At 42.2% G+C, this 72,089-nt stretch overlaps 2 protein-coding genes and 1 non-coding gene across 3 annotated transcripts; 2 read left to right on the forward strand and 1 right to left on the reverse strand.

Moving 5' to 3' along the window:
* The first annotated feature begins 6,047 nt into the window (after positions 1-6,047).
* On the forward strand, positions 6,048-11,332 carry galr2b (galanin receptor 2b). The gene is made up of 2 exons (XM_070848510.1): positions 6,048-6,421; positions 10,570-11,332. The coding sequence occupies exons 1-2, from the start codon at positions 6,048-6,050 to the stop codon at positions 11,330-11,332; spliced, it is 1,137 nt and encodes a 378-aa protein (XP_070704611.1).
* Positions 11,333-22,201: 10,869 nt separating this feature from the next.
* Positions 22,202-43,112, reverse strand: axin1 (axin 1). Its single transcript, XM_070848210.1, has 11 exons — positions 42,982-43,112; positions 39,853-40,824; positions 34,307-34,447; positions 33,143-33,239; positions 31,389-31,526; positions 27,582-28,123; positions 27,325-27,489; positions 26,544-26,792; positions 26,244-26,351; positions 22,975-23,124; positions 22,202-22,394 (listed from the first exon to the last, which is right to left on the reverse strand). Exons 2-11 carry the CDS (start codon positions 40,746-40,748, stop codon positions 22,268-22,270), a joined length of 2,613 nt encoding a protein of 870 aa, XP_070704311.1. The 5' UTR covers positions 40,749-40,824; positions 42,982-43,112; the 3' UTR covers positions 22,202-22,267.
* A 12,321-nt stretch (positions 43,113-55,433) lies between these two features.
* Positions 55,434-55,505, forward strand: trnat-cgu (transfer RNA threonine (anticodon CGU)). The gene has a single exon. It is a non-coding gene; the product is annotated as a tRNA-Thr (tRNA).
* The last annotated feature ends 16,584 nt before the right edge of the window (positions 55,506-72,089 follow it).

The following is a 72,089-nucleotide window of genomic DNA, read 5'->3' on the forward strand; positions in this document are numbered from 1 at the left end:
GGTTGCATCTGAACGTTACTTGATTCAGGATCCCGAGCCAGCTCAGCCCACGCCGCACCCTGTTAATCTGGCAAAGTATCATGGACTCACTCTGGAGCGTGCAGGGGATGGCAATGATGCTCAGGAGCTTCAGTGACTCAGCTGAGTTTATGACTGAAGCGGTGAGTAAATAAATGAGGTGAAAGTCAGTGTTTCATTCAACAACTGGTGCTCGGCGTCTCAGCGTGACTGGAGCCGGGCCTCTTCTCTGCTGCACACGCTTTATTAGAGGGGGCAGGAACCACCGGGACACGTTGTGCGCACTCTGGGTGGTTTGATGGGTGGGTGACTGGCTGGAGATACAATGACTGGGACTAAAAGAGGAAGCATGAAGAGCACGTGTCGGCATTAGATTCTCGATACAGTCATAACGGAGGGTCTGAAAGACTAAAACTACAAATGTAGACAGTAACGTTTGTCATGGTGGTGGGGGTGGTGGTGGTTATTCAGCAGATGGTGCTGGTCATAACAGGAGGAATCATGGCACTGGTCTTGGCTGCCTTTTCTTTGTTGCATGACTCATTGTTATCCCCCATTCACTCTTGAATTACCAAAAAGTCAGCTTGACCCTTGATTGATCGTAGTGACCTTTTCATTTACTGCTGGCATGCTGTAATTTAGATACTGTGTTTTTTTTTTTTGCCATTTGTTAGCTGGTGTTCTTCCTGGGGTCCATATAAAAATACACACAGTGACAGAAAAAACATAAATACTATCAATCAAAACACCACAAGGCAAAAAACTCTTGAACTTTATCTGAAATTCATAGCTTTTATTTTTCAATAATAGCTTAAAACTAATAAAATGTTCTTGAGTCCGTTATTCAATATGAGACTGTTGATGGATTAAATGTGTTCGATAAACGATAAAGGTTAACACTGGTAAACTTGGGGATTTTTATATATCTTGGGTTTGAAATGCTGGGATGGATAGAGATATCACCAGCTCTCCAGGCTCCATTGACAAAAACAGTAAAAGAGTTGATGGTTTACTGCTGTCTCGATCAGTGAGTTTGTTTGTATTATTGTGTGACTTTGGTTTTTTAAATGGTTAGTTCGGATGCAACATGATATTTGTATAACTCGCAATAACACAAATAATGTAACCGATCGAGGCAGCAGCAGACCAGCCACTCCCATGTTCTACGAGGCAAAATTACTGTTTTCGTCAATGCAGTCTGGTGAGTGTCAATAGCGCGATTGAACAGCTTGTTTTGTGGTTTAACGAAAAGGATCCTACAGGTCTATTTCTGTAGGGATCATTTCTATAAGGTTTACAATAACAATCTGAGTCTATCATCGGCAAACATAGTCAGAGTCATGCATGTTTAGCCTTAAGATGTGTAATTGGCAGTATGCTCATAAATAAAGATGGAGCTTTAACATAGCCTAAAGCACAGTCAGAGTGTACTGTTGGATTCTGGCAGGTAAATATGGATAAGATCTAATGCATATATCAAAGTCCTAAAGTGATTGATCTGATCCTGATCTGATGAAAAGTGACTTCCGGTTGCTGAGTATTTTCACTTTGGGGACACAGATGCTTGTACAGAGACAAACATTGGATGTCCCAGGCACCCATAGTGACGTCACCCCTCTGCTTTAATTTTCAACAGCTGATCCTGAACTAACATCACCCACAAAGCTCAAACAATATCTACTCAGACAATATCATGTTCCTGGCGTCCCTCCTGAATTGATTGGCTAAATTGAATCGTGCCCCATATCAGCACGCAATAGTATCACTCACTACATAAAAATCCATGTTAAAGATTAATGCAAATACAAAAGCCACTGCCTCATTTGAAGACAGGCTGATCTGGGTGCATGTGCAGACTCTTCAGAGGGGCGATCAATGTTGCTTAAAGGTTATTTGTCAGGGAACCTCCTCATTATGCTCTGATTGTGAATAGATTGCCCGGCGCCGCAGCCTCCTTCCATACCTTCGCTCTGCAATCCTATTCTGCAGTGAAGTGTGAACATTAAAGTGAATGTGGAGGAGGAGTCCTCGCTAAGGGGAGAGCGGTGGGGGTGAGAGGAGGGAGCCGGTGGGGAGGAGGATGAGGGAAGACAGGGGTGGGTGGGTGGCCGGGGGGGGGGGGGGGGGGGGCAGAGAAAGAGTAAGATACCAGCAACACAGGCAGATAGCGATGAACGGTGGGAGAACAGAGGCTTCAGTGAAAAGAGTATGAGCATCTTAACAGAGCAGGTCTGCTGGGAGTATTGTTTTTAATCTGAGCGGAGCGCTGAAGCTGTGGATGCTGTCCACCCATCACCAGCCTGGTAGGTTGATCTCACAGCATCTGCATGCTGATTCTGCTGCTTGTATGGAATAGAAATGCTGGAAATGGAACATTTGCAATTCAGATTATTTTGACACAGAATGGGCATTTTCTTTTTAATCATGTGAATAGAAGATGCAGACATGTTAAAGCTGCTCGGCTAAGTTTGGTTGTGAATCTTAGCCCAACACCTGCAGACAGAGGAAGATTTGATATGATGCATTTCATTCTAGCTCTGTTGCCTATTGATAATCTATTGTCTCATCTGTGCCTGCTCATCATTATTTATGGCTGAGGACTCTCCGCTCTAAATGAAGATGTTTTCCCACAGAGTCTGGTTCAGGCTGTGCTACATCCTCCTCCTCTTCCTCCTCCTCCTCCTCCTCCTCCTCCTCTCTGGCTCTGCTGTTTTCATCACTCATTGTTTCAATTCTAATTAATGCCATCACATCCATCATGCTGAGCTGAGCCAAAGTCTGCAAATTCCACAACCTGTCAGGTCTGGCGTGCTGTACAAGCAGCTCAAAAAGCTCCTGTGTGTCTGTCCCCGGTGGCTGGGAGCCTTAGCCCTGATATCCCACTGCAGTCAGAAATGTAATATCAGCGGGAAGAAAAAGGGAACCAGCCACATCATGAAAGAGTCGGCCAAAGTCCGGCATGAACACAGAGCTGTGAGGACGATCCCTCTGCAGCATCAACCAGCCGATACTACGTCCCTGCCTCTTTGTAAGGTTCATAAGAACACATTCCTTCTGTCTCCACTTCTTAAGTGTCATTCATTTGCCATTGAGTGTGATCAGTATGTCTCAGTCACGATTCTCATTACGCAGATAGATGGAGTTCACGCTCAAGGGACGTTGAAAGTTTAATAATGTTTAATAATTCATTTTGAGTTATTGCTGAGATTTGAGGACTTGTGGCAAAAAAGCCTGATGACTTTTTTAAGGGGCTGCATTGATGGAATTTGAATTTTATTTAGAACTTGAGAAGGTAACACTTCTCTGCTTGATTTCGTCATAATTGCTGACTGGAAAATTAAATGAAATCTGTCCATCTACAAGTGGCTTTGTTGCAGTGTGAGTGCTGCTTCATCATCTCAGCTCCATTCATTTTATACATGATCACATGCACTGCCACTGATAGCATTATGGGGCATTAATCAATCAAGTAGCGTGTCTTTCATGTAAAATGCTGGTCTGTTAATTTAGGCAGGATAATTAGCAGCCGTCATTCATGCTTTTTCACATCAATTCAGTTCAAGCTACTTTCTTGCTTTAGGGTGATTCCATGAAGAATCATTTTTCTTGTTACGTTTGGTCTAAATGGTTGTAGCCTGAGGTTGACATAGCATGACTTAATCAATTATGTGGGTCGCTTTCTTCTTCTCAGTCTCCTCAGCGATTGGAAATTTCAAGCACGACATGAATTCTGATGGTGACAACAGAACTGGATAAAACAAAATGTTTATTTGGGTCATTTTGTTTTCTCTGCTGCCTCTCGATTTTGGTTTTGTTGCTCCAAAAAAAGGCGGCTACTCGACTGTTTGGAGGTGAGAACGATATAAAAGATACGATACTGATCTCTTTCGATCGGAGGTTGTCCATTTAGGACAAGTATTTCTTCTTTTTTCTTCAGAAATAAGAAGATCTGGTTAAAGTACACTTGAAGCTGATATACTGCATTTGCTTCCAGCTGGCTGTCGTTACCTTTGGTACTCCAAAGCTCCTGGATGGCAGCGTGGTAATTTCAGCTGAGCATTAGCCTGCTCTTGACAACCTCGAGAAATTACTAGCTCAAGTCCTAAAGAATCAGGATTCTGAAAGGCGGGCAAATGCATTACTGATATGAGATGTGGATGTCTTTTATTTTATCAATATTAACAAATGATCAACCCTTTCTCCGGGAAATAACATTTTCTAAATGGTTTTGTCATGTAATGTCCCAATTCAGATATGGTTAAATTCAATGGAAAAACAACAACACAGCAGCTGCTCATTAAATGTAGCTCAACCCTGAAATGAGCTCGGATGGATCCATGGGATGAAACTGAATGTTTGGAAGCATTACGCCGCCTCTTGTGAGTCTCTCTCTCTCTCTCTCTCTCCACCGTGAATCATCAACTCCACCATAATGAGCACCTCTCTACTTTCAAGCCCCAATTTTTGCAACCCTCACCCTTCAGCAATACGAAAGATGTGACCACAGAGCAGCCCGAGAGCACGCGCTGACGTCAGTGCAAATGTCACTTTGGAGAACGGCGAGACGTCACAGGACGCTGTTGCAGGTCAGAGAAGGACCAGAATAAACAGCTCACCGTGAACAGATGACGTGCTCTTGACTTCCGGCTGAAATTGACTTCTGTTCTTCTTCTTAAAACTCAATTCCAGGGATTAAAGAGGAGTGAGGATGAATCTCCACGTTAACTGGCTCTGTCCACTGAAAACCATCTAGTTCAGGGGTCACCAACCTTTTTGAAACTGAGAGCTGCTTCATGGTACTGAGTCATACGAAGGGCTACCAGTTTGTCACGCTCCTCTGAAATAACAAGTTTGCTCAGTTTGCCTTTAGTTATATATTATTATTAATGATTAATGATACTCATCGATGTGAAGACAAAGATCACGGTAGCGATTTCTCACAATAATTATCAACAATGACTTAACAAGGTGGGAAACAGATAAAATCAATATTACACATTTAATTTCTATTAATCTCAGCAACTGTTTACATTTTCAGATGATCACTTCTACAACATGTCATAGAACAAATGTCCCATTTTCACTGCCCACTGACAAAGAGCCTTTAAACACATCATCAGCTATGTTGCACCATGATAACTTCTCCGTCTGAAAATGCCTCCTTCTTCTTCTTTATCAGTAAATGTGTAGCTCTAAACGAGGCTTCCGGCCTCCTGAGAACAGACTGCTGCTTCCCCAAAGCTGCCTTCAGCTCACGGGATGTTTCTGCCCGTCGCGCGCTTCCCGGTGGGCAGTTAGCATGGCAGTTAGCATGGCAGTTAGTGTGCTAGCTCTGTGACCCGTAGTGAAGCGTCTCTCCACATTGTGCCGCTTTGTCGTCACCCCGCAAATGAGACACACGCAGTTTTCTTTCACAGTAGTAAAAAAGAACTCTTCCTCTCATTCACTGTGAAAATGATCTAGTTCATATCTAAAGCCAAGAAACCTGCAGCGTGTTACATGACTAAATACCAGCAAAACATTAAACTATCAGTATGAAGGGGACCCACTGTGAAATCAATGGTGTAATATAAAGTATAGATTTGGCTTCTCCATCCCATTCAGCTCAGTAATACTTTAAATCTGCGGTGAACAGACTGAACAGAGAAACTAGTACCTGGACACATCTGACAAACCATCACCAGCCAATTAAAAACAGCCCCTTGTTCTTGTCTTATTAGTATGTGTGACATGACTTGACTGGCGATTAATTGGATAAAGAAATCTTCCGATGCATGCAGGCTTGTCAACTTTTTAAATATGTAATTCTAGGAGTTACTGGCTCCTTTGTCATCATGTCAACACTGACCACCAGTGCATGAGCCCTGTGAAGAATACTGCCTTTGGAGATGTAATTGCAAAACAGTAGATGTGATTTGAGATTTCCACCCAGGAGACGAGGACGCCTCCAAAGCTTGAGGATAATGGTTATAACTTGCTTGCTTGAATTTGCTTGTTTTCTCTGGTTTTTTTTATTTCAGACTTGCAAAATGTCTGACTTTGAGGATTTCAGTAAGCCGGGAGGGCCGGCGAACGTGTCTGAGAGCTACCAGCTGAACCCCACCAGCGTGATCGTGTCCGTGGTCTTCTCCCTCATCTTCCTGCTGGGCACCATCGGCAACAGCCTGGTGCTCGCCGTGCTTCTGCGGAGCGGCCAGGTCGGATACAACACGACCAACCTGTTCATACTCAACCTGAGCGTGGCCGACTTCTTCTTCATCATCTTCTGCGTTCCCTTCCAAGCCACCATCTACTCCCTGGAGGGCTGGGTGTTCGGCTCCTTCATGTGCAAAGTGGTCCACTTCTTCATCAACCTCACCATGTACGCCAGCAGCTTCACGCTCGCCGCCGTCTCCGTTGACAGGTGTGTTCGTCATCATCTGTCCACCGTGGGAGAGAAAATATTTGAGAGAAAACTGTGCACATAATCACTCAACAGCACATTACACAACACAGCAATTATGTTTTTAAAAAATACAATTTCCACCTACCTCTCAGGCCCTTATTTGACATTTGAAACACCTATATTCAGATTTCAAATGACCTCGAAACAATTATTGTAAATGAGAGAAAAGGGAGGATGATTATTAACTAAATTAAGGCCACATTTCCAATAAAAGCTCTTTGCTTCCTGTTGAAAAAGCTTCTTGCTTTCACGGCTGCAGCTGCAACAAAGCATGTTTCCACTGTAATTCAATCTGTCAGTTATTTAACCAATCAATCAATCTTTATTTATAGAGCGCCAATTCACAACAGCATTATCTCAAGACGCTTTACATAAAGAGCAGGTCTAGACCAAACTCTTTAATTAGAGAGAGACCAACGATTCAGGAATTCAAAATTAAGGATTCAAGAATTCCCACATGAGCAGCATCAGATATTATATTATATTGATCAACAGTGGAGGAAGAACTCCCCTTTAACGGGAAGAAACCTCGAACAGACCCAGGATCAACGTGGGCGGCTTCTGTAGGGGTCCGCGTTGGGTGGAGGTTGGACAGAGAGAGAGAGAGACAACACAAACAGCAACCAACGTACTAGCAGTGACTATAGTACTAACAATAGGAATGTGACTAAAAGATTAGCAGTATGATATTATTGAAAAACATAACCAACTAATTGTTTAGTCTATTAAAATGTCACAAAAGTTCTCAAAGTCAAAAATGACATCTTCAGGTTGCTTGTTTTGTTTTGCCCAACAGCCCAAAACCCAAAGAAAACAAAATATTCACATTTGAGAGGCTGGACCCACTGAAGTTTTTGACTTTTTCACTTGATAAATGGCACAAAATATTAAATGATTATCAAAATAGTTGATGATTAACATTCGGTGGCTCAGTCAGTTCATACTCCCCTTGTCTTTTGTTTTACTCCACATGGTGTGGTCAAGCTTAAACCTTTACAGAAGTCATTAAAGGTCTCAAATTACAAATCCTTTAATCAGTAATTCATGCTTTGTTGAATCTATTATGCAATACCCACAAATTAAATTACTTTTTCCTAATTAATGTAATCCCTGTCAAAGCTTCAGATTAATAACTGCAGTTAGTCACCTTTATTTCATTTATCTTTGTCTTATTGACACCCAAACATTTGCATTTTTCATTTAAGACTCCATTTTAAGGATTAGGCTTTGGCTGCTGAACACAATATTGTATTATTATCTGAAATCCAAACATGAGTTTCATCATTAAGACTGTGATGTAGTTCATTAAAAAAAAAAAAGGAGGCCAGAAAGAACAGTCATGAAAGATGTATCAATTGAAGGGCTCACAGTATTAATTCAAAGGAATTGATTATGACTTTCAGGGGTGTGAATCAGTAAATGGAGGGCCATAAAGGAATCCAGCAGATCTTCTAGCTGAGACACAATGTTACATGCACACCAGCTCTAATCTGCTGCTGCGATGTGTTATTCTGTTGTTTTAAATGGTTGGCTTGTATCTAACACTAGATTTGTGTATGTCTAGTGGGTCTGAGAGGTACAATACGCCTGCTGTTTCTGGTCAAACCAAAAGGATCTTCCAGGTCTCTCTCTGTAGGGATCCTTTCCATAATGCTGTCACACACTTAGAATAACACTCTGAGCCTGTCAGTGGATCAAACAAGCTCTCAAAGTGGACTTACTCTGACGCACTTCAGCGCAATTGCCCCTCAGGATTACACTGCAGCTACTGAAGCCAGTTTCCAATCCCATAATAAGTAAAAAAAACAACCCTGGTTTAAGAGCCTTGAAAGGGAGGTTGTAAGGAAGCTTTTATTCAAGCCTATACTTCCTTAGATCTGTTCATGCAATTAATGTTTTATTGATTACTTCACCACATAGTTTCACAGTACATTGCATAAATTTTATCACAAATAATTTTTTTCTCGTTTGAAGATAAAACAACAAGAACAGCAAGACCCCAGAGGTTCACATTAATAGAATTAATCAAACATCCATAAGACCTTCCAGAGACGCTGAGCCTGTAGTCTGAATATCTTATGAGGAAATCGTGCATTATCCCCGACTTCAAATTATATCCCACCCTAAGCCATAGTTTGGGCAACAGTCGGTCAATATGGACAGAGTCAGCGTGCAGCTGCCCTCTGCAGCCGACACCCTCTGCTCACATCGGCTGTGTTTACACTTTAGAGGATTCAATAGATTTTCCAACCTGCCAGACAGACGTTTCCTCCTCAGTGTGGAAAAAAGAGCAGGAGCATCTGACTTGGGAGGTTAATGAATTTCTGATGTTTTCCTCCTCAGTTCCTGAGTGACTGAGTCAAAAAAAAAACAAACAGCAATAGCAGCTGCCAGTTACACTTTAGACCAGGAAGCCCCACCAGGAATTAAACCACAGTTCAGCCTGAGTGAGCAGCAGCACTCACACAACACTCTGTGCTTTCTGCTGCTGTGTGCTAAACACAGACGGATCATATGTTTACTGTGATTTCATGCCAGAGAACTACCTGAAATTATTCAATCAGTCTGGCATGATTGCTTCCAATCAGGGAGTAGATTTGCACTTGCAGATTGTAGTTGCAATAACTGAGGTTAACAGTAGTCTCCAACACTTCAAATATACATTAAGAAAATCTATATGGAGATGTTTTTAACCACTGTGTTTAAATGCATCTGTTGGGGCTGCAGTTATACGTCGTGTATGAAGCAGTTCATGTATATATTTGGGCAGAAATTCAATTTGATGCAGTGCAGAGATTTGGGAGGAAAATACAGAAGCAATACTGAAGCAGCATCTGCTTTGAGCCAGGACGCTGTGATGTGTGGGATCATTTTCTCAAGCCTAAAATTTGATTTTAAATATGCCGATTCTGTATTTTACTCAACAAATGTTTCCAAGCACGTTTTTCTACATTTGGAATCCTGTCAAAAACACATAAAGCAAAGTTTCTTGTCAGACATTAACAGATCGTAGCTCATGCTATTCATAGATCTGCCAATTACAAAGTAATGTCTGTGGACTCGCTCTACCTCGGAGCCTCAGTGTGTGAAAAGTAGGTTCAAAGTATCCTCTCCTTTCATGTTGACCACTTCAGTGAGGTTTCAAAGACCAGAGAGGCAGTTTCCTCTGATTCTGGAGAGCTAGCTGAAGTGTCCTCTAAATGCGGCTGGGGTGGACATGCATTAGGAGCGTTACCCAGAATCCCTGCCTTGGGCAAAAGATGCTGCAATATTTCAAGTACACCCAATCCCTCACAGAAGACTGGCTCATAAAACAGCATGTTGAAGGTGGTGGGCACAGTTCTGTGTGCTCAAAAATGAGGAAAAACCAGGTGATGAAGAGGTAATAACTTCAGCAGTAATAAGCGAAAAGCAGTGTGGTGTCGTACTATTGAAAGAGGCTGGTGTCATGCAAACACCAGGCTCTTTGTTTAACCATAGCACCTGAAGCGTGGTTGGATTTACACCTTCGTCGCCTACCTGCTGCCACGGCAGCATCAAAAGCACAGCACAAGGCACTGTCATGTTCTGTATACTATGGTTTTACTAAGAGACGCACAAAAGACATCAGATCCTGTTGAAAAGCTGCACAACCTCTCCATGGATGCTACAGCCGGTTTGGCACATTTCAGCACGTAGTTCTTTATTCAATAAAACCCCCAGATGGCTGAGGTATGCCATCCAACACAGACCCCTCAGTGTGAGCCTCGACTTCTCTAACAGGGAGCGTGGAGGATTTTCCCTTCACATGATTAAACGTCTAACATCTCGAAAAATCTGTCAGACGTGACAATTTCCAGACGGGCTGTTAGCATGTAACGAGGACATTTTATTGGGTTGAGAAATGTATTTTGAGTTTTAAAGTGGCGCAAATAATGTATGGGAAGATGAATTAATAAACTGCAAAGAATTTTTTTCCTGGAATAATTTCATACTTTCTATACATTTTCATAACCTAATGACATTTCTTGATTCTATCATCTAATGTATAATTTTTATAGAATTATTTCGGTACTTCGGTACGTCGTTTGGGTGGCATGCTGATGTATTTTCTGTTCTCTACGTAGGTATCTGGCCATTCGTTACCCACTGCGCTCCAGAGAGCTACGAACTCCGTGCAACGCGGTGGTTGCCATGGTGATCATCTGGGGCCTCTCCTTGGTCTTTGCGGGCCCTTACCTCAGCTACTACGACCTGATCGATTATGCCAACAGCACTGTGTGCATCCCCGGCTGGGAGGAGCAGAACCGCAAGGTGCTGGACACGTGCACCTTCCTGTTCGGCTACGTCATCCCCGTGCTGATTGTGAGTCTCTCGTACACTCGAACCATCAAGTACCTGTGGACGGCCGTCGACCCTCTGGACGGCATGTCGGAATCCAAGAGGGCCAAACGCAAGGTCACCAAAATGATCATCATCGTCACAGTGCTTTTCTGCATATGCTGGCTGCCGTACCATGTGGTGATCTTGTGCTACTTGTATGGCGACTTCCCTTTCAATCAGACTACGTACGCCTTCAGGCTTCTCTCTCACTGCATGGCCTACGCCAACTCCTGTGTCAACCCCATCGTCTACGCTCTGGTGTCCAAGCACTTTCGCAAAGGCTTCAAGAAAGTGTTCAGCTGCATCCTCAGTAAAAAGAGGAGAAATAAGGTCCACGTGGTTCACGTAGCCAACACTGTGCCTGGCTTTGAAGCGGGCTCCACAGAGGTGTCGCAGATGAATGAAGAGAACCTGCGGCAGAATGAATGTGAAATGATTAACAGGCCGATCGCTGAGCCAAGAGAAGCCACAGTAACTCTGAATTTGCCCTTTCAGCGGCAGACTTGATAAATGATTCAGCTTTGTTCAATACAGATTGCCTTATGTGAAAGACATTGGAGCTAATATTCTAAGCTCCTCATCATGATGTTCACATTCGTGGTGGCAAACAGGAGGTAAATGCATAAATATATTATATATATAGGTGTACACAGTGAGTCCACAACCCAAAAAATGTTTGTTTCATCATTTGTGAAAATAATTGTTTTGGCACATAATGTTTTCCATGATGTCCCACTGACACTCAGTCATAAAGCTTTGTTTGCATTCACCAAAAAAAGTCCTGTTTCCACCATTTGCCTTAACAATGGCTTGCACTTTTGTATTTGTTTACTATTTTTCAGTATTTGAGAATCTACATTATTTCAGCACTTTTTACGAGCAGCACAGAATGTGTCTCATACTTCACCTTCTGGTTTTTCAAACAGTCCCAAAGACGTTCAAAGGTTGGCGACCATGGTAATTTCAGCACCGTTTCCCAGGTTTAAGGTTCATTGCTCACAAAGTCTGAAGGATTTTCATTCCTTCTTGCACAGTGGTGCTTCTCCTCCTCTGATGTGAAGTCTGTACGAACCAGTCAACACAAAACCAACATCACGTTTGACTATAGGTTTTACGTTCTGCTGCGTAACCTCGTATGTGGTCTGGTCATCACATCAGCTCAGCTGCAACTGTAATCTTCAAAGTCTGATTGAAAGAACTAGTCTGTTATTAAAGTTGTAGTTTTGCTGACTGGTAGCGGGACATTATATGGTTCGTTTCTAATGTATCTTGCATGCAGATGCTGTTCTGGCTTGTCAAGATATTACCGGTATTACTGGATTATATATGTTATAACACAATAAACGTTCAGAGAATTGTGTGCAATTTGCTTCATACCAGCATTAAAAACCTCATAAGTTGCATTAGAGGGTTGAGAAGTTTAAGAATCAGGTGTCAAATGTTATAAATTTAGTAAAAAGAAAGGTTTATTAGTGTTTGATAAATATTAAAAACAAACTGTACTTGGCAGACTGAGGTCTTTTTGGACTTTGAACAGAAAACTGAACACATTTTCTTGCTTTACTTGTATTTTGCAATGATTGTATTCATAGCATGTTTCTCTTTGGTGTAAAATAGTATATATTTAAGTGAATATGTTTATCAATGAGTGCTCTTAAGTATTCAAGGGTTGTGTATTTTAAAAAAGTGTGTATTTTGTGTATTTGAAACACTAAAAGCTGTGAAATGACTTTTACAACCATTTACCATGGTTTTGTTAAATTTCTCTCTCCAAATGAAAGCAGATCCTCGGTATCTCTCTCTCTCTCTGTTTCACTGTAAGCTTGTGTCCTACCTCAGAGTTGTAAAAAAGAAAAATATTCTTAGCTATGTTCTGTTCAGATTGTGTAAAATGGAATTTTCCTCTTGAGAGACTGATTTTGAAACAGAACGTTCTCCTTTGCACTGACCAATTTTTTTGTCCAGTGTGTCTATTGTGATTTTGCCCTTTGCATCTGCGGTATATACTGAAGTGTTTCATCATGTAGAGTTTAACAGCCTGTAGATTTTAGGAATACATATATTTAAACAGATATTTATCAAAAATGTTTTAGTATACAATGTAACACACACTAAAATGACCAAATAAAATATTTTCTGCTGTGAGAGTTCAGTGGAGGTTTTATTCAACTCAAAATGTACATAAATGTGAACTGAGTGAATAGAAACAAAATGAATTTAATAGTATTCATATATAGTAGTATAATAGTATAATACAACTTGGATATGACAGCAAAAGATCTAGCAGTGGGTGAGCCCCCACTTACCATGACGTGAAACTGTCACATTACCCTTTTCCCACCAAACTGTTTACGTCCAGCTTCCAGGATGTCATGAAACAACAAGAGGCTTGATCTGGACAGAAGTGACCTTGCTAATTCCTGGCTCATGTGAATACTGATAATATATTAGATTCCAGTCCGGCTATAAAACTAAACCTGCCTTATTAAAGGTTGTAAGTGACCTGAAGATTAAACAGCGATGGTTTCTTATTTTGTCAGATTTGAACGCTGCATTTGATATCATTGATCATCTTGTCAGACTTGTCAGAAAATCTTTTGTTAGTTTAGACATTTGACACTGAATATGGTGTTGCTCAAGGGAGCATTCTGGGTCCTATTCTTTTTTCCTTAATACATGCTCCCTCTGGGCAGCATCATCAGTCAACATAATCTAAAAATCACTGTTATGCTGATGATACACAACTATATATATTATCATGTTATTATTATTATTAGCACAAAGGCTGCAGAGAATAAGGTTTATCACATGTTTCACCACAAATAGGATTTCATTCACCTCCTGAGGTCAAGAAGTTACCCCAAATCTGGAAAAATAAAAATAAAACTATCCCCATGGCCAGATAAGAAGTAATAAGAAGTAAGACAGCCGATTTGTTTTGTGATTTAAGTGAACTGACTCTTTTAGCTTTGCTAGCATGATGGTCATCTGCTGCTTACCTACATTACATAAAATTTCAAAGAAAGGGATTGTTTTCCCAGGAGGAGCTGGAAGGCGTTGCTCAGGAGAAGGGCGTCTGGAGTGCCCTCCTTGACCTGTTGCCACCGCGACCCAACCTCGGATAAGCAGAAGATAATGGATGAATGGAGAGTGTTTTCTGCAAGCAATAATTGGAAATGCTTAATATAGCCATGCTGCTTCATTTAAGATAGATTGGGGTTTTGCTTGAGGGTTGGTCACACATTAAAAAAATTCTACAATATAGGTGGAATAGTGAATGTCACCTCTATGTGAAAAAATCAGGACAATGGTCTATACTTGTTCCAGAAAGATGGTAAGTATAAATTTATTTGCCTCTTTCTGCGTATTTAGCTGCCTTAAGCTGTTAGCTGCTGTTTTCTGCTGCTAGAGTAAGAGATGAAATTAACGAGTGCAGCACAACACAGCGGATCCCCGAGAGATCGCTGCTTCTCTGGGAGGTGAGAGCAGAGTTTGGAGTTATTACTGTGAGGCCGTGCTGCACTTAAACGAAATTAAGCTCCTGTTGTCATAAAAGACACACACTAAATTGACATTCAGTAATAACGGTCAAAGTTTGCTACTAAGACGTTGTTTTGTGTCGGGTTTCTGTCTGCACAGGAGGGCAAAACTAAACTGGAAAAGGATCAATAACCCTTGATATTGAACAAACAAGTAGACAATAACCACACTACATACACAAGGTACGGGCATTCATATACTGTGATGTGAGAATTAGCGTCCTGTTTTCTTTGCACACTTGTGAACCTGTAAAACCCTTTGAGATAATATAGTGATACAAGGCTCTAAAGTTATCTGGCTACATAAACATGAACTGGCCTTTGGCTATGGTTAGAAGAAGGCTACTATCAACTATTAGTAAAATTCAATATAGATATCATCGACTGGTTTCATGAAAATCTATTAACACGACCAAACAAACCACCATGAGATCCCTTTAAATCAATTCAAATCTGTGGACTGATATGTGTGAATATCAGTGTGTATTTCCTTTGAAATGATGTCCTTCATGCTGTCGTCCTTGGCCAGCTCAAGGTAGATGATTGTTGATGGATTATTCAACTCATTTCTGTCATGTTTTTATTGTCGAATATGTACTATGATCAGGGCGTCCTTGTAAAACAGCGTCAAGTTGCAGGAGCTGCTGATTTTCGAACATCAGACACAAATAAACAAGGAAAAAAATCACAAACTAAACAAAACAGAGAATCCAACAAAGAATGACCTGAAAACCAGGACTGAAATACAAACCGGACTAATTAGAGAACGGGAAACAGGTGACAAGACACGACGAGCAAAGGGAGCTGATTGGTCGGGGAAACGCTGGGAACAAGGCGGGGCTAACAAAGGTGACGCCACATAGGTGAAGCAAACAAGGAGCAGGTGAAGACAATCACAAGGGCGGGAAAACACACAGGCAGGAACTAAGGCAGAATAAGACTACTACAAAATAAAACAGGAAGCAAACACCTGTTTAAATGTAGCTTGACTTAATTAAAATTAAAACGAGCACAAATAGATATTACAGGAACATTAAGTTAGCAGCTTCATGGTGAAATTCTCTCCATTTCTGAAACGCTTCGCCGATATTGACTCGTGTTTTCTTGCATTTATTTCTTTTGTCTTCACTTTTTGGGTTGCTTTGCAGTTGGACAGCACTGGTCAGCATCTTAAGAGACGTGCACGCACATCTGCGTTTGTAGAGCAGCCAATGGGAACGCTGTCTGTCTCTGAGAGGACCTGTGATTGGTCAAAGTCTCTAGTTTTCTCTCTGACAACTTGAATTACAACATGCTGAAAGGCTATTATGGATATTTTGCCCAGTGACACCAAAATAAACTACCCCAGCTTTAATGGAAGGCCAGAGAAAGGCTCAGAACAATAACTCATTGATCCACTGAAATAAACAGCTCCACCACAAACAAGTGTTATTCCCAAAACATGTTCGGGGGACAGCATGTGTTTTATTTTTTGAACAGTTGCTGCAGTTCAGTCCCCACATCATTTTATTCTATCCTTTCATATGTTCCCTCTTTAGGAGCAGCCTGCTGTCCAGCACTGGTGTCTGTCAGAGAGCGTGTGTGATGCATTTGGACCAGCAGGCCGCCAGTTTAATGCATCACAAGGTCATTTGAAGATATTTCTACTTTTTTACGTTTGATTTTTATGTGAAAGCAACATGAGATGCTTTTACTGTTGGTTTGTGAAGAGCACACGATGTTCCAGGAATCATGATTTTTATTCAACAGTTGTGCAAAAGCTACAAAAAGATACATTTACATACCTAAATAAACATACAGAGGGTGAGTAAAGACTTTAGCTGCACATGTCAAGTATAATTATCACAACCATTCCTATTATTATTTTATTCACATACCCAATAATGTAATAATGTCTCTATATTATGCCTTTTGTCTTTTATTGTGATGTCTGATCCAGAAAGGTGCTACATCAGAACATCTACACACTAAACGTCTGCTGAAAAAAATATATTATTTCTAATTGTCAGAAATGCAAAAATAATTATTTCTACACATCATAAAGGCTGTGAAGGTTAATTCAGGATCAAAAGTTGGCTGATGGTGATTCACGATATCAAAAAAAGTTTACTCTGTTATGGCGGCCTCTTGAGGCTTTGTGCCATTCAGTCAGCAGATTACATGAAAAAGACACGTTAATCTGCACCAGAGACATCTCCATAATCAGAGAAGTGAGTGTGCTACCGCCGAGGGAACAAAGCTTTTACCGAGACACACGTCTTACACTTAGACGGCTAAATGTGTCTCTACAAAGTGGGGTTAGAGTGGATGTTTTTTGTGAATGTTAATGTCTTTTCCTGGCTGTGGAAATTAGGCCTGTTAGGTTGGAAGTGATTGTAGGAAAGGTATACACTGAGAACCTTGACAGTTTCTTTGTCGGTGCTATGGTTGCTCTGGAAACCATACTACGAGTAATCTTAGACATCGTTTAAGGGTAAAGGCATTTTACAATTTTGCAGCTGCAGTTTTTCATCAGATTTGCTTACAAAAAGTGCTTTTAGTGTAGTTTTGTAAGCAAATCTGCTAAATTTGATAAATACAAATGGTGTGAAATGTGCGTCGATCTTATAAAAACACAAACCGCTTCAGGTTTTACAATCTGAAAAACGCATTCTGCCTCCAAAGTGATAAACGGAAATGGGATTTCTATGTTTAGTTACGTTTGGCTGATTATTCTACCCGATGTGGATCCTCTGTTACTGAAACAGGATGAAAGTACTCTGGATTTAGCAGTGGTGAAGATTTGAGGAAGCAGACTGAACCCACAGCAGCAGAAAGAGAAGGACAATCAAATATCTCCGCACGTAAGGGTAATTGAAAAACCCTTGGAGGAGGAAATTCGTGGAATAATCACTTCTCCTCAAGATGCGATTGGAGCTGTGGATGGATGTAATTGGTCAATAAGACAGTAGTGGAGTCTTGTTTGGTTTACGATTGAAAATAAGAGTCCACAAAGTATATTTGTCTTTCCACAAGTATCTTTTTACACATATCGACAGTTCCTTTTATCACTCCATGAGAACTTTGAACCAGATTTATTAAGATCACGCTGCAGTAAGAAGTGAAAGGTTTGATTATCAATTATTCCAGTTGGCCAAATAGTCACATTAGCAGAGATACATGAATCTCAGGTCAGCAGCATCAAAGCATGTTGCTGGGAGAGTATTTCCAGCACAATAGTAGTTTTCTCCAGATGACACACGGTTAAGTACCTCGGCACACTCAGTGAGAATCGGTACATGACATTTTCTGCGCCTGCTTCGCCCTCTTTAGATGACATAACACACATTTTACTGCACCCTCATGAAGCAACTACTCCTACCTGGCTTAGTGTATTTTTCCGCCATTGCATGTTTACTTTAAGTGCAACCTGAGGATGTGTTAGGAGGAATATAGAGCTAAAAATCACTATTATTATAGTATGTATAGCTTTAATGGATGACTTTATGGGGAGATAATCTCCACATTTTGTGCAGTGCACAATGTGTCAAAGTGGGTGACGCATCTTCTCCGAGAAAGAGACCTGACTTCACTCAGAAACTCCATAATGTGACCATCCCCTGCAGACCGAGAGGCACACGCTTGCTTCACATCCTGCCCGTTGACTCAGTGGATTGAGGTTTCAAACTCCTGCCCTCCACGAAGGAAGAGATTTGTGAAATGAATGGTGTAACAGGCAGGTCAGCGCGAGACAAAAAGATCTCGTCAGCAGTGACATCAACACCCAACAGGTAGCAGGAAGAAGACGGTATCTTTTGAGAGATGTGAAATCGGTTTGTTGAGGCTCTTGCGGTGCGGCTAATGAATAAGTGTTTACCACTCAGGTTTTCTGCTGCGAAGAAGTTCAAACACTTTAAAATTTAAACAGTTTCATAGTGATTATTTCTCCAATTTAACTACACAAGGCGCCTCAAGGCACTGACTGCACAGCATGTTGATATCACCCAAAGAGGTAATTTTTTATTTCCTAATATGAGCGTGCTAATCAATAATCAGCCTGTGGGTTGAGAACACAACATGGCAGCAGCAGCGAATCTGTGATTGCTCTTAACATCCTGTTAATTTAAACAGCTCCCCCGACTACGAAAGCGTGGGATGTCTGCATGAGCCGAGGTAGAAGCAGCACCATTCCTGCTAATCTCGCTGCAGGAAATCGATTATCGCCATCTATTCTAAATCAATACATGAAGAGCCAGAGAAAGGCAGCAGTGTTTGTGAGGGCTTCAGTCCTCTAATCCGCTCAGATATTAGGTCAGTGCAGGTTATTTCACAGTGAAAACTCTGTTCTCTTCACATCCAGAGGGGAACCTGTTCAGTTCTGTTTTTACATTCAGCAATTTCACGATTCATTCGCCGTGTGTGAGCCGATATGCTGCTCCGAACAGTTTTGATGGAAGAATCTCTGAGAGGTGAAGACAAGTAAACTAAGACTGCCCTCTTCAGTCTAGGACGTAACACTGCACGTCTCCTCCGCTTCAAAACAAAACATGTGTAGCATCCTGGGATTTCAGCACACTACATACATATTGATCATGCTACTGCTTACTTGTTTGGGTCAATCACACTCAGAAGTCAAGCGCTGGTTTATTGCATGTATTTATTGTCCAGCTACCTTTAAATGGTAACCATGCTAGTTAGTGAACAGAAACAGGTCCAGGGTGCTGAATGTGCTGCTGGCTGATGACCATTTAACTTGTACATATTTACATAGAAAAGGTGGAATAGTGACAAACATTAAAGACTTTGCACAATAAAACTAATTAAAAAAAAAAAAAAGATGTAAAGCAAGTCCCTGGTATGTATGTACCCACATCTGTCTGAAAGTCACACTGCAGACATCGTTAGCATAGTAATAAAGGCACTCGGATGTTTTTTATATACATTTCATTTGATCTTAAATAAGGGAGGTTTACTTTTGGGGCTTTCACAGTAATAAATCATCAGATACTCTATATTTTAAATAAAATACACAAAAGATAACACATATTTAACTTTATCGTGTGCTCAAGAATGCATAACTTAACAGACAAAATGATCACTGGAGGCAAATACACTAAAAATATTAAAATTATACTGATTTCAGTTAGGTGACTAAAAAAAAAAAAACAGGGCAGCATTAAATCATCAAGGGAGATTTTCTTTATATCGTGTTTCTATGGCAAAACACACAATTTACAGCACTCTGGTTTCAAGGTCCACTTCCACTTCTGCCTATTATTCCATAACAAACAAGGCTCTATTATAGCACATTCCTCACTATGGACTCAGCAGCAATGAAGAGGCTCAGAGAACAAAAACAAAACATAACACGGTGGCCTTGAGTCTTAAAGCCACACTGCTTCTCCGGCTGACTCAGCGCCATGTTTGTTTTCATTTCACTCTGAGCTATTGCAATGCAAAAGTGTCATTTACATTGGCAAAACAGAGGGGACGGGATGTGAAATAGCAGAGAGGCCTTTTCAGTGTCGCAGTAATAAGATCTAAAAGCCCTGCAAGCTGCATAACGTGCTCCACCTGAATGTTTGATGTTTTCAGAGCTGATGTTCATAACAAGATGCAGCAGACAACTGCAATTATGTATACTTTAAAAAAAGAAAAATCATTCTGGCCTTTCATGTAAGAGCTTCAATATTTTAACATGTAACGTGCACAACAAGGATACCATACGATAAGTGCTGCCACAAAAGGAAGAGGAATATTAATGTGAACGGGGAATTCGTGAGCGTGCCTACGGTCCCTACCAACCACTGGTTTTTCTTTGGTGTAACGTGATCTATCAACAGTAGATCATTCGCACGAAGCAGTTCGTTCCTGCCAGGCACAAAATGTGGCTGTGATGAGCTTAGAGGAGGCTGCAGATTCAAGAGATCAGCTCTCCGTGCAGCCGCTTCCTAACCGGTCGATCGACTAAGCAGTGAGTAAAGGTTTTAAATCACAGGAAAATTTAAATTTATAGGCCTCGAAAGCTAAAAACTAAAACCTGAACGTGATAAAACTTAGTAATTGTAATATTTCAGTGTGTTTGCCGTCAGCAGCTCCCACGGACAGAACCTGACTATTACAGACCTTAAGAGGAATATGAATACACTGACCCCTCCTCTGCACTGACTGTAGAGCACCTACAGTATGTTTAAAAACACCTTTGTGACATTCACTGGCCTCATTCAAACGCTGTGTTATGACCTCTGATTGACAGGTTCAAGGACCTCTCTGCGCTGCAAGCAAGACCTTGAATGTGCAAATGTACAGGTGGAAAAGCTGCTCCTCCGTTTTATGAACATGAATCTCTAACGCTGAAGACATTACTTCACTTTAGAAACTGAACCCCAAACGTGTCACTCACGTGTTAAACTGGAAATAATTCAACAAAATTGGCAAACTCGCCTCTTAAGAATAATCTTTTTCCAAATATTCAATTGGCACTGACTATTTTAGAAAAGGTGACATTACTCATCCACAGTCTGAGTTAATCATCACAACTGAAGCCATCCAGGATTCAACCCTACTGAATTTTCAGCCTGACAAATTAAATTAGCAGACATTTATTCAAATATGCTCCTAATCGACTGTTCTCATGTGAAGCCTCCAATTATTTAGGACATTTTTTCTCATTAGTCATTTACTGAGTTAATAAATATAAACGCCAAATGTTGTTTCTGGACAATTATAGACCCACTTGCATAGATATTATCTTTACAATTTCCAATTGTATCTTTTTTTTTTACTAAATACTGCATCGACTGTGTTATTCCAAGGCAACGTTCATAAAACTTGAACAGGGTTGGGTAAAACAATGCAGTGGAGGACTGTGCATTAACATAGCCATAGCTACATTTACAGCAGTACACACCGAACGACCAGAAAATAAAACAACCTGTACGAGACGCAGTAATGCAACCCCATAAAACAGCCCTGTAATAAATAATAACTGCATGAAACTTAAGTTTAATTTTCTTTGAGACAGAGTTTGTGGTGGTATCATGGATTTCATATTTCACGCTTCATTATCAACCATAAGTGCTCCTCAGCGTGATCGTGATGTCCAGGACAGGCTCAGATTGTTATTCTAAGTGTCTGTCTAAAATATTTTAACAAGTACGGTGTAAAGATGCTGAGCTGTGTTACTGGATTGCAGCGGACTGTACAGGTTTCTTCCATTTTCCTGGTGCTGTAGAAATTCATGCTGCAGCCTACGTGGAGACATCATTAGTGGTAACAATACAATGAAAGTGCAGCCTGACTGAATGCCACAAAATAGAGTAAGTAAAGTATTAAAATCACTAAGAAAGACGCACAAACATAAAGAGTCCAGAGGGCTCTTGCAATGAATGAGACAAAAAAAACCAAAAAACAAAAATCAGCCCTATAAAAGGTTTTTGATCGTCTTCAACAGGGGCGACGCTCCTGCTTCAATAGGATTGAAAATGAGCAATTTAAATAGTTAAATAGATATAAAATTTTGTTATCTTTTAACACAAACTGTACACATCTGGTACCAATACGTATAAAAAATTACAAGTGTGGTTACTTTAGAAAGGACACCCTCTGATACATCATATCAAAAATATGTAGCTTTAGTCGCACTTTTGTTCTTCATTTTATCTAGGACATTTTACAATGCTACATTACACTCCGAAGAAGTGAATGAGGTCTCCTTTTCGTCTAGTCCAACGTCACTGCTGTGGTGCTACCGAGCCTTGAAAGTCACAACTTATCCGCCCACTTCTACGGTACCACTTTCTTCTCTGCTCCTCGGCTTTCAATCGTAAAAAAAAACAAAACACTTTCTCATCTCCATCCAAGCGCTCCTCGGCCAGTCATACGCTGGCTTTATTCCCACTGCCTTCTCTTCAACGTGCACAACTCAATCAATTTTTTCAACTTTCCCGATAATCTTCTCCTCAAAGATGGGCAAGATTGCGTCATCTTCGCGCACCTCTTCAAACACCACCCCACAGTCAAACTCGTCGCTTACCTTCTTGAAATAATACCTGGAAAGGCAAAGAACAGAGTTCGGCATGTTAAAGCCTGGGACGGTTACCAACGCTGTGCCCAACAGGCAACACATACATGTAAATAAAGCACTTCTCGACGACCTGCGCGACCACTGAGCCACGGCCGCCCCGACAGCATGATCTGATGTTAGATCAGAAACCAGTCTGAGGTGATCAGGTATGAAGGTTTTTCAGTAAAGATGTTAATATTTAACCATTTAAACGTAAACCGACATGAACGATTTTGATATTGATATTGCTTCTACTGTGCTTGTACAAAGTATAGACACATCGAAGTACAATATTAATATAACACAAGTTAAATTAACACGATGGATCTGTGCCTCTCTCATAAAAATGAATTCTTACCTATAAAAAAAAACATTTGTTGTATTGTTAATTTCTTAATGGATCATTCATCTTTTCTAAATTGCACATTTTCATTTTTGAGTTTCTACACAAGCCCCAAATGAAGCTGTATTTTGGGGCAAGTTGTACTTTAGATGATACAATCTTAAGGGCATATCCTGAATGTTAGCTGTGGTCCCTGGAAACCAAACCGCGCCGTAGATCTCACCTGTAATTTCCTTTCTTCGTTAGCAGTTCTTTGAACTGGCCCAGCGTGACGACCCTCCCTCTGACAGACGTCCGGTACGGGATCAGCTCCTCGCAGAAGTAATACGCCACCGTAGTGTTTTCACATGGCTGCTTTTTAGTGGCTTTGTGCCTGCAAACAGGAGACAGAGAAAACAATTAAAAAGAAACATTCCCATTAGCATTTACATTATTAATGTCCACACTCTTCAAAGTTATATTGACAAATGGACACAGAGTGGAAGGGATTTGTGGTTATGAGTGAACCAAAGCAGATTGTCGGTAAAATGTGTTTTATAACATGTGACATGATTCTGAAATGAAAACACAACAAGCAGTTATGTTCTGCACTATGTGAAGGACGCTTACAAAACCTCGCAGGGATCGAGGAACGTCGGCTCAGCTGAGGCCTGAGGTCTTCCCATAAAGGTTGAACTTCCTAATCAATATGTGCAATTAGATTAGTACAGACCAGCGAGCAAAAAAATCAGCTCTAGAGGAAACAACACTGAGGTTATCTAAGGAGAGCTTGTATCGACAGAAAACAAATGCAGCACGGTAGACAAAGAAAATGATGTTTCAGCAGGACGCACAGATGAAAACACACAAATGAACTGAAGTGGAGCTAAAAACCAGAACGAAAAACGCTTTAGATAATTTTTGCTATCGTCTTATTTAGCAGATCGACATAAAGAAGTGCTGACAGTGAAGTCTGTCATCGATAGATATCTAAAAACCTCAGCACTAACCTCATAACATACTGTTAAACCCTTAAATGTCTGCAGGTCTGAACACAACTGAGGGGAGCAGAATATTCTGTGTTTTAACCTCTCAGATGTCTTCAGATGAGCCCACGTCACACCCATCCCATCCTCCTCACACCGGCTCCAGGATTCATTTTAAGGTTCTTGTTTTCACATCTAGAGCCCCGCGCTGCGTCACCAGGAGGTCCCTGAGGTCCTCTGACCAGAGCTTACTGTCAGCCCATCACGCTCAGCTCAAAACGAAAGGTGACGGTGCCTTTGGGGAACGCCCTTCGATCTGAGGACTCGGCTGATGCTTTTAAAAAGCAGCCAGAAGATTATTCAAACCTTTGTCTCTCCTCCTGCCGTCCAGTGTTTCTGATTTAGAGTGTTTTTAGATCCGTTCTTGCTCACAGTTGATTTTTGTTTCATTTTACTGTTGGTCATGGTCTTTTCTAACTATTTTTATTCCTGTGAAGCACTTTGCGAATCTGTTCTGTGAAACGTGCCATGCTAAACTTTACTCACTCCCTTACTGCTGAAGGGTAATTATCAGGGACGTGATGATCTGACCGGCAGTCTTTGAGAGAGACACTGTCGTCCTTAAATGACCTCAGATGATTTTACCTTGATGAACAACTACGTAACTGCATCTGTTTTTGTCACCAAGTGGTCCGACAGCGATGACGTTTACAGCAGGTTCAGATATAAATATAAAAGGTTTGAGACAAACATTCTGAGTTTTAAGAACAAATTTGAGGAAAAAGATGAGCGATACATGAATGTTAATTAGCCAACGCATTTCTGTGGGTGGACATTAACACAATGTTACATCCATCTGTCCTCGAACAGATGACAACAGGCCGGAGGAGGCCAGTTTGACATCGGCCCAAAGTGGCCTGAATGTTTTTCTGACAGGATATTATGGTTTTTATTATTTTATGATGGATAACGCACTGCTTTATTCTTTATTCTCTAAACTTCTAAATGTTGGTGCAGATCAGTTTCTGAACTCTGAGCTGCATGTAAACAACGCAAAGTTATTGCATTTCAGCCTGATTTGTTCTGCTTATCAGCAGTGCAGCAGTGGATGTGATCCACGGCTTATTCAGGTATTTTAAAATCCTCCATTATGCGGCTTATAACTCCGAACCCACAGACATGATAAACGCATCTTTAGATTCAAGGTGACTTCTCGTAATATCATTATCTCAACCTCACATTAAAGTTCATAAATCAGAAAGAAATCAGCCTGATGTTGTGGCAGGAAAGATAAGGAAGACTGTTTAATGTTAGTATGTCTAGAATATCATCCTTTACTAGTAGTTTAGTGCTTCAGACTATTTTACTTTCTTTGTTCTGAGAAATCCAACTCTAAACTCCTCCGCCATGTTCTTTCAAAACAAACACACATCCTTCATTTTTTTCCCCAAATTCCAGTCCTTCAGCTACCCTTCAGATATTTTCCAGCTTGGACATCGGAGGTGCTGAACGGATCAGTTAGTCGTGATCCAGGCACGCACCGAGTCCTGAACCCCCGGTCCTCAGAGGTCTGACCGGAGGCTTCACCCACTGGCAGCGCCGCGTAATCTGCCTTTCATCTGCCTCTTACACAGTTCCCCTCTTCCCCTCCATCTGCTGCACGTCCATCTGAGAGGGCAGTCGCACATCAAACAGTAACATGTTTCTGACGAAACATCAAAAGGCCGAGCCTCTGCCCGACACTTCTGCCTCTGCACAAACACAGGAAACGCACGTTTCTACTTCCTCTGCGGTTCTCTGTCTCCTCTTCATGGGAAATAACCAGCAAGGGATCAGATACGGGTTTTCTACATCAGGTCTGATTCTAGTTATTGGTGGAGAGTTTACACCCTGGTCACTGAAAACAGTTCTTTCTCACCGGTTGCCTCTCAGATGACCACTTTCCTTTGTAAAATTGCAAACTGTAGGTGTGAAAATCCAAAGAAAAGGAGTACTGAGCTCCTTACTGAAGAACATGCAACTCGCTTCACATCACGCCTCCATCTTGTTCCTTATTTTCTTATTTCTGGAAACCAAGTTGTACATTACTGCTCGCCCTTCGCTCGCCTAACATGCAACGAAACATCTACCGTGTAATCCTTGCCTTTGTTTGGCCTCACTGTGCGGCTCTCTGACGTTCTTCTATCCTCTTTTGCTTCGTCCATCAAAACACTTTGTAAGCTCTGTTTTTAGAAGGTGCTATACAAATGAAGTTCTTCTTCTTCTTCTTATCATCTTATGCTGATGAATCGTATCCCCGTGTTAATGAAAACAAGAAAAACAAGATACCACATTAAAACAAACTCAAGGATAGTGTGTGACACACAGAGAAGGACCGAGGGAAAGAAAGTGCTTATTGCTAATTACTCTACAAAAACAAATAGTCCTGGGTAACTAAACGACCAGTAATGAGGATGGGAAGTGAAGTGGGTTGCCGTGACCTATGGTGGATCTGGAGACAATGGGAAAAGTTACTGGTAGGACATACTCGGGCTCGGAGAGCTCGCTGTCAGAAACGGCGGGCACCACGCTGAGCGGAGGGAACAGCGCTGGCCTGACTGCGGTGCGACCCCTCTGGATCACCTCCATCACATACCTGAGGGACCGAACAACCCCAGGAGTTAGATACAGAGCGGCCCTGAGGAGCACACAGGCTAGAGAACAAAAGGCTGAGTTTCATTTTGACTAGAGGAAAAGAACAGAACTGGCTTCCTCCCCTGTGGATCAGCTTAAATGTTGTGTTAACTGGGCAGATAACCGCGGTAGGGGGACATGTCCGTCCACTTGCCTTTGCTTGGGTTGTACAGTTCCAGACTTAATCTTCTCCTCCTCAAGCCGCCGGCGCACCTCCTCCAGCTGGATGAGGGGGCTGGGAGCCGGGTTGGGGGGCATGGTGGGATCCTGGATGAAAGGGTGAGACGGCTGCACGTTGTTGCGCAGCTGGGTGGCGGCACAGGGGTGCAGTGACCCAGATCGCTCCGCCGAGCTGAGACGGGATCCCTCGTGGCCTGTGGTCCTCTTGGGACCACTGATACTCCTGAAACACAGAAGATGAATCATTTTTAAATATCATCAAACTAAACAAAGGAAAAGTATTCAAAGTTTGTCTCTTCTGGCCTCGTCGGTCAGATTTCAAGATCATTTTCTCACTCAGCTGTGTAAGAAAACCTGAATAGAAACATAGTTTTGTTTGTTAAAGGTTGAGTCCAGTATTTTTAAACCTGGGTCCTACACATTTTGGGTTAAAATGATCACCTCAGGAAGAGCTGCTGTATCATGCTGTTTGTAAACCACCAGACCCCATTGATAAAAACAGTCATTTTACCTCACAGACCACAGAGGTGGCTGATCTACCGCTAGCTTGATTGATTATTTTGTTTGTGCTATTGTGTGTTGCACAAATAGGTCTCTCTCTGTAGGGATCCTTTCCATAATGTTGTCAGACAATTAAAATAACCGAGCCGGACATTTTAAACCCACAATATAGGAAAGTATATATATAGGATATTTCTTACCAATAAAAGATTAAATAAATATTTATATGTGTAAAGTTAACCATCAACACTGACCCATAAGAGCTCCTCTTGTGCTGAACCATTTCCTTCTGTCCCTCCATCAGCCACAAAAGGATCTTCTGGTTTTTCTCCATCTCCTCCGCGGGCCCTGGCATGTCATAAGGCCGCACGTCTTCACCTTTCTTGAATGCTCTCTTACACTGCGTGCCACCTTTGCTACTGAATAATGGAAGAAATCAGCTGGTTAAGTAGTGAAGCAAGAAGCATTTGGGGTGAATTACTGACAAAGTAGAACCCAGTTTTCTGCGTACTTATATGCTGTATGCTCTATTGGGTTGGATCCCATGCCATCTGCATAGCTGCGAGATTTTGATCCATAATGGCTCGACTCCATGCTCCAGGAAAAGCTGCCATGCACACGCATGGCTGCCTCAGCCTCCACCTGCTCTTTGGGCTTCCCAGCACCTGTGTGGTGGATGTGGTGCACGTGCTTGTGGTGGTACAGGTGGCTGGTGTCTCCCTTGACACCGTGCCTGGATGGATGTTTAGTCTGGCCTGAGGACAGCACCACGCCAAGTCCCGTCCCTTTGCCCCCCGGGAAACCGTCTGGCGAGCGTGACTTGGGGGAGTGGCGGCCCGTACCTGGAGACTGGCAGCCGGGAGTCTTCATGACCCGCTGGACGTGGTCGTCCAGGATGCTCTCAGGATTCTCCTCGTGGGCGTCTCTCATAAAAGGAGCACTGCAGGTGATGTCTGCATAGCGGGAGGTGTAGTTCTGCGGATGAGCACCAGGGGGGAACCTGTGACTGGATAATGCTGAGGCCGTGGACGGGACTTCATCACCTTCCTCTTCCTTTAGAACAAAAAACACACATGCAAAACAAAACTGAACACCATTTAGAGGAGGGAATCTAAACAACCTGTACAAATAAGGAACAGTTGGAGTGTCTGATGCTTATTATATCCAACTTTGACGAAACTAAGCCTGACAGAATATATTTATACACATTTCATTTCTGTAACACCGTTGAGGAGAACATGTTGTGATTATTTCAGCCTGTAGATGGCAGGTTTTCACCACATGCTTCTCATTGTTACTGCAGAGGTTTTGAGAAGCACCAAGAATACAGAAGTTATCAGTCTGATTGAGGGGTTGTGGGTTTGTGGGTTGGTGTCATGTGAGTGCGGTCTATTCAGTTTCAGCTCTGAGTGACAGGGACAAAATCCCGCTCTGACAGACTCTGCTCCAGGGTGAATGATGGGATGGGGTGCTGCAGGCAGTCATAATAGCTTCTGATAAACAAGCGCTGTATGGAATGGAGGATGTGCAGTGATGAAATAACACACTGCAGTGGATGGAAAAATTCAGCCATCGAAAACTGGCGATGGTCGAATTGTAATACTTATTTCACAACGGCATTACTGAAAGAATATGGATAAATGAAATCCTAATATTTTACCAGTAGATGTTTAATTTAGAAGAGAAAAGTGTCACACAGCACCATCAGTAAACGTTGATGCAGCCGGAGCAGCTTGTGTTAAAGTTAGAAACACTTTAACAGAGAGGGAAGAGGGAGAGATGGTGGAAAGACAACAATTGGTCGGGTTTCACTTTTCTCTTTTAGCCATGCCCAAATTTTTTATGTCAGTTATGTTAATAATTAAATAAATCTTCACTTGTGAACATGCCAAACTGCTTTTGCCGTGTGCTCACCATCCATTTGCTTTGACTGTATCAAAAGGAAATATGAGAGGGCTTCTCATCCTGCGCCGGCATAAACTCAAACTTCCCTGAGCTTTCTTCAAATTCAGCAGTGTTGTAAAAAAGGTGCCAAATGCAGCCAAATATTTTTTGGCACGTTTTTAATATTTCAAGCGTCTTCGTGTCGCTGCACCAGATCCAGATCTGCGTGCTCCCTGAGCTCGCTGGAAGTCGTTCATGGAAGCGTGACATCTTCATTTGAGCACATTTTTCCACTGGCTCCATCTTCTCCATTTAAAAAATGAAAATCCTGACAAGCTGCTCCACAGGTGAGCTTCGGTGGTGGACGTTAGACATGTTAGACAACATGGAGTAGCAGTTGCTGCTTTTTGTGTTCTTTCTCTGTGTGTGTGTGTGTGTCTGTTCGGTTTTGGCTGTACTTTTGGTTTTTGAGCCCGTCTTTGCCTCCCAGTCGGTCTCTGTGTGTTGTGTGGGCGTGTCCGGTCTTTATCTCCCCCCTTCCCCTCCACACCTGCCCTGCATCACCTTCATCAGCCCCGCCCTCTTCCCAGCGTTTCCCCGACCAATCATCTCCTTTGTTCTTCACGTCCTGTCACCTGTTTCCCACTCCCTCATGTTGCGTTCCACTACTCGTACTTTCATATTATTTAGTATGACTATAGATTGAATATGTCAAATGCAGTATTCCAAAATAAAAGGATGTCCTGATGCTTCTAGTTGCATTTAGCAGTGTGGAATCAAATCAAATGTTCTATGTTAAAAATCTAGTAGAGACAAGCGATGAAGCATTTGCCTTTTTCACCACTTTAGTGACAGCATCCTGCTGCTCTTGTTTATGTGGATTATGCAGCTCAGAGCTGTTGTTCTAAAATAATTACGTTAAGTGAAGCCGTGATTTCATTCTCAGCAGACTTTGGCAATAAGTTCATCTCATCCTCATGAAATCATGCGAAACTTTTACTCACAGCAATAAATAACATCAATTTTTAACCACAATGTGGATTTTGAATCTGATCTCATGCTATACAAATTCTTCATTTTAACCACATCACTTTTAATACCTCTGATATTCTGGCTAAAACGCTTCACATTTTCTTTTCTGGATGCACAGAAAAACAATGCTTGCCTCCAGGTTTAATAAAGCAAACTGAGCTGTGTGATGGCAGCTTCTCTCCCTTCAGGGCCAAACCACTGAAACCGTCTGCCTCGAGACTTAATACTTGGCTCTCTGTACTGAGGGAAATTTCATTTGTGGTAGCACAGACCATTTCATCACTGTTCAAGTGACATCAAACAGGCGGCACACTGTTCCAGGCTTACAAGCGGCCGAGGGTGCAGGTGCTCCATCTGATTCATCGACAAAGCCAGATCGCTGACAGGCTAAGGAAGCAGCTCTCCAAATGATTCATCGTGTTTTTTTATTCCCCATTCAAATGGATAGCCTCATTAATTTCATTAAGGCCAGACGGAATCAAGTCTCCTTTGTTACTGGAAACTTTAAGCCCGACGGCCAGACACACATCTCTCTCTGGCTCAGAGATGGGCTTTGGTGGCGTTACGGATACAACTCAATATAGTCTGCTTTTCAATACACTACGATTATCATTTATTCAGTCGCTCTTTTATTATAGGATATCAAAGTCACTCAGGTGAGAAGATGGCCGTTTGAAACTGAGATTTGTGGAGTGAGGATTTAAAACGAGATGCTGAACTGAAAAAAAAAGCTCAAACCACAAGTTTTTCACATATTTTCTCTTTTATCAGGATTTAATCAGGATTGATTGACAGGAAACTCATCTGCCACTTGGTTGATTTTCAGTTATTTGTTTCAGTAAAATCCAAGAAATTCTCTCCTTCCAGTTTATTTTATGTTTTTCTTTGTTATATATGATAGTTAAATGATCATATTTAGGTTTCCATACTGTTGGTCATATACATTAAGGAATTTGATGCTCTGGGAAATTATAATCAGCATTTTATTGATGATGTTTTTGTTTTGATCTCGAGTATAATTGGCAGGTAAAACCAATAATGAAAATAAACAACAAACCTGCCGCTACGTTGAGGATACTTCAATTTTCTTTTCCTCCTGGCTGCTGATATTATTCATTTGGTGTCACCAGAAGGAGACATGGTGGCAGTAATAATCAAATCCTTACAGGCCCTCACATGACTTGAAGATTTACTAAGTGAAAGCAGCTCAGACGGACCAGCGCAGCCTGAATTGTGTTGCGTTAGAGGTCATTCAGTCAACAGACAGAGGTCTCCAGTGTGAACCAGTGCACCAACCCCAGAAAGATGCTGCTTATTCCCACGTTAAACCAAATTCAGCCAACAGTGGAGCTGCCTGTGCTTTAAACAATAGACACTGGCTCAGGAAATAAAGTGAACATACCAGTCGTACTCTCTTCAGTCGCTCCTCCAGTTTCTCCTGAGCCTCTCTCTCCCTCAGCACGCCCTCCAGTTTTCTGATCAGCTCTGCGGCAAACCTTTCCGGCTCCACGTGGATATCCTTTGGAATCCGGTTTGTACGCTGGAGGAAAAAATGTCCAACTGTAAGCATTTTTTTGTGACTGCTGCATTACTGTCAACACCACGGGGGCCATTTTAGCACCCTGACCCCTCACATCCTCTCAGTGAGTGCATGAAGGACCTAAAACATGATCAGGAAATATTAAAGCAGACAATGTCAAGTGTTAAACGTCCAAAGGGAGAATACATTTAAAATAACCTGAAGCTGATCCCCTCTGGTTTAGAGCTGATTTATCATCTTCACACACAACGGAAACCATTCTTATAAATTCTTTCAGGGCTCAGAGACGCTCCCGTGCCGTCTGTGTGATGATTTGAAACAGAACTACATCTATTTGTTGTAAGTGTGTCAACAGCATAAAAGAATGTGACCTGGATTTGATACTAATCTTTAAGATACGATATGTTTTGTTGGACGTTTGGTCTCTTAATCAGTAAAATGGTCGCCTGTGGTACGAACACACAATCTGTAGACTTAACGACATGCAGCCGATCATAATTATTAATAAGAGAATAAGACAAAACCTGGATTCAACTAGCTTTCATCAGGTTAGACAGATTTTATAGTTTAAATCAACATTGACGATGTATTCACTATTGACATTCAGCGCTGGTAAAATAACAGCCGATGTTTGCAGAAGCTCTGGATTAAAATATTCTTGAATGCATTTTTAGATGAGTTTGCTAAAATATTTCTCCAGGAAGAGAAAGAAGCCTGACGTTGGCGATGAGCTGAAGGGAAAGAAATGCAATGTGTGAATGTATAGATGTCAATAGTGTCATTTTGTTTCATGTTTTAAATTATCTATTGATTTTGACTGCGAGCATGCGAACACCACCCAGGAACGACAAAAACCTTTTCCTCTGCTTGGTGCCCCCCCTAAAAGACACATAATCTCCTTCTAATGTTTCCTGTTGTCTTTGTCATGTGTTGTGTGAAGCACTTTGAGTTATCTTTGTGTGTGGAATGTGCTGTCCAAATAAACCTGCCTTAATAAGGACATGAGTGACATTTATTTCCTCTACGGCCAGCACCAGGTATTGCACTGCAATTATGACGACTCAAAGCGGTTTTGACTTCCAATTTGGAACCAGTTTAAATATATATATTTTTTTAAAAAAAGGTTGGAAAACAAAGCAGCGTTTTAAAAAACCAACCTACAAGCCCTGTCAATCTTCTGAAGGGAAGTCATGATTAATTTGTTGGGGCAGGGAAACGTGAGCGTTATGCTTTGGGGATTTCAGCTCTGCTATACAGTCAATTCTTGCATCCTAATAGGTTGCTGTGTGTGGAGTTTTAATTTGACTCTTTACTCTGAGGCCTAATTAGGGCCGGGGTTTTCCTACCAAGAGACAGTGCAAGCTGCGGGGGGAGGCATCAGGCTGTCACAGGGGAGGATTCATGTCTGCTAGGCTTCAGCGCACACAGCTTAGGAAGGCATCAAGCTGCATTTAGACAGCCTTCTCTTTCACCATCAGCTATTCTTATACTCCCATCACAAGCCCTGCGACACTGCAGAGCTTAAATATGCACATCTCCAATGGTGAAGCAGAGAAAAATAAGGCAGAGACAGACAGTTAAAGAGGTGTAGAGGCAGGGACCCATGAATAACTCACCGGAATAGGAGGTAGTGGCACTCGCCCATTTGCTTTGGCACTTTCGTGCATCTCCCGGCGATGCTGTTTTCTGTATCTGTAGGGTGGAACCCCATCTCTGGAATTAACAACAAAGACATTTTCATAAAACATCCTCATGAATAAACAACACAAGCAGCTTTGAAGTTGAAAGCTTTCGGCTGCATTTTCGCCTAAAACGAACACCTTGTAAGTCTCGATTAATCAGTGCAGCAGGACCGGCATTCTCACAGGCTTATTGTGTCCCTTCTGCACCACAAGTGGTCTGGCAGATTACAGTTACATGTCAACACATTCATGAGTCTGTAATTCCATGTGGTATTGGTCATGCTGGGTTTCACACTCTCCTGTGCTGGAAGCTCTGGACCAATTAGCTGATAACAGCCTCTAATCCATTCAGCTTCAAACACATTTTTGTCCAGTTGTGCAAGCTTTGAAGTTTCTTTGGCATAATTCCCCACTGCCATCTCTGCACCTAGAAAACATTATTTCTCGAATCTTCTTTCACCAGCACATGCCTGGTCTGCACACTCAACTGAAATACAAGTCCTGCACCCAAGTGATCCTAGATGGTAAAAAAAAAAAAAGCCAGGCTTTAGCCTCATGCTTGAGCCCAAACACTTTCACCGGTGAAAGACGACAAATTCTGCTTTGATCAACCCTAAATTAAGAAAAGTGACGATAAAGAATCACTTTGGAAACATTTCAAACCGGCTCAGTACTTTCTGTACATCCTGTACATGGTTTTAAGTCTGCTAAGAGTTTTTAAGGATTGCTAATTAGCATCAGCGATCCAACAGCTCCTACCGCTTTGGCTGATGAACAGATAGGCCTTTACTTGCTGCTCCTGTGGTTTAGTTCGAGCACAGGGCAAGCTGTACGACTTTGAAGCCAATTAAACCCTTACTGCTGTCTTTGAGCAATGCTAACTTCTGTGGCACAGCTTCCTTTTAAATAAAAACCGTCAATACTTATTCTAGAGTTTGATTCCCTCTTTAATTTTTGATGATAAAACCCTCTCATGTTCCACCCAATGAGTGCTGCCCAGCAAAGCCTTTATGAGTCATATGGCTATTTCATGGATAAAATTTGTATATATATGTGTGTGTGTGTGTGTGCGTGTGTGTGTGATGAGAAAGTACATACACACTGCTGTCGGTGAGGGAAACTGTATCTGCGTCGCTGGACATACTCTGCTGCTCGCTATCGTTGGCGCTGGTGGCGGGAGCCATGGCGTAGCCAGTCTTCACATAGTACGGGTTGACGGGCTCCCGACATGGCGGAGGCCTGGAAAAAAGAATTGAAATATTTTGAATAGTTAGATACTGTAGAGGGCCCAACGCTTCACCACTACACCAGAACATTAGTCACTTTGTCAGTGATTTACAAACAGCCAAACGTCTTCCATTTTGGTTTGCTTAGAGAGCTGCAAGAGAGTCAATGCTCCAGGTGGGATGGTGCCGTGCATGCAACATGTATGCTTAGCAGCAACACTGCTATCAGAACTGGGTCTTCTGTGCCTCCACAAAAAGGAAGAAAAAATACTGGGCACCGTTGCTCAAATGGTAATGCAAAGACAATTAAATTTGTCATTTAGCTTCTGTCTGTGTGTGTGTGTGTGTGTGTGTGTGTGTGTGTGTGTGTGTGTGTGTGTGTGTGTCAAACACTAGGCCGTAGGACTAATCTGGTAAATCGGTCGACATCAGATTATTGCAGATTTATCAGTGTATACAGCCTTTTGGCCGATAAGTAACAAGAACTGGGATCATTTTTTTGGATCATTTGAGAAAAGTGCCTCCATGATGGTTTGTTCACCAGAGAGCACTGATGAGATTTTTCAACTGAAAACTGTCCCAAGGTGCACCGTGGTCACAGGGATCCTCTTGCTTCTCTTTGGTGTAATCCAGACAAGCCCAGAGCCGCGCTGAGTTTACCGGCGTTGGCCGTAAACACGGAGAATAACTGCAGATCTTATTCTGATGCAAACTTCAAATGAGTCTTCGGATGCAGAGCGAGAAGCTAAATTTGACACCGTTTACATTCTCAGTCACTGACTCTGCTGAATGCACTTCTTACAAGGCTTTGTACACATGAATTAAAGATGTCAGGCATCATCTCTTTTTATTCAAACTGGAATTCTTTGAAGCATTTATCCCGAACTTTCTCCCCCGTTTGGAAAGCAAATGAAACCTTTCTAACCAACTGATTTTCATTAGCATCTGCATTCAACAACGGTGAGTAATTACTGCGCCAGGTTGGCGAGGAGGCGGGATAAATAAAAAGGGGAAGTCTACGTTTTTAAGCTGTGATTCTATGTGGCACCGTTTCTGATGATGAGAGCTGAAAGGAGACGGAAAGAAGCGAGCGCTCATCTAATTTCATCTGTCATTTGATGGAAGACGGATGAGAGAGCAAAAACTGCTCTGCAACTGTGCTCCCAGTAGCAGAGCCATTTTGGAGACATTTCTTTCTCATAACCACAAATAAATCAAGAACAACGGTGCTGCAGAGTTTCTGTCATCATATAAAATGGCTCGACTTCCACTTCAAATATGGTTCAGTGATTAAAAACACTATAAAAACACCAGGTTTCCCGTCATCACCTGAGCCTGAACACATTTCTCTCCGGGCCAGGCAGTAATGCACATTTAGCAAATATATTGCTTTTCTTATATGAGGAAACCGTTCACTCACAGGATGTTTTAGTTGGTCACATCTCGGTGGATTTTACTTCATTAACTTGCACTAAAAAGAATCTAAAGACACTGGCTATAATGTCCTCAGCTGCCCTCCGAGTGGGATCAAAACTTTACATCCCGTTCCCGTCTCTTTCCCTCCATCCTGCCCTTCATCCTCTCAGATCCTTTGCTGATAGTGACCCCGAAGACTGAAAACGAGCCCTTATTTAGATGCGACACACAATAATGTTGGTTTGAGACAAAGGTTGAGCAGCAGCACTGTTGTTCCTCCATATTGTTATTCCACGTTTGTCTCTACTTTATTCCAGCTCACGCATTGTTAGGACCCTCAAAGGAACTTTCATTTAAAGCGAGAGTCTTGCCTTTGAAGCACACGACTCCCTTGAAAGAAAACAAAACTGAGCAAAATCTCACCAAACATTAATGAGCGTATAGGTCGTTCTTTTTCCAAGTCATTTGATTTCTTAAAGCTGATCTGAAAGAGTTTTTAATGTCTTTTGTTGCCCGTCTCTGAAGAGATCAGACGCAACTGATGTAAAATTTATTTTCATAAAAACCCAACGGGTGCCGCTAAAAGGCTATTTAAAAATGAAGCGTGCCGCTCTGTAATTCCAGCCAAATGCTTGATTGCTGAAATAATGATGTGAAAACAAACTCAGAAACTGTGCCTCGCTCGCTAATTAAAACTCCTATAATTTTTTTTTTTTTGAGGAGGTTTCAAGCAAACATTGATTTCAATCGACACTGCCTTTGGTTACGTCTTCCAGAAAACTAAATCACACACATTTGTTTCACGGTGCTTTCTGCAGATATCAACCAGACGGGCTGCATGCAAACACTGGAGAACGTAATGAGACACAATGAGACAACAGCACGGAGAGAAAAGGCAGCGTTTTAGTTTTCTTTTACTCTGGGTGAGATATCTTCACCAGCCGAAGTGTAATGAGGATTTGTTCTGTCTCTGCTGCCTGTGCTGCTCCGTGTTGTTGTCACAGAGATGGTCTTATCTGGGAGGTATTGTCTGACTGTCAGCTGATTCCCGTCCCTCCCCTCTAACTCGGGTGAGTGTGACAGGGGAGGTCAAACATGGGAGAGCTCCTGTCCTGTCTGACGGCGATTTTTTCCAGCATTAATACACACTGAACGATACCTGCAACCAGATTCAGATCTAATGACGGTGAATTAACAATGACTGTGACAACAATGACACCTGACATGCTGCCATTGGACTTTTTTTGTTAATGGAGCGGCCTTAAACCTCTGTGGAAGATGTAACCGTGTTACACAATAAGCTTTAAATCAGCAGCGACACAAGTTGTGGTAGAGAGTAATTACTCGTGTTTTTCATTTGGGCTTTCTTTGTTCCACTTTCATTTGAAAAGACATTTCAAGTAAAAGCATGTAACTGTGTAAGCAAGCAATATTTGTTTAATATGATTACAGTCTATTTCTGCCGGAGGATCACAAGTATGAAGAGTAAACAAGCGTCCACGGTGTGATTAACTCAGAGCCTTTTAGAGTCGATCAGTGTCTGTTCTCTCTGTGAATCTACGGGCTGCTGTGTATTAAGCCGGGCAGACGCTCTACGGATTAAGCCAAATTTTAGCCCTGAACTGGACGCCTTAAACTAATTTTAGAATCGGGCCGAATTTCCGGTGGATTGGTTCTTATTTTGATGTGCACGACACCCGATTAGCCTCCCTGATCGGATGGATTTCCACCATGTCAGAAATATCGATCAGCTGTGTTGCAGCTCCCTGATCTGACTTCTTACATGGCTGCTGTTAAGAGATTTCATATTAACTGTTGTGATTTTGTTTTAATGCTATCAGAATAGTATTTTAGTGTCTGAACTTGCTGTGACATAAAACTTGCTTCAAAGTGAGGATGCAGCCATCTTGATTGTATGAACTTTACTGAAATTGTCACCAGGCCGGTCGATTGATCCGTACAGCGAGAGCATCGCAGGTTCTGGATGTGCAGAGAAGCTGATTAAAACATGTAATGTCTGTTAACAATGTTCCAATATGAGATCAATCTAACCAGACAGTGTTTAAAGACTTTAGACAGATTCACAGCACAAAATACAGCTCAAATAACAAATAACACAACAGTCCAGACAGCTGTGCAGTACAATCAGCAGTACATTAACCAAACAAGCAAGCTTTTCCCTCCCACAGTCTCACTCTGACTCTGTGGACCTCATGTAAAAGACTCAAGCCACACTTATCACAGTAACATATCTGGAGCTGCCATAACATTAAAGTCACCTTTGTTATCAAAGAGCAGCTCAAAAACAAGTGTTATCTTATTTTCTTCCAGGGCAGATTTGCCTTGAACTTCCCTTCCCTCACACACGTGTTACTCATGACATTAACGCTGTTCAGGTGTCACGACGGTCAGGTAACTGTCCCAGTACTTAAGAGGAGACGTTCACATCTGCCGTATGTGCACGAAGCTCTGCGTAGCTGAGAGTAAAAAGATGTTCAGACCAACGAATGTATCACTTTAAATACTCAGAAATAAGTCAGCACAGGAGGAAATTATGCAAAGCACCATTATTTTCTCTTAAAAAGGTACAAACTGGATCTGCAAGAATTCCAAACAGCCACAAAACACAGACAACTCAAGTCAAGGAGCAGGACAGACGCTGATCAAGCTATATAATCTAAATCTAAAGGAAAACACACATAACTATGTGTATATCTGCATCAACCTGACTAAAAGTTGATGTTTTTCAGCATCAACCAGCAGATCTGGATTACAGCATCTGGGTGACTCCACTTCGACCTCTCACACTGAGAATGAAAAGCATTTCAAAGCAACGAGGCAATTATTTTTAATGCTGCAGTAGCACTGATTCAGAAGCAGAAGTGTATGAAATATCACATTTCCACCTCTCCAGAAGCACATTGTCTTTGATTTCAGATAAATCAATATAAACAGAGAGGGGGCCGCTCTATAATGTTGCATTCCTGCAACGTTTTTCTTCTTTTTGGAAATATGTTTAACAAGATGGTCGACAACAAGTGTGGGATCGCCACATTTCATTACAGAGAACAAAAAAGTTTTTCCATAAATGCAGATTTACAGGATAGCTGCAATATTTGTACATCAGGGCCTTATTTTCCCATATTTTGAGTTTGAAATGACAGGTAGGTACAAAACCATTTGGAAGTGGTCCAGGAGATCACCTTCACCAGCACCTTCGGTGGCTGTAATGTGATCTGTTCAAGCAGTTGCATCAGATCAAAGTAGGTCCTCTAAAAGTGCTTGTTTGATCCACTGACAGGCTCAGAGTGTTATTCTGAGTGTGTGACAGCATTATGGAAGGGATCCCTACAGAGAGAAACCTGGAAGATCCTGTCTGTTTACCAGAGACAACCTTCATATCACATGGCTCAAAAACACCAGACTCCATTGACAAAAACAATAAATTTAGACGGTAGTTGCTGGTCTACTGCTGCCTTCATCAGTTAGTTTATGTCCAGCACAATATTTGTGTAACACACAACAACACAAACTATCATTATAGCCATTAAAGCTCTCGGCTACCGGCTTAGTCGATCTACTGGACCAGCTGCAAAAGTTTTTGTAATGTTGAACCCAGAACATGTAAAACAGAGCCCAGGTTTAAAAAATAAGAAATGTGTCGAAGCTCATGCTTTAAAAAAAGAATCAACTATTTCACTCCAAAACCCTGCCCGATGGGAAGATGTTAATCCCACAGTAGCTGCACAAGACAGACAAAGAACACCACTTCAACCTTCCAACACTTCCTCTGACATATCCTCAACACCATAGGGGCAAGTGCGCCATCTTTCTCTCATCTCATCTCCGCCGTCTCCTGCGCCACTCTCCGACTCTGTTTTCATCTCAAACCTCGAGCAGCGTTCATGGTATTGTGGTTTGTGGTTTCATGTTTATGTTCTAATTCAGCAGTTTGCAGAGAGGAGCTGAAGGGAAGCTTTCTACATTGCTGGGAGGATTTACCTGTACTCGTGACTGTCCTCGAATCTGGCGCTGTTGGCAGCGCGCTGTGGTGCCGTCTCCATCAGCAGCCTCTGAGTGAGCCGGCTGCTCGGTGTGGGGTCACACTCGGGCTGCTCCTCCGGCTCCTGGTCGCATCTCCACTCCTCGTCTTCGTTTAAAGTCGGTAAGTAGCCCGACAGAACCTTTCCATTCCCAGAAACGGAGCTCTGATCGCTGTACAGCTTAGGGCTCTCTCCTCCTGTCCGCGTATATTCCAAATATATGTCAGACTTTAGAAATAAAGGATAGGTGTTTTCCTCCATCATAGCCTGGATCTCAGTCTGAGCCTGGTCAAACATGGCAGGATCAATGTGAAGCTTCATGACGCAGTCTTTGATGAAGGACTTGGTAGCTGGTTTGATCTGTCTAGAAACAATCCCATTGTTGTCCAGGATGTATTTCTTATAGATAGCTTTTGCCAGTTTTACCTTCTTCTCATCGTTGCCCTCGTTGGCTTCAAGTTTGCGAAAGCCACTGCACGCAAACCAGAAGTCCAACATATCTGCGCACTCCTCCTGCTTGAGGAACGTCCTAAAGAGCTGGATGCCATCTTGGTCATCCAGGAGAGAGTGAAGAGACTCTGCCCATTTTAAGTAGGGTGGCGTGGGGGAAGCGCTCCCCTCCGGCTCGTAGCCAAGGTCCAAGTCAGGACGGCGGGGTGTAGCCACAGACGCCTCACACTTGAGGCTGTCGCTCTTTGAGGAGAAGCCCAGGTTGCCGTACTGGCGTCCATCGCTGCACACAAGCTCGCCTTCTTCCCCTGGGACTGGAGGTCTGGGAGCATCCTCAGTGAAGCTGGCCCCCAGGTCTGCTAAGTAGTCCCGCTTGCCGCTTATGCTCATAGTCCCAGCATCCATAAACCAGGTCCCCGTAGAGCCCGCGCTGCACAACCACCAGATCCAGACCTCTACTTACGCCACTGCAAAAAAACTCCTGCAAGGAGGGAAAAACAACACAGAATGAGACTCGTCAGCTTCGTCACGTCATTAAAAGGTGAAGCAGAGTGAGCTCTGACAGGGCAGAAAGATATCCAAACACTCAGATTAATGGCTAAGGAATCTATGCAGCAATCAACTTGTACAACTTCAAGTCATTCCATGCAAACAGATCCAGTGCTCTTGGGGAATTTTAAGAATTTTTGCCCAGTTTGCATTTTCATCAGATTTTCATGAAAAACCCATAATGTGGCCGGTTCCCAGCTGAGCATTAAAATTAATGCAAATTCTGCAGAAATCCATCCTGTTGGAAATGTGAGACAAGCTACTATATGAAGCTCTAAACCCGGAAAATAGCCTCTACGGCGTGGCACAGTGAATTTACATCAGAATTAGGGAATCACTACAACGGAATAATTATGCAAATTGGTGGTGAAATCAACTCCATAAGCAAATACGTTGAAAAACGTTCACACGCTTGATCCGAGCACGTTCCGCATAACATCTGCAAACCTAAGCAGAACTCGTAAAAACTGGAGTCATGAGACTTTTAATGTGGTTTGATAGCCTGTTATGTGGTTTGATAGCCCGTAATTGTGCCGCACTGAGTCACACTCGGAGTTATGTGGCAGTGTTGTGGTGATCCAGGCCAGGAGTCGCGGCCCTGAAGGCAACTTTCCACTCAGCTGTAGTATGAATAAGATGTAGTGTTAATGTAGCACGCAGTGATTTCCAAGCATATCATTACCTCACAGAGCTACTCCAGTTTCATCCAAATTAGTCTTGGTGTATAATCGCAATGATAAAGCCACTTGGGGTTTACAGTTGGAGCTCAATAACGAAGAAGGCTTAATCTCTCCACTGTTAGCTGATATGAAAATGCTGCTTTATTGATCCGTGTATCATATTCTGCCCTTGATTCGTTCCCCTGCTATGGGAGTGCAGGGTCAGCTGCAGAGTAGCACGCCAAGTGATTTTAGGGATTGGATGTCTTGTTCAAGGACACGTCCTGGTCCTGGATGAGCTGTCTAACCGAGCAAAGACACGGCGGCGCCTCATAGGAGCAAGAAGCACAGAAAGATAGAGCCAATTTTCATGCAAAATCGAGGAGAAGATTTTAACACAAATAGCCAGGACTTCAGTTATCAGCCCCAATGGCCGAAATAAATCTCGAAGAAAGCAGATTTATAATATCAAAACTACGACAGCTGGATTTACTGTGGCTGTGATTTTAGAGGAAATATTATTTTAATGCTTCACGCTCCCTTCAGGGCACACCCACTCCATGTCGTGTCCAGCACACACGCACACACACAAATTATTTCTCTGATTGAACAAAGACAGTAAAGACAAATTTGGCACCAGTGCCTTTTTCTTTCTCCCCTGCACAACCCTGAAGTGTGAGCAGCACGTGCACTGTGCATGAGGCCGGGTCTGCAGGACCGTGAGCTGGAAATGTGGGTAGTTCCTTTTTTTTTTTTTTTTTTTAGATGCAAGCGCGCCCGGTTCATCAGCACTGAGGTTAACATGCAGAGGAATTCATCTCCTGGTCAGGCCAGCGGTCACCGTGCTACCTGTGTGTGATGATGCATCGGCACGAGAGGTGCTCGGCACGCGCGTTCACGCCACAAATAAGCGGCTGTGCGGTCACAGGTGTGCAGCCTGCTGACAAAGGCTGAGGCGTGATCTCAGAGCCGGGCTCAGGAAGCGTCCCGTGCCTTTATTTCCTGAAACTGAATCCGTTTGTGCCTCTGAAGTGAGCCTCTCATCACATTCATGTCTTGGCCTCTCCAGAATGAGCAGAACAGCAGCGGTGAGTGGGGGAGGGGAGCCAGAAACAAACTCCACACACACACACACACACACACACACACGGAGCCAGGCCTTTCAGCAGCCGACCGACAAGTGCACAACTTTGTCACACTATTCTCCTATTAATATCTGCACTGTCTCCGCAAACAGCCGCTAAACTGAACCAACAACATGACGAGCGCAAACATTTAACGCACCGCCGGAGCGCACAGAGGGAATCCCGCACCAGTTTGCGAATAGATTTACAACCAGCGAAGCGGTGGCACATATCTCTCCCGACTACCGCAATCCCAATCCCTGAGCTGGGGGGAGAGAGGAGGAGGAAACAAAAAGTGACACATACTTAACCGGTGGAAATCTTCCTGCTGCTTTCGGGCGCATCGGGCGTCTGGAGCGGCACGAGTGGCCGCGCACGGTGTCATAGCTGCGAAGTGCAGGAGTTTAGAAATAACAAAGACAACAGTCCGCTCTCCAGCTCTCCATGGCTGTCTCTCACTGTCTGAGCCCCGCTCAGCCTGCACGGCTCAGCCTGCACAGCGCCTCGCCCGTTCACTACACAAACTGCCAGTGTTTGGGTTTGGTACATGTGGTACTCTGATTTATTATTTTTTTTCCTCCTCTTTTTACGGTCTCTCCCCCTCTCTGAAGAATTAAAAAAATATGGAAGCACATTTCAGCCACTGACGAACAAGAAGGATCCTGTCAGTCATCATAACACTCAAAATAATTACTTAAATAACGAGAAATATCTCAAGAAATGACTTAATATCTCAAAGTAATGGTTTAGTATCTAGAAATAATGACTTAATACCTCAAAGTAATTAGAAACCATCTTAAAAACTAACTTAATATCCCAAAATAATGATAAACTATCTTAAGAAATAACGTATTATCTAAAAATAATGATAAATTATCCTGAAATAATGACTCAGTATCTCATAATATTGTATTAGTATCTAAAAATAATGATAAACTGTCTTGAAATATATTAATAATAGCTTGTCATGTCATTATTTCAAGACTTCTCATTTCAGTGACTTCAGGACCTTTTTGTCCATCACAGTGGCAGAAATGGGCTTTGATGACAAATATATATTTAAATGATAAATATCTTGAAAATGAGTTTGCAGATTTCCCTTTCTTGCTTAAAATAAACTGTAATGGGGCTCAAAAAAATAAGTACAGTAAGTTAGAAGTACAGCCCAGATAAAAATGATGGAGTACTCCTGATATTTAGTGCTGTATTTAACCTTGGTGGACTTGGAGGGTAAAACTGATGCAGCAGAGAGAGAGAGAGAGATGTCTTTATTTAAAAGGGCAGCTGCACCTGATCACAGTAGGTCCACTAAAAGAGCTTGTTTGATCCACTGACAGGCTCAGAGTGTTATTCTAAGTGTGTGACAGCATCATGGAAAGGATCCCTACAGAGAGAGACCTGGAAGATCCTTTTGGTTTAACCACAAACAGCTGTTATATCGCCTTCTTCAAAGCCACCAGATTCCATTAACTAAACCACTAATTTTACCCCACAGAGCAGGAGAGTTGCTGGGACAATTGTTGTGACTTGAGTGTTTTACCACATTAATTCACATCCAAACTAACTGTTTAAAACACAAAAGTCACTCAATAACATAAACAAACTAACCCATCAAGGCAATAGTAGACCAGCAACTTGCATGTTTTCAGAGGTTAAATTACTGTTTTTGTCAATGGAGTCTGGTGTGTGTGCAGAGAGCGATATAGCAGTTGTTTGTGGTTAGAAAAGCGAGACTGTTTCAAAGTGAGCTGTGTTTATAAAGCAGGTTGGGCAACAACATGCTTTAGAGACAAAAAGTCTGTAGGTTTTTATTCCAGCTGATAACATCAACCAAAGTCTTTTAATCAGTTAAATCAGCGTACCATGGTACAGATTTTCCTGTATGCTGGTGCATTCAGGTGGCCTTTGTCATCATTTTTACCACCTGGAGGTTTCACCAGAGCATCTGATGAAGCTGTAACTACTACTGGTAAACTTAGTGAAACTCTATGATGACTGAGTTTATGACTTATGATATTTTACTTCAGCACATGATGGACAACAGGCCACAAATATAACTGTCCGTCTCTTATCACAACATGCATAATGACGTATTCACTAAAAACATGACCAGGCTTCTTATAATGTGCAAACTGTGAATGCCATGTCTGGTTTCCAATATACACATATTGCAGCCACCAGACTCCATTAACAAAATCACTATTTTTACCTCACAGAATAACACAAGAGTTGCGAGGCTAGCTGCTGTGACTTTGGTGTTTTAACACATTAGTTTGGATCTGAACTAATTGTTTAAAACACCAAAGTCACACAAAAACATATACAAGCTGACTGACTGAAGAAACAATAGACCAGCAACCAGGATGTTCTGCAAGATAAAATCTGTGTTTTTGTCAATAGAGTCTGGTGGCTCTGAACCAAGCGATATAACTGCTTGCAGTGGCTTGCACCTCTGTCTGAATGATATGTTTTGCAACAGCCTTGGAGATAAATGTGTTCATGTTTTGGTGTGTTTATGAATTAAATCAATACATCTATGATGAAAACCAAACTGAGCAGTGGCAAACCTCCTCTGTGTAAACACTGGAGCGTTACAGCCAGCCATCAATATGCCACTTTGCGCCATTACACAAAATTTAAGTATTTATTTTGACTGTTCTGGCGGCGAACACGTGACAAAGTGGACACACAGAGCTGCACTGAGGCGCCTTTTTTACGTTCTAGCACAAGTAATGATGCTTTGAAACAAGACATTCAGTGCAATAGCATTTCAACTCAGAGCTTTTTACTACATTTTAGCGGCGCTGTTAGATGCACTTGATGGTGTTATTACTTTATGACTTTAAAGTACAAAGAATAAAGGACAGACCAAAACACAGCAATAAAGGCTGTTGTCAATTTCTGTGCTTTCATGCCAGGCAAGCACGGAGCAGTCACACGGTTTAACTGAGTCCAAGATGAAAGGCTGATGGATAACCATGGAAACGCATTTGATTATGTAATTAGCACGAACCATTTGGGAGCACGAGGAAGAACAGGAATATAATTTTCACACTGTGTCTCATCGTATCACTTGAATTGCCTGCTCGAACCTAAAAACCTGTTAAAGTGCGCAGTGCTTACATTATTTATGCCAGCGAGATAAAACATGAAAAAGACCCAACACACTTCAGCTTCCTCGAGGCAAAATTGATTTTGGACAGCAATAATTCAAGCGTCCTGATGCTCAAACACTCTTTTCTTTTCTTTATGGCATCAGTCATTTTACTTGGATCGTCTACTGTGCTTCTATTGTTGCTGTTCCCATTTTGGTGCTCTCACAACATAGATGTCAAAGGTCAGGATTTCTTCCTCTAGAAAAGCTTGACAATGATTCAGAACCTCATCGACAACTTCCAGCTACAACACTGATTTCTTTACACTCCTGGACAGATTTCCATTATAGTCACACTCTTGACCAAAGTTTGACTGTTAAAAAAGAGATTTGGGGCAGAGGATGTGACCCTTATTCATTGAAAAAAGCTTTGGAAAGAGATTCCTCTCACTGAACTTTCATTCTGATATTCAGAAGCTGCGTTTCCACTGCTGGAACTTTCCCCAGGAACCTTTGGAGGAACTCAGTGTTTCCACCGTGGGGTCCAGGCTCTAAAGTAATTATTTTACCCCCAGGAAGTCCGCGCTCAGGAGGAAGTACCTTTCTAACGTACAGGAACTCTGGGGGTGGGACTTGCAGCTCAGAACATTTCTGATTGGTTGAGTGCTCGCAGCACTATTTCAGCCACAAACTGAAGCTTCAAACCGCCTGTATCTTTACTCTAAATCTAATCTAATCTAATCTAATCTGCTCGGATTGACTTTATGTTGCCTAATAAACTTCAGATAACCATCTTGACACATTATTTAGTCTCTGAATGGTTCCTGAGCCTTTAGTAGATTTCTAAAGAATGTGGGTGCTGAATGGATTTTTAAGAACAAGTGACGACTGGTTGTAACAGCTGAACATTGTTCTACAAGGCATTTCAAAAGCAAGTCCCTTCGTGCACTTGTTACAGAGAGATTATCAAATTACATATGATGGTCTGGCAGAGGTTCACGGCACCTAAATAATGATGGATTATTTCAGCCACCACAGTCCATCAGAACGTTAATGAGACTCCCCCGACTGACCGCAGCTATAACACAATCCGTGCATCACTAAAGTACAGGTTGTTTTTTTTGTTCATTCTTCAGCTTCGATGCATCAACATGGAGTGACAGGAGAATAAAAAACCAGCCGCCGCTTTGTCACACGTCAGCAAACAGTCTGTAAATGAGTTTTCAGGCCGCGGTGGAATCGCAGACAACGACGAGCTGAAGGAACCTTTCAGTCCCTTGAAAACAAAATCGTGGAACTAAAAGCTGCAGCACTGAACTGGGTGTCGCTGTGTCTCCATCAACAGACCAGTTCAGTGCTGCAAGTGATGAGGAGGGAGCTTCCGTCTCCCGCTTACAACAGGGTCGAAAGTAAAGCCCGAACCAAATCCTTTGTGCACACATTTTGAAGATGATGATGGACCAAATGAGATGATTTACATGCATCAACATCTCTTACCTTGAGTTTGATCGTCTTCCTCGCACATCCTCCAGCAGTGCATCCATTAATTGGCGCTTCCATTGCACGGTTACTGAATACGCCGGGCTGCAGTAACGCTAACATCCCTCTCGTCACCTCCACACGACAAGGCCTGGCCGAAGCAGAATCTCGCCATAATAGTTTGTCTTTGCCATCCATTTGTTTCTGAGGAAGAAGAAATACTACTAGTTTTAGCTTGATTCACGGCAGAAGGAGGTTTTTAATTTACTCTACATTCCTCAATGAAAACAATCAAAATATGCTGTAATACCACTAGTTTAGACAGAATTTTATTTCTACAGCACCATTCAGAGACAAGGCAAATCAAAGTGCTCTACAGGGACTTAAAACACTATAAAAACAGGACACTAAATTTCATGCAAAAGATAATAAAAGCACAAGCAAATAAATAGTTAAAGCTTAAGATAAGATGCATTAAAAGACAATAAAAGCATTTTGATGAATTATTATAGATAACAAGAAAGTTATGTAGCTCTATTATTGGAGAGCCGCAGTGAACAGTGATGTTTTAAGACCTGATTTAAATGAGCTGACCGTTTTAGCAGAGCTCAGGTGTTGAGGAGGCTTGTTCCACAGGTGAGGAGCGTTGAAACTATAAACTGCTTGGGTCTGATTCTGGGAACGCTGAGTTTTGGGTTTTCAGATTCATCCGTTACTTCCAGGTGTCTGGACCCATCGTGAAGCTATTCACGGCAGCCAAACTTCATATGATGCAGCTAATTAAAGAGCTGAATTTATCATCACCGATGTGGGAACTGTTGCAGAGCGTAAACCACAGAGCACAAACTCAAATTAAGGATTTCACAGCACCTTCTGAGGCCCGTTCCAGCTGTTCTCTTAGCTAGAGCAGAGCTGAATCATCAGCAGTGCTGTTTTCAACTTGGGGATGGTTTCAATATAATGCCGACAGACTTCTTGAGCTCAGAGGTTCAAGACTACATCGCTAATGATGCATTCACGTACAGCAGGAAAATACGTTTAAGCATCAAATCGTGTGTTATTCCGTTTCTAAAGAACACTGTTGCTCTCCATGGATGCAACACTTTGAACGGGCACTCTTGAGCTTTAAAGTTGGGCTGCACTCACTGACATATTTGACTTTTTTTAGGTCCTTTTCATCATTAACTACAGAGGCAATGTTATCCTGTGGGCATTTTGCACCAAGGATATTGTGGATCCTGTACATGGCACACACTATGGTGACGTGAATTATGATAACAGATAATAATCAAATCAAAGTTCTTTATGGTAAAGCTTTATTTGCACCTAGAAATGTAAAGAAAACATTTTATGGGGGACTTTTCCCTCCTTGCATTTAACCCTCGCCTGCATTTGTTCATGAAAGGTTCCAGTAACACGAGCGAGAAGTCGTGTGACCACACGGTTGGTAAATTGAATGTGTTGAACAGCTGGAAACGTCTGGGCATGGCGGCAGAATTGAACTACAAACAAGAAGCCCTGAAGCAGCGGGCCCAGTGGAGCTGCTCAGCAGGCAGGCGAACAATAGGAGACGTTTCTCTACAGCAGACGTGGCTGTTTCTGAAATCAGCTCCGCTTATGTGAAAGTAACATACTGTGCCGGAGATGTAGCTGTGAAAAGCCATCAATAGGAGTTGTTGAGTTATTCCTCAATGATCTATGTATCTACTGATCAGTGATTTCCTATTAGAGAAAAATGCAAATCTTGAATTTTGTAGCTTAGAAAGAGTTATAATCATCACGGCTCCTACTGAAGGATGAATTCAGATGTGTGGATGATTCCACAGTTTCTTATTTGGCATTATATTTATGTTTTAGAGTGTGTGCGAACTCTTAAACATGCTGCTGCAGTTAAGTGGCACCAGGGGACAACTTCATGTTCCCCACTTCGGTGCTTTCAGTCGCCTTTTGTTCCACCTGTCAGTGTGGATTTAGACTCTCTGGTAGGCCTTGGCTGAAAAAGGCTTATCTCTGCTGAAGACTCTCTGATGAACAAAAGCCCATTAAGGCGTTTAAATGAATGCTCCCATTCTGAGTGCACACAATGGAGATTTCTATTTTTCAGATTGCCGATTCTCAGAGGATTCACTTAAAGTTGAGACGAACAAAAGAAACAACAAACAAGACAAGACATCTTTCAAAGCCCTCAAAACTAAAAATACACGGGGCGTACGGGCTAAACTGAGACACTCGAAAGCACTGATATGATTAACCAAGTTGTTAAGATAAGAGGGTTTCAATAAAAGTGTGTCGGGCATATTAAACACACCCGGTGTTTGTTTTAAGTTCTGAAAATGATCCAGAGAAATATCAGAAGACTGTCAGAAAATGTATTCTGGAGTCCCGCTGATGTCCTTTGTCCTGGCTGAATATATCATGACTAACAAGCCTTGGAGTGGATTAGGCACAGAGGATTGAGCAATTTTCAGTCTTGAGTTTATTTTGTGGGATATTCTAGTTCACAGAGGCACCATGTCCCCACAAGAAGGGGAGAAAAATCTTATTAAAGGGCCCGTGCTTCCTATGGCGATATATAATACCAAAGACATACATCTGTAACCGTGTGCCAAACGGCGAAAGTACATTGTCAGACCAGACGTCTGCTGGCTTGAAAGAATTCAGATTAATTTAAGCGTTCAGTCTACCGGGGGTCTTCAGCAGTCTGGTCATGGGATGCACATTCACTGGTCAAATCAAATGATGTGCTTCGGTGTTGATGAGAGGGAGGACACAACAGACCCAGTATGGCACTGACATGAAAAACGATAACAGACATAATAGAGCGATAAACGACACAATGGAAAGTTGCTGGTTAGCGTAGTTTTCATCCGCAGAGATTCAAAAGCAAACATCATACCTGCTGGTTTACCTTACTGTGTGGCTCTTGGTTTTGTTGTCCACAATTGCAGACTACTCCCACCGCTTTTCTGTGGATCGAGTATAGTCCTTCGTAGTCTGCAGTGAAGACTGCCGCCATCTTTAATCACAACAGAGTCCATCTGTCGATGGTTCTTCCCTTTCTACCCTCTCTTTCTCTGTTCCAGTCTCTCTGTTCCAGCCCTCTCTGTTTGTTGTGGGGGGTTCTTATTTTCCATCCAACATCAAACCACCATATCGACAGGCTCATGGGCCGCCCAGTAGGGGGGCAGCTTGAACATGCTGCATTGGCTGTTGTCCTTTTCCAAGCCGCAGATTAACTGACTACATTTATTTTTCTCAGAATGATACCGATAGCCTGCGAAAAAAAAAAAAAAAATCATCTCTCAGGCCTTTGATTTCAACAAGCCTGGCCTCAAAGCTGCTCCATGATTGTCCCTGAACGCATCTTTTCCTCAGATGTTCTGATTGATGGGATTTGGAGCTCCCTTTGACTGAGGCCACATCTGTATAACTACTTGTAAATTCGCCAAGGACACATTTAAACCAAAAACCCTGTTTTGACGTTGTTTTCCCACTTCCACCTTATGCAACAGAAAAAGAACATCTTTTCAGCTGGGATTCTTTGATCTCACCAATTGAAACTGAATTTGACCTGAGCAGCCTCAGACAACATTTAAAAGTACACGCATGCACTGCTTTCATCCAACTAATGCATTTCATTTAAAGTGACACCTCCTTTTTTGTTCCTCCTGCTCCCTTTTTGCGTTCAGGGCTTGAATGCAGAGGCATATCTTGTTTACTGCCACTGTTTTGTTCCGCCAAACTCTTTTCAGTGGACAATAAGAGGAGTTGAATTTCAAAATGGTAGATGCTCTCACCTTCCTCTCCTGCTGTGTGGCTTGTCGGATCTTGTTTCTGTGCTCCGCCATGACTGGGCGCAGTCCCCTGCCTGCCACTCTGCAATACTTTCTCGCACTCATAAACCTATTTCGGATTCTTACTAGTGTGTTGCTGAAAGATGAGCATCTTTACTTTATATTGCAGCTTCAGCCGTGCGACCCTATTGGAGGAAACAAGGACCAGATGATTGTCTGCACAATCGTATTGTAGCTATGGTAACAGACCCAACAGGCATGAGTGATGTGCACCTAATTGCTCCGTACACATTAAGCCAAAAGAAAAAAAAGAGAAACATAAATTGAGCCGGGTTGTGCCAAAATACAACAACTGGTTTCTGGTTCCACATTTCAGCCCCACAAGGCTTTTCAGTGAACTGCACCTCCAAAGTGATTTATTATTTTGTAAAAACTTACATCTGTCTGCTCTATGAAGTTGTGAAAACAGCCCCATGGAGGAGGAGATGAATGCAGAGAGAGATGGATGAAAAGAGATCTCGGAGCGAGGGGGGTGAGATGATATTGCCTTTTGTTATGTAGCTTTATCAGCTGCTTACCTTTCAACTGGATTTCACACTCGCACGTCTGCTTGTGGCCGGGGTCACGTCCAGCACAATGATTTTCTCCTCACGCTGCAGCAGCAAAGAGCCGCCGTGTTGGCTGCCACTCTGGATTGAGATGAATTTACACACGTTTTATTTCCCGATTTTTACTCGTCAGTCGGCCGTGCGGGCATGTGGTGGAGTTCATATATTAAAAACATTAAAGAAAGGCTCGCAGGAGTGATATCATACATCAACAGCACAAGATTCTCAAAACTTCATATAACTGGAATTGTCTACATGTTGGTTTATGGATTTTATAGAAGGAGCATGTTGTATGTTGTACAGTGTCGTTAAATCAGCTAGTTAACAAGTTTGTTAAAGTTATTCAGTGTCTTTTAATAACAACACAGTATTTTAACTACACTAAAATAGTTTGAGTTTACTTCAGTTACTGTTTTGCCTAAAGAGTTCTCAGTTCACACTTTTCCACTGAAAGGACGAACGGTGGGGCAGGTAATTGTAATGTAACGTGCATGTTTGTACATGTAAGGTAATGTTACTGTACTCAATATAAAACTGCAATTCACTACGACTACAGCATTAAAAACTGTTTTAAAATCTGGAGATAATAAGCCCACATACTATGAGTACATAACTATGTAACTATGATTATTAAAGGCAAAGGTCAGGGTGATATTTTGGCTGCTCAGTTAGTTAGAAAACTGACCACTTTCATGTCAGCAGCTAGCGTTAGCTTAGCTTAGCATAAAGCCTAGAAACAGCTAGCCTGTCTTTGTCCAAAAGGAACCATAATCCACCTACCAGCACATCTAAAGCTCGCCCATAAACATCTTGTCTCTTGTTCACTTAATCCGTATTTACACTTAAGATGTGCTGAATTTCTGGGGCTGGATCAGTTGCCAGGCAACCAGCAGAAACTCCAGGAAGTGACTTTGGTTGCTAAGATCCTTTTTTTGTGCAAGAGATTCCTTCAGTATAAGACAAAGATGAAGATGAAACATTAAATATTTAAGAGTGTTTTGTGCAACTGCTTTTATCTTAAAGGACCCTTAAATCAGATTTTAAGGGAAAATACTAAATTAAGGTGTTCTGTGCAAACGGCTCCAGGCCCCGAAACTACCTGAGATAAATAGTGAAGTTTAGTAGATATTTACACGGATGTCTCAGGTAAATAATAATACATAATATATTATGTATTAAATATACAACTGGTCTGTTTTAGAGCGATTTAAATCAGTTTGGGTGCGGTTGTGTTATTGTGGAGTGCTTTAAAATCAGCCCGAAGTTGGATGTGCTTCACTGTCTGATTAAAAACGTGACCTGATACACTACTGTGATATAAAATAAGCACTCAGCGCCAAGATGGCCACTCTAACATGCTAACAGATTAGTGCAGAATATCATTTTGCTGGTCAGATAGCAAGATTCAGATGTAAGAAAGGGCACAGGAGTATTCTTGCACAAACCCGGCAAAAGAAGAATATTTTTTACAGCATTACACTGATAAATAATTTAACAGATCGCTGCAGTGATACTTCTTATTCTCTCAGGGAGTGAGCTGCTCCATGTGATCTCTGGCTGGAACATGTATCTCTCAGGTCGTGATGCTGCAGCGGTTTATGATGAATATCAATAATAAAAATGCAAAGCTGCTTAAAAGAATCAATTCCATGTGACATTTTAAAATAAACTCCTAAAGCACCTCCAGCAGTTTAAAAATCCCTCAGATTCACCGAGGGGCTGCTTATCCTGTTGTATCGCAGCTTGTTTCTGAGACGTTTTGTTCGATAAAGCTTCATCTTAAGGGCACAAAGAGCATGAATCTTAAATCACAGAGAAGCACAAATATTCAGACCCTAGAGGGGCTACAGCTTAACAGCCAGAATGTTCCTCCAAAAATAACGTTGGGAGTGTGTTTCTGTAAATGATTATCACCTCCGACGTGTGGTAACACCATCCAGAACTATTTTACGTGAAGGTTTCAGACAGATGAAACACTAAAGCGAGTCAGTGTCACATTTCAAGGTGCCCTGAATTAAATCTACCTATGTGGTTTATTCAAGTTTATTCTCTCTCTCTCTCTCTCTGTCTCTCTCTCTCTCTCTCTCTCGCTCTCTCTCTCTCTCTCTCTCTCTCTCTCTCTCTCTCTCTCCTGTCCTGACGACTGGCTATAAGCAGGTCAAGGTGAATACTCCACATCTGTGATTTTCACTGCTAACTCATTCCCAATGGAAATGAGTCTTATTCATTTTTCAAACAGCCTCTAGGATATCTGATTCAAAAAAAAAAAAAGAAGAGAAAAAGTGTGTGTGTGTGTGTGTGTGTGTGTGGGGGGGGGGCTGCCCTCAGGCGAGCATTCATCTTTGATGTTTTTGAAAAGAAAGACAGAGAAAAGCTGCAGTCTGGCTTCATGCATATTGTATTGCTGAGAATTACAAGCAGCCTACTGGTTCTCATAGTTATTAGCTATGCAAGCTCAATCTCAGCGTGTTCAATACGGATTCAGAGCAAAACGTCTTCATGGGAGAGCATGGGCTGCCTTAAAATTTGGTTTGGAGACACAGGAAATAACACAACTTTAAGGTGCGTTGGTCAAATGTGAGATGTTGGGCTATTTTTCTTCCACGTCAAGCAGGAGACAACCAAAAATACACATTCAGGTGTTTATTTTTATGTAGGTTTCTCACAAATTCATATCTATCTTGGGTTTTTTTTCTCACTCTGAGCCAGAAATCTTCGCTTCAGCAGCACTTGCAAACACCAAACTCTCCGGTTTTATTCCTTCTCTGTATCCTGCAGGGTTTTTACACAGGGGTTTTGTTCATATATCATTCAGAGCCTGATTTCTAGAACATTTTATTCCTGAAAACATGGCGGAAATTGTTTTTTATGCAGAATGTCCACTGAAAAACCTGATTTCTGATCTGGAAAATGCGTGCAGATTAGTGCATGTTTAATTAGATAATGCATATTGTGCATATTTAAATATATGAATTAAAAAAAAAGCTTGTGATAGAGAAAATACCTGTGTTAGTGTAAGTGATTAACTGGGGAAGTTTCATGGTAGCATCTATTAGATAAAACCGTGTCGTGTCTCCAGAGGATGACCCCTCCTCCCTACCCATATCACACCCTCCTCACATATTATTGATAAACTTCTAAACCCGATCATGTCGCTTCAGCAACTTTGTAGTGACCCTCTGACCTTTTTCTCCACCGTCAGCTCTTTTTCCAGAGGAGATTAACTTATTGCACTTCATAAACTTTGCATATTTTTCATTTTGCAACATGAAATGAAAGTGAAACTTGTCCTTTCCTACATCAGAGATTTAAGGGCAGTGTGATGGTGGCCTGTTGTAGGTGTAACATGAATCATTACAGCCTGCAGGCAGCGTTACCGTCAGTTTTGTCTCTCAGGAAGTTCAACAGCTCCTCTACCTGTGAATATTTAACAAATATGAGAAAGCAAAGATCGACTCTCACCTCCTCTATGAGCTCCTCTCGCTGAGGCAGCACAGCAGAGACCTCTGCCTGCAGAAATCTGCAAGAGATCAGAGACCCGCGTCGCTCACACGTGGTAGGTAACAGCGCCCCCTCGTGGCCCCATCACAACAATACAACACAACAATGCACGTGTCATTCTTGCCTCTCACGGGTCACGTGTGTGACGGAGGGAGGAAGTAGAGCTCCGACGGTGTTTGGAGGACAACAGGTACCCCTGATATGTATATAATAATCCGTGAGGAGAACTCTGCAGACGTGAATAGTTGGGAATAAAAATGTTTAGGAGGAGAAAATGGCGCAGGCGCGGTGGCCAAGTGGTAAGGCGTCGGTCTCGTAAACCGAAGATCGCGGGTTCGAACCCCGTCCGTGCCTTTTTGGAGTCATCAGCTCGGATCGATAAATGAGCGTTAATAGGCTACAGTGTGAGTGTTGTCCTGATCTGCCATGTAAGTAAAGATGCATCATAGCAAAGCTGCTGTATCTGCATCACTGCATTGCTCTGTTTTCACACTGTCACAGTTTTTTTACTCCTACACTTATATACAGTTAACCAAGATAAAGGTATACTGTCAATGTGAAAATTGTTCAGTATGACTCAAAGTCTGTGATGGGAGTGAAATTATTCATCTAATTTGCATATTATGACGTCACAAGGTGGCGGCCATATTGGAAAATGTTCAATTTTGATATCAAGGTTTCAAAAGGCTATAACTTTAAAGTGGTTTGAGATAAAAGCATACTGTAAATGTGAAATATCTTTACTATGAAACGAAATTTGGGATAGGCTCCAGAATTCATCATTCAGAAAAAGAGAGATGAAATCAATGGGCTCAGAATTTGTCAGATCGTCTCCACAATAACCAACAGGCTCATCAAAATTTCGGATCCACTTTTGATACTCTTCCTCTTCTCTCAAGAACTGCCAGCCATCATCATCATTATCATCGCCGCCGTGATTTACGGTGCGGCAATGAAACGCCATTAGCGGTGTGTTTTTTCCCGCGTCTACCACGACAACCGCGGTTGTTTTCATCCCCGCTACATTCACCCATATTTGCGGTGTTATGAGCCCCCCTGCCACCTCGACCACGTCCCCTGCTTGACGTTCGCAGAATGCTTCTACCCCGGCCACGCTGAGGTGAAGCATCCGCTATACCATGTGCTGATTGCGGACTCGCCGTCACTACTAATGTCAGTTTCTGCTTCACTAGACAACTGCATGTCTTCCTCCTCGGAATCGGAGTCAGCCAGTACCTGACGAAGTACTTCGTCAACGGTAAACCGACCTCTCGGCATCGTGAGTAAATGAAAAAACACTCTTTCGCTCTCGCTACGCTCTGCACTACTAGTTCTGCTTCGCCGCTGCGTCTCTGCGCCGGAGGGTGTTTTACAAACTCTTTTTACTCTAAAACTTTGAATAGAACCATGCCCACAAATGCTGCTCAGATTACAGGCACACATGTCCGCCATGTCCTGGTGAAAAGTAGTAACAAGATTCGGCACCACATTTATAGATACAGCCTGTTTTATTCAGCAACGTTGCTTGTCGCAATTTAGCGCTTAAAGGGTTAAGCCTGAAATTATTCATCAAGCAGTCTGCAGAGAAACTTGGCCTTGGGCACCAGTGGACATTTCAGCACGACAACGACCCAAAACACACAGCAAAAGTGGTGAAGAAATGGTTAGCGGACAAAAACATTAAGGTTTTGCAGTAGCCCAGCCAGAGTCCTGACTTGAATCCAATTGAGAATCTGTGGAGGGAGCTAAAGATCAGGGTGATGGCAAAGAGACCCTCCAACCTGAAAGAGTTGGAGCTCATCGCTAAAGATGGATGGGCAAAAATACCAGTGAGACATGCAAAAAGCTGGTCAGCAATTATAGGAAGCGTTTGATTGCTGTAATAGCCAATAAAGGCTTTTCTATTGATTATAGAGAAGGGTATGAATAATTTTGGCCATGCCACTTTTTGTTCAAATGTAAATAAAAACTGAGAAATATTTTTTTCCACAATGATGCCTCTTGTAAATCGCCTTATAATCTTCTGGGAGACGCCTGTGCCATTTCCAATCAAGAAAATTTGCTGGTTGAATAAAAGTAACTTTAAGTCAAAACTTGCCAGGGGTATGAATAATTTCGGGCTTAACTGTATATATTTATATATTTACATTGTACACAGACCAAAAATGTTTCTTTTCTTTGCTTAAGTTAAATGTGTGTTTACTGTGTTCAGCTTTGTTGCTCCTTTCCTTGTTTTTGTCTGATTTGATCTGTTAGACTGCTGAACTCTGGTGGTGCTCTGCAGATCCCACGTCCCCACCCCACACACACCTACCTGCACCAAGTACTTCTATTTTATTTTATGTAGGACCTCTATTTTCTATATTTTATTTGTTATTTGATATTCATCTTGGCTTAAAACGGGACCTGAGAACGTAATTTCGTACCTCCCCATGTGTAAACATGTGTTGGTATGACAAATAAAGTTCCTTGAATCCTTGAATTACAAAGTCAAATTCCTTGCATGTGTTCACATACTCTGTCAATAAAAGCTGATTCTGATTCTGACACCGACAAAAAAACCCTGCTGACACTTGTTTAGACCAACTGTGCATCTATCTATCTATCTATCTATCTATCTATCTATCTATCTATTTATCTATTGTCAGCGCGTTCGTATTGGCCATGTATAAGTAGTGATCAAAAGTAATATTAAAATTCCCCACACTATCTATCTATCTATCTATCTATCTATCTATCTATCTATCTATCTATCTACCTATCTATCACTGAATTCACTGTACTTCACCCTATTTTGATGGAGATTAATACATTCTAATAATAATAATAATGATTTATGTTGCTACACTTAATGGTACAAGTGTCTTCTTCGTGTGAAGCCATTATCCAGCTGTCTGTGTTATTAATCAGGTGGAAATAGGCCCAAAACTGCAAATGCAGAAAGTGATTCATTCAAGCACAATGTCAGTAACCCTAACCCTAACCCTAACCCTAACTAAATACATATATTTTGGAAAATAGAGCAGAAATTGTAAATACATTATAAAGTGCAGGCAGAGTGTGAAGCACAGCTGCAGCACCTGCTCTAGTTTCTGCTGCCACCATCAGCAGTTTGTGTGTGCACGGTGTTTTCCTTTAAGTCCCATAGTATCACATTGTGATCGTGATATCATTGGGATAATTTCACTATAATCACACATGATGGTGCAAAAGGACATTCGTCTGTCATGAGACTGAAAGCAGCTCTCAGCATGTAAACAAAGAAAATGATGCTGAAGGTCGTCTGAGATTTATTTTGGCTCATGTGCATCGATCGGTCAAGGCCACTGTGACTGACATCTGTTGGTAAATTCATGCTGCAGTTTGTTTCCATGGCAACCTGTGTGATTTTTCTATGTGAATAGTGTCAATAATTTCAAAAATAATAATAATAACACTGATCCCATAATCCATGAAAGCAACATGAGAAAGTAGAAGTCCTTTATTGTTTTAAGATGTTTTAAAGCATTGGCTGTGTTACTGTTCAGGTGGTCAAACACATCCAGAGATAGTTTGGATTAGAGAAGGCAGCCATCGCAGAAGAATGTGTACCATAAAAGCATATAAGCACATGACAATGTCACACTGGTGGAAATGAGTGTGCTCCATAACGTTTCCTCCAACAGGATGAGAAAAGCGATTATCAGGAGCCTTCTAAATATTTCTGCCTTTCACAGCTTCTATTTAAAACCCAGATATAGCACCAGAGTAAGAGTTGGCATTCCTTACGTTTACAGATCAAACCTGTGCTGCCTGTTCTGCAGCTCAGACTGTTTGATCCACGTTTTTTGTGGGGGGGGGGGGACATTCAGCGTGCATCCTCATGTGTCTCTCTCAGTTTTCTCTAAGCTGGTTTAAAAGCTGCCTTTCCGACCAGGAAGCAGCACAGTGCAGGAAATGTGCCGTCCTCAGCACAACAATGGATCCCTCCAACACTGGAGCTAATTGGCCAGATGGGGTCACTGCAAGCAAAAGTTGAACCGTCTTCAACTTGGTCTTCATTCTCAAAATTTTTGACACTGTTAGATCTTTTTTTTCGTCCGGTTCTTATATTGGCAGCTCAAGAACTCAACGGAGGTTTTCAGTCTGGTCTCACAAGCAGTTTATTCTGGTCACAGGTCACAGGTAAAGTACTCGCAGCGCTGGGCTCATGACGGACCCCGAGGGGCCGGTCAGAGGAGCCCCCTCTCGTGTGTATGTCCCTCTGGTGTGTCCTGTCCCGTTCCGTTCCTGTTCTGTTTCCAAACATCTCATGTTTAAATGCTTGTTGGATATCATAAAGTACGTAACCATTTCTGATTAACTGTTTAGGTTCGGGCGTCACAGATAGCACGTTCCTGTAGTGATGTTATGGTAATCTAACAGTTGGATGTTGGTTGCAAGGCGTGTATCTATAATCAAACTTCAGAATATGTTTTGCACAACAAAAGCACTACAATCAAGGTCTGTCTGGTACATTCTGGGGGTCAGATTGACATATTCTGTTCACTCTCATGAGGAGAGAGTAACTTTATTTGAGAAGGCCTGAAACATTCTATGGTCATATTAAATTCTAATTCAACAACACCGTTTGAGTTTTTCCCATCTGTCTCACTGTTCTCAAGCCCCCTAAGGAGCTCACTTTTTCTGTGTTTCCACTCTTGGACAACTCATAGAAGACTAAATTCAGCCCTCTGGTGGAATCCTCAGGTTAAAGAAAGATGATCCCTTCATCATTCTGTGTAAAACAACTTAATATATCACAGTTTAGTACGTAAGAAAAATAGAGTTGAATTGTGTAAAGGTTCTGTGCAGCATATTTGTCGCTGATCAGAGTAATTAATATGCTTGTAACCATCACCTTGATTATTATTTCTAACACACCTATTAGACCAAGCTCATATCTTTGAAATGCTTTAAAAAACTGTGTATATTACAATATAATTGGGCCTTTGGTGAACCACACAACTTACTGTATTTTTAATCTCCTTTAAAGATCAATGCAAAATATACTTTTGTCTTAAATATTTGTCTAGAAACCCTCAAATTATGAGAAAAGACCACCATCTCTCTGTTTCTCCTGCTCTGTCTTTCAGTAAATGTGTGTGAAAATGCTCCAGTTAGATTTGGCTCCCTTTGTGATGTCATAGGGGGATCTGTGGATCATGTGACCTCCTCCAGCCCTTCAGCGCTCTCTGAAATCCTCCCGAATCCACCTCGCTGTCCACCGTTGTTTTTTTTTTTTTCTCACTACCTCCAGGTGACATGAAGAAGACGAAGACGAGAGCGAAGCAGCAGATTGTTTCCGTTCTTCTGAAACAGACGGCGAAAACAGCTGCAGCAGCCACGTCTGCTAAGAAAGAGGGGGAAAAAATGTGCTTTTTGAACATTAAACCGTGAAAACCTGCTCTGGTTGGACCTCCACCTACAAGTATGAACCAGCAGATGAGCAGAATGTGGGACCTTAAAGAGTCTTTAAAGAAAAAAAAGACTAAATATGGAGGAGGAGGACAAAAGCGTCTGTAACATGCAGTTTCTCTGCAGCAGGTCCAGGTCTGCTGGTGACTGCACACACATTGATTTCCTAGTTTGTGTGGGCAGTTGTGTTCCGGACTCAATGGAGATTTTTACACAGTAAATGGAAAAGGATCGTAGCCCATTAAAGCTGTGATTTCAACAGCATTAAAACAGTCGAGCTAATAAATAAAACCCAACTTAAATAAGTGAAATAAAAGCTGGTGGTGAGAAGTCACACTGTGTTCCGCACACGGTCGTTATTGTTTATGTTTTGAGCTGTTTAAGCCAAGACTTTATCGTGTGCCATCTGGCTCTCGGCTGGGGAGCCAAACAGTTGATTAAAGAACGCAATTAGCGTGGAACAGGCTAATGTCAGCTCACCCGGCAGGGATTAAAGAATGCGCTCATTCATTGTGACAACCGCGCTGTCATGCATATGTAGGATAGGCGGCCGGCGTTTCCCTCTGTCACTGGGTTTCCTCAAGAGCACCACACTGTTCCAGAAATGTTAATATGGTTTGGTGGATGGTTACTGTGGGGTGAAACTGGAGGTGTGAACTTTCAGCACAGACGGATAGAAGACGGTGAGGACAAGATGCTTAAAGTAACAACAAAGACACAGGCTGCATGATGAGAGGCCAGAAAAACCACTCTGAGGAGAAGCTTCACCGGCCAGGATTCAGGCTGAGAGTCTCATGGGTCCACAAACAGAAACCTGAAGAGGAAACATGCAGAGATTCATCAAAGTCCCATTCAGAAATGTTACTCCAGACACTTAAAAGCCAGCAGGAGATGCCACAGTTGTGTTATTTAGTCTCTGAGCAGCTCAGAAGAATCAAGCTGTTCTCAAACCACAAACCTGCAGCGTTCCTTTCCTGACAAACTGTTTGTGCTTGGAAAAGCGCAGCATTTGTGTTGTTACACCATCAGGGACGCTGAATAGATGAGCCTACTGCAACTGTGAGGCAATTTTTCAGTTTCTGATCACATGAACTGAAACAGCTGCTGTACCTTCTGCTAGGAAGCTAAGAAAAACTATTTTTCCATTTTAACGCCACAAAAGCAGCCGTGTGCTTTTTTCCTTTTATATTTACATACATTCTCTGGTAAATACCTTTTTCAGAATTACATGACATGTTTTATAGCAGAGCAGGGCAGTGCAGCAAAACTATAATTGTAGTATTATGACTTTTGTTTTCTCACTGTCACAGATTAGACGTAGAATAACACACAAGCGGGAAAGTGGGGCGTTGAAACACCCTCTTGGATGAAGCGTATGACTTCCATTACTTCAGAGCTCGTACCCGCTGAAGGCTGCACACAATCGGGCAAGTGTTTGTGGGCCATGACCCAGATACTTATTTCCAGTCCGGGACTTTGGACACTGCACCACGGCATCATCTCCCATTTCAGTCCACACACTCATGAGCAAGCGGTGCGCCCACTGAACAAAGGCACTGTGTTTCCTGTGTGAGCTCAGAGACGACGCTCAGGAGCATGAAAGCTCCCTTTAGCGGTGAACATCTGGGAGGGCTGTGATTACGGCCCAGCCGGGGATCCTGTTTACTGGGTGTCAGCGGGGAAATGAAGGTTTTTTAACTTGACAGCAGGACTTTCACCGGTTTGATCTGTGGGAGGTTCCCAAACCAAACCCAAAGCCAAGTGTAGTGGACCAAAATAGAGTCATTTACTGCATGAAAAACACCCAAACTCTCAGGCAGCAGCAAGCTCCATGTTCACAGGAACTTCAATGCATCAAATGTGTTCATTACAAATCTAAAAAAAATGAATTCAGTGACCACTTTTAAATGCAAACATTGTTTGAGTGTGTGTCTGTAACTGTTTGTGCTCCTGTGCTTTCAGCATGCTGCAGGTTTAGTGTTTGTGAATATGGCGCCATCCACAGGCCAGCATGTAGAATACAAACCAGGTGGTTTGATCTGTTCTCACCATGAGGAGAAAAGAGCAAAGTGTGAAACAGCCAGAGAGATCACGCACATTAGAGGGATCCTCACACACTTTTAAGGGCACATGAGGTCACTTGACAGATTTGGTGGCTGTGACTCATTCTATAGACTTCAGTGGAAAGTTATTGTCGGCACAACAATCTGCAACCGTATCGTGATCTTTTTAAAGCCTTATAAGGATCTAAAAGTGACATTTAAGTTTTCAAACATGATCTGAATCAAATAAGATGAACAATGCAGCTGAAATATGACACACGCAGATTTAGAGAGGAGGGTGTCACAGCAGACTTTAAAATAGAAAAGCAGGGAAACCACAGTTTGCCTATTAGCTCACTAAATGTTTAAATAGCTCAGAATGAATGAAGTGTAGTAACAGACACACCCAACGCTCGTCTGTGCCCTGCAAAGCATTTTAACAAATAAAAGTACTGTTGTGAGGACCGGCTACCTGATCGTTCCCTCGCTGATTAACATTTGACCTTCTGGCTGAGTTTCTGCAGAGGGATGCTCAGGTTGCCTTTTTCATTGTGTAAACCTGCTGCAGCTGTAATCCTCAGAACTTTCCAGGCAGCCGTGGAGTGTGTGTGTGTGTGAGTGTGTGTGTGTAGGTCTACCTATGAAAACAAATTTTAGTTTAAACCTTCATCGTGAGGACATTCCTGTGTTGTGAGGATGATTTGTCTGGTGCCACAACCTCAAAGGGCTGTAGGTTAAGGTTAAGGTTAAGATTAAGGTTAAAGTTAAGGTTAAGGTTAGGTTAGGGAACAATGTCCAAGACTCCTTAAGGGTCTTGGAAATGTACAGGCCACGGGGGCTCCTGAGCCTTTAAACTGCCCGCTTAAAAAGTAAGGGATCTAAAAGGAGGGGCAAAATTAAAAATAGAGATTAAGAAACATGAGAGGGGACAGACAAGACCAACAAAGTGAAGGACCCTGGGGAGGGAATAGAGTCCTGTGGAGGAAAACAGTAAAACCAATACAAGAGGGGGAAAGCGGGGAAAAAAAAGAAACCAAAAGAAGGACCAAACAGGAAACCTGAGGAAAGGAAGTAAACCATGTATAGGGGGTCTGTCAGTGCAAAAAGGGAGGGAAAAGAAATTTAAAGAGAAAAATAGATTATGGTGGGGGGAAGCAGGTGGAAGGAAGACAGGGGAAGGGGAACGTAGGAATGGAGGTAAGGCGAAAAAGGGGGGGTTGGTGGGAGGTTAAGGTTAGGGCCTGGGTAGGTGAATGGTTATAATAAGGGAAAAAGGATGAGAAGGAGGTAAGGAAATGAGGAAGTGGAGGAGAGTAGGGTAAGGATGGTGGAGAGTGAAGGTCAAAGGTCAGGGGCCAGTATTACTGGGGATGGATGGAAGAAATGAGTTAATCACAGTAAATTTCAGGATAGGCAATGGATGAACTGGTGGGGAGCCATCTGGAAGGAGAATGAAGAGCGGAATCCGAGCCATTTAAAAGAAACAGGACCACACCTGCTAAAATAAGTGCTAAAAAGTCATCAAAGAAGTGCATGCAGGACGGTAAGTGCTATAAAACCAATCAAGCAATAAATATAGTAAAACCACACACAATGATAAATAACTAAAAAAAAGGATACATCATAGAATTAAGCAGGTTAAAAAGTCCATAATTCTAAAAGGCTATAATTCCTCTTTTCGTTCTTATTAGACTAAAAGGGTCCAGGATATCCACAAGTGAATAAAGTAATAAGAAAAGGTAAGTAAATAAGTGCTCTTTTGGTAATATGTGTTTCTCTCTGTTCTTTGTTTCAGGTGTCCTCATCGGGATATGGCACACAGGAGTGTGTCCTCCAATAAAACAACATGCAAGGTAAGTTTATAAGAGAAACAGGGATCCTCTTTCCACAAAACATGCTGATCACACATATACACAATCATAAATTCATGAACAAAAGGTCAATAATAATATAAATAAAACTCATAAAATATATCCTATTTTGCAGGTCCCACTTTGGCCTGTGCTGCTGGAGGCCTGGAGGGATTATAGTGGTAATTTCCCTCTTGGGCCAACAGATGGAGACATTCCACCAGCTTCCTGTCTCTCCATTAAGCCAGTAAGGCTTGAAGCTATAGGGTGTAGTATATGAATATAATGTTGAATGGATATATTCTATGTTGATCAGGGGGGCTATGTTTTAAGACTATGCTCCCCTCATAGGTCCAGTTCTTTCAGCCAATGCTGGAAGATCTTGTAGGCAGTCTCAATTGTCCAGTGTGCTGGGTCCTGTTCCTGAGTTTTAAAATAAAGTTGATTCAACACAGGTAGGACGTCGCACTTCAATTTAATTTTGGCATTCTCTGCTCTCTGCCATCTTCAGCAGCTGTTGCAGTTGTTTTCACGTGGTTGACGATTGCTGTTCGTGCAGGCAATTATAAAGGCCCGCCGCCACTACCAGATGCCGGAACTTAGGATCAGGGTCCAATTTAGACAGGACCCTTGTCAGGTTGTGGAATGTGGCCCCTGGAAAGCAGTCCATCTGAATGTCTAGATCCTGGAAGGTAGATATTAAGGCCAAATTAGAATCCCCGATGATTATAACTCGTTTATGAATGTCTAATGACCATTGTGATTTTATGTCTGTTTCTGGATGCACAAATGGTTCCTGGCGTGACGGCGGAGCAGACGCTGGCGGTGGTCTTAAATAGTTGATTATTTCGAGGGGCTCAGATTGGTTAACACTCAGATAAGTTGTATCTTTTGAAGTGTGACCCATCATCATTTTTGAGTGGCCCCCCGACATCACCATTGCCATTACCAGTGATAGCTCCACCGCAGGCAGGGATTCCAGTGGTTCTGAATCTGAAAGGGAAGCAGAGATGATTGAATTGTTGTCCTCCACCACTACATTGGAGTAAGAGGTAAGTATTATATGGTCCAGATTATTGTTTTTTTCCATGTTGTTTTTCTTATTGCAGGTGGGTAAGTATGGTGTTGAGTTCCGTGGCGTGTCATTAGTCTCTGGCCTAGTGGCTAAGCTAGTCTCAGTGGGGGAGATGGTGGCCCTATCAGGTGTAGCTGAGTGGCTAGCCACTGAGCTAGGAGGTGAGTAAATTGTGTTCTTGGTCTCCGGGCTAGTGGCTGTGCTAGTCTCCACGATCAAGGTGGTGGCCATAGAGGGTATGGCTAAGGGGTTAGCGGTTACGCTAGCCGGTCAACGTGACCTTTGGTCCCCTGGGCTATCCTTCCTCATTGGACTAACTCCTCCATTAGTCTTTGCCAACAGGATAGTGGTCATGTTGGATGCGGCTGTGGGGCTGGTGGCTATGCTAGGCTCAGCTATTTGCGTAGGTGTTTGTGGGGCCTCACTATTTCAACTGCGGCCTGTACCTGGATAGATCTCCTGGGTGGCTGCTGAGGCCTCGGAGTGGGAGTAAGGTTCCCATTGTCCTGTTTCCCTGGGCTCCGAACATTCTGGGGGCCAAATGGTGGATTTGGGGCCCGTGGAGGTGGGTGAGCTAGGGGCTGGAATGGAAGATCCACAGGAGACTGTGCTATAGGAGAAGCGGAGAGGAGATCCTGTGATGGCTGTAATAAAGACTTCAATGTGTCAATCGAGGTGGTAGTTAGCTTCTTTTTGTACCTAGACCTTCCCCAGGATATGGTCTTATTAAAGGCTTCCCAATTGAACTGTAGTGGTTCACTCACGGCTGTGGCTATGAGAAAATCATAGTGCCCTATGAGAAGGGTTAGGTGCAGTGTCCTGAACCTGCTCCCGAAACGGGGCAGGAGGTGCTCGGTCCATCCCTTTTGGGTGGACGGCGTCGGTGTCTTCCGCCATATCTGGCCATCATCCACCCCTCCTCAAACTCGCTCATATCAATTTCGTCTTTGTTATGTGTTATGTGTATTTTTAAATTGCTGTTATTTATTGAAATTAAATTATATTTATTTATTTATTTATCAATTAAGCTAAACAATCACACATTGAAATCACATTTCAATTAAACTTTTAATTTTTCATTTAAATTCCAAATTTCAATAAGGCCGATTAAATTGTGTGCCCACGCGACGTTCGAACCCTTCAATGGGTCTTCCTCAGGCTAAGGCACAATGAAAAAGAACTAACTGTGTGCTTACTGGCAATGATGCTCTCTGTTCAAAGGTCTGAGCAAAAGTGAGCTCTCTGCAGCTTGGCTCCCTTTTATATCCTCCAATGTGGAGCTGAACGTTTCCAATCTAAATTTAGTTCACTTTGGTTTTAAATGTTTTTAACCCCTTAGTTGTTATACAAAATGAATTAAATGAATGTATTTTTAATCTTTAATGAAATAAATATGATTTTTTATCTTTATATTTTATACTAAATTAATTAAACTAAATTATTAATTTGTTATTTATTGAATTATGAATTAATAAAATAACTTATTTAGGTTATTAAAATTAGGTAAGAGGGAGGGGGAGTTTGGTAAGAGAAAGGGGAGGGGTTAGGGTTAGGAAAGGGGAAGGGTTAGGGTTAGGAAAGGGTTAGGGTTAGGGTTAGGATGTTGTAAATCCTGTGCTGGACACAGCCATTCTGGAGGATCCCTAGGACCACAGAGGCACTCAAGCCCCCATGCCACGTCAAGGCAGAGTCCATGTAGGGGGGTGATGGGGAACAAGTTAAAAACAGCTAAGAACAGTTAAAAACAGATCAAAATCAAAAGTGGTAGACAGAAAAAACAGGAACAAAAGCAAAATACTAAGGCTAAGTTAACAAAAGGTGACTCCGGGAAAAAACAGGAGCAATAAGAGAAAACAAAATCAAAACGTTAACAGAAATACTCAGGCCAAAAGGCAAAACTACAAACACGAGAAGGGAGGTAGGGTCCAAGAGTGAGATTTGGGGAGAGACCAGATGAGACATTGCTTTGTTTACCACTGTTGGTGGCACTTTAACTTAGGGTTAGGTTAGGATTTTTTTTTTTCGTTACTCTCAGGTTTATTTAGACCCTCAGCAGCCAGGCGTCTTCATATCTGGGCTGTCCACTTTGCTTATGTCTGCGTGCGATCACATGTGGGATTGTCACTGGGAGGGTGTCAATGAAAGATTCCCAAGGCCCTTGTCGGGTCTTGGTTATGGGCGGGCCACGGGGGCAATATGACCGACATCTTCACCGATGAGTTACTGCCTTCTTCATGTTTAGCTGGAGGTTCTCTCTCCATCCTGAACTCCTCTTTGGTCTCCTCCTCTGAGCCCAGCTTCCCCTCTTTAGCTTCATGCATGATGTCATCGGGCAGAGAGAAGCTCTTCTCCGTGTTTGGAAACGGCAAGATCTCCGACTCGTGCAGCGCCTGCATGTCGTACATCGTTCCCAGATGATCCCAGATGACGGAGGAGGAAACCTGCCGGCCGATGTTCTGACTGAATTTGTCTCTGATACAGATCAGGGTTAGGTTTATGTTCCTTCTCCTTATTACTCTTCAGTGGAGATCCGTCTAAGATGGTTAGGTGGATTGCGCTGAGCCCGCCCCTGGAATGGGGTGAGAGGTGCACCTTTAAAAAATACCTTCTCTCTTCCCAGCCATCGGGTAAGTCATTGTCGAACAGGCGACTGCAGTCCACCACTGGCCCTCCTGTCCCAATTTGATCCCTGGACTGAAGACTTACGACTATTTGTCCTCTCACAGTATCATTGTCATTCGGGCCCAGCTTATTCAGATCCAGTCTCTGATAGGGTTAGGATAAAAGTTTTCCAGCACCAAGCAGGAGGTGCCCTTTCCATCCCCCAGTTGCGCCATCCTGTGGGTGGACGGTGTTGGTGTCTTCTGCCATATTGCACCACCGTCCACCCCTCCTCAAATTTCCTCATTGAAATTTTGCCTTTGTTATCACTTATTTGTGTATTTATGTGCTTGTGTTAACGTTAGCCACTTTCGTTTCTCGGCCCTTGCTCATCAACTAGCTTTGATTAGCCTAGCCAGCATTTCACACGATCAGTTCTCCTTTCAGCCTGTTAACGTTAGGTTGGGTGCCCTGAACCCGTCCCTGGAATGGGGCGGGAGGTGCTCTGTCCATCCCCCAGTTGCGCCATCCTGTTTGTGGATGGCTTCTGAATCCAATTGTTAGGCTTTTATCCCAATTTGGGCTATGTCTTCACAAACAACCTTGCAGGACATAATATTTCCAAAGGCTGAGAAGGTGTCATACAGTGCCTCGTGAACAAAATTTTGGTATTGGGACTAAGCTAAGTCATGAAGTCAAGAACCGTTTGTCAAGTCAAAGGCTTCCAGATTGGAACAGTAGGTTTAGGGTTTGGTAAAGTAAACTGAACCATCACCACCGGCGGTTCTTGCTTTCTTTATTAAAGCAGCACTGCTTTTTAGTAATCTTTAGCTGAACTTGTTCATACAGCGCTACAGCTTTTTAGGCTACATCCAATTTCTGACATCTCTAGTTTTCTCTTTTTGAAATGTAAGGTTAGGGTCGGAGAGTAAGATTTGGGGAGAGACCAGATGAGGCATTGCTTTGTTTACTACTGTTGTTGGCACTTTTACTTCAGCTGACAGCGCTGGCTAGGCTCTGAGTCGGGCTTCTGTCGTTGGTTGCTCGTGCTTTTGTGGTTTGGAGCTTTGACTGGCAACTTCTCCCTCCACATCCTCCTCGTTGATGCTCTTAAGGTTGTACTCACGTCCAGTTATCAGCTCCCTCTCGAAAACTTTGTTGAGGATTAGTTTGTAGTCGCACACAGAGTCTGCTGAATGGCTATTTTATTGCATTTCAGTGTGTGTTTGGCCAACATGTTTGATAGTCTGGAAGGCCTTGTCCAGCTCTTTTTTCTGTGTTCTCCATCTGTCCTTGAGGTTGACCTTTGTACGATCCTCGAAGGAGTAAAATGCTTATATCGTACTAGATTAATTTAAAATAAATAAATTAAAATAATAAAAAACTTTTTATGTATTTAGTCTTTTTTGGGTTTTCAAGAAGAAATATACAAGGTATTACTAGATAAAAACTATATACAAAGTTATACTACATACAAACTATATACAAAGCTATACTACATACAAACTATATACAAGGTTATACTAGATACAAACTATATACAAGGTTAAATGCCACAAACAGGGGATGCAGTGTCTGTGATGGCAAGTAAGTCAGCAGGCAGCTATTGAACAAAGTCCCTCCGTACAGGTTTGACCTCTGCATCAAGGTCCACACCCTGCAAAGGAAATGCTTGAATAAGGATGGTTTAGTTAAACCATACGAAATTCCACCTGTTTACCTTCCATGGAGCAAGTAGATATGCATGTGTGTGACACAAACGTGTGCAAGATGTTCAGAACACGAAGTTCAAGTGGTTAGGAGAAGGGGAGCGAGCCTGTCTCCTGAAAGGGACAGGAGGTTCACTGTTGTACGCCTTTGTGATTAAGCCAGTTGAGGTACTGGTCTCTGATGTTGCGTAGCTGGATGAGCTCGGGCCGCAAGCTGTTCATCTTCCTGTCTGTTTCTCTGTACAACCGTCCGCTGTTCATCCTCGTAATGACGTTCTTTCTTCTCTAAATTGATTTTTACCAAAATCTCATAAATTTCACGGCCTTTGATAGGCAAACAAAACACCTCCTCATCTGTAGATCTTCCAATGGAGGCAGAGATTATAAAAAATATTTTTTGTCTTTCAAGACATGATGAAAATTATATGGCCTCTCTTTGACAGCAATGTTTGCCAACAAAAATGATCTCTATTTATACTCTCCTGTGAAAAACTATTAATTTTCTTGTTCGGTTTTAAGTTTTTAGGGTGGAGGGTAAGGATAGGAGTTGAGGTCAGATGTTGGGGTTAATTGAGGGTGGTGAAGTGAATATGTGAGTGGTGGTGGGCTGAAGAGGCAGGGAAGAAGATGGGTTTGGGTTAGGGATAGGTAGGGCTAGGGGGTAGGGTTAGGGTGGGTTTGGGATAGGTTATAGGATGAACGCCAGGAATAAGAGGGGTTCGATGAAGGGTCAAAGAGTGGATTTGGGAGCTGATTTGAGAGTGGATGGATGGGGTAAAGAGGGGTGGGGATACAAAGGTAGGGGAACATGGGGATGGGATGAGTTGGGGGAGGGGAAAAAGGAGCGTGGTCAATGTTAGGGGAGGGGTTTAGATAGAGGTTAAGGTAAGAAGAGAGGAGGGAGGTCGGGTCCGAGAGTGAGATTTGGGGAGAGACCAGATGAGGCATTTCTTTGTTTACCACTGTTATTGGCACTTTCACTTCAGCTGACAGTGCTGGGCAGCAGTCAATTTGGAGCTGATTTCCAGGATCTCTGGCAGTTTGTCCAGGTGGGGTTAGGGTTATATAGGTAAGGGTGAAATTAATTATGTTTTATAAATATGAATTAAACTATAAAATGAAAAGAACATTTTTTTTATGAAATCAAAAAATCAAGCTCATGCTCTAGAGATGTTGTCTGTTTGAGAGTCAGCTTCAGAATGAACCCTATTTATACTCTCATATGAATTGCGCCTTCTTTCTAATTTGGTTTTTAGTTTTTAGAATTTGCTTTAGTTAAATCCCATTCTCTGTGTTTTAAGGATATTAAATTAGTTAAGTGTTTTTTTGGAAAAATGTTTTCCGTCAACAAAGGACCTGTTATTACTGTAGCCCTCCACAAACACCTCGCCCTGCACTTGGCTGCCCTGCACAGTGAACTCAAAGTCATCATCCTGATCCCAGTGCTTGAGAGAAAGGGTAGCGAGGGGCATAGCATTGGCAAACTCCAAGTTGGCAAAGTGCCAGTCTAAGATTTGCTGATCCCCAGATGACAGGTAAACATCACTTGGTGGATTGGCCTCAACTGGCGGACAAGTGTTTTCCATCAATCTCAACTTGATCAAGGTAACAGTATTGCAGGCAACTTTTGGACTCTTTAGTCTGGCCCCAGTGGTCCTAGGGATCCTCCAGAATGGCTGTGTCCAGCACAGCATACTCCTGCCTTACCAACAGGAGTAAGCTGTACTGGGCACAGCCATTCTGGAGGATCCCTAGGACCACAGAGGCACTCAAGCCCCCACGCCGCATCAAGGCAGAGTCCATGTGGGGGGGTGATGGGGAACAAAACAGGAACAAAAGCAAAATACTAAGGCTAAGTTAACAAAAGGCGACTCCGGGGAAAAAACAGGAGCGATAAGAGAAAACAAAATCAAAACGTCAACAGAAATACTCAGGCCAAAAGGCAAAACTACAAACACGATACAAAGTAACAACTGAAAAAACTAATCTACAACAAAAAAAAGAGCAAGACAGAGCTCCAAATTTTAAATTTTAAATTGTAATTTTAATTCTAATTTTAATTCCAATTAAAAATAATTCCAAATTTTGATACAATACTCTCTGAAAGCTTTTATTTTTAATCGAATGTTATTTTCTTTCAAATATCTTGGATTTTTAGTTTTTAATGTTTTAATTCTTAAATTACTAACTAAAATTAATTGAAAACTTGTTTTTAATCTTTATAA

The sequence above is a fragment of the Pempheris klunzingeri genome, chromosome 17 (assembly GCF_042242105.1).
Source record: "Pempheris klunzingeri isolate RE-2024b chromosome 17, fPemKlu1.hap1, whole genome shotgun sequence".
Lineage (NCBI taxonomy): Eukaryota > Metazoa > Chordata > Actinopteri > Acropomatiformes > Pempheridae > Pempheris > Pempheris klunzingeri.

What these genes read in the sequence shown, in the direction of transcription:
- galr2b (XM_070848510.1), top strand. Translation starts at nt 6,048, where the DNA reads ATGTCTGACTTTGAGGATTTCAGTAAGCCGGGAGGGCCGGCGAACGTG. An exon ending in GCCGCCGTCTCCGTTGACAG is followed by an intron (nt 6,422 to 10,569) that starts GTGTGTTCGTCA and finishes TTCTCTACGTAG; the next exon opens with GTATCTGGCCATTCGTTACC.
- axin1 (XM_070848210.1), bottom strand. Translation starts at nt 40,748, where the DNA reads ATGGATGCTGGGACTATGAGCATAAGCGGCAAGCGGGACTACTTAGCA. An exon ending in GACTGAAGAGAGTACGACTG is followed by an intron (nt 28,124 to 31,388) that starts GTATGTTCACTT and finishes TTTGTTCTAAAG; the next exon opens with GAAGAGGAAGGTGATGAAGT. An exon ending in CACAAGAGGAGCTCTTATGG is followed by an intron (nt 26,793 to 27,324) that starts GTCAGTGTTGAT and finishes TCTGTGTTTCAG; the next exon opens with GAGTATCAGTGGTCCCAAGA.